The sequence below is a fragment of the Perognathus longimembris genome, chromosome 6 (assembly GCF_023159225.1).
Source record: "Perognathus longimembris pacificus isolate PPM17 chromosome 6, ASM2315922v1, whole genome shotgun sequence".
Lineage (NCBI taxonomy): Eukaryota > Metazoa > Chordata > Mammalia > Rodentia > Heteromyidae > Perognathus > Perognathus longimembris.
Genome location: NC_063166.1, coordinates 26545200 through 26617031, shown reverse-complemented (window position 1 = coordinate 26617031; position 71832 = coordinate 26545200). Strand labels below are relative to the sequence as shown.

General features: G+C 43.7%; 1 protein-coding gene across 2 annotated transcripts; it reads right to left on the bottom strand.

The window, feature by feature from the left end:
- Window positions 1–13254: 13254 nt before the first annotated feature.
- Mcur1 (mitochondrial calcium uniporter regulator 1) lies at window positions 13255–46622 on the bottom strand. Of its 2 annotated transcripts, XM_048348444.1 has the most exons (9): window positions 46187–46617; window positions 30532–30651; window positions 25352–25455; window positions 24350–24451; window positions 23519–23560; window positions 22370–22441; window positions 19738–19791; window positions 17870–17984; window positions 13255–13331 (listed from the first exon to the last, which is right to left on the bottom strand). In XM_048348444.1, the coding sequence occupies exons 1-9, from the start codon at window positions 46551–46553 to the stop codon at window positions 13276–13278; spliced, it is 1032 nt and encodes a 343-aa protein (XP_048204401.1). In that variant the 5' UTR covers window positions 46554–46617; the 3' UTR covers window positions 13255–13275. The 2 variants fall into 2 exon arrangements, with proteins under 2 accessions (XP_048204401.1, XP_048204402.1); XM_048348445.1 differs by lacking the exons at window positions 13255–13331; window positions 17870–17984 and adding an exon at window positions 18114–18168 and having other exon boundaries at window positions 46187–46622.
- Between the last annotated feature and the right edge of the window lie 25210 nt (window positions 46623–71832).

Sequence of the window (71832 nt, the reverse complement as noted above, 5' to 3'; positions counted from 1 at the left end):
TTGGGTTTTTTGCTGATTAATTGGAGAGAAGAGTCTCATGGACTTTCTTCCCCAGGCTGGCTTTGAACTGTGATCCTCAGATCTCAGTCTCTCAAGTAGCTGGGATTAGGATTGCAGATGTGAGCCACTCCTGCCTATCTTGAAAGGAGAATTATTGTTGTGGGTGTTTCTTTGTAATTTCTGGGTCTTCAGCTCAACAAAGAAACGATAATCTCACAAAATAAGGTCACCATAACTCTGAAGTCTGAGCCATCATCCCTTGGAGAATGAAAGCATGTGCAGACACAGCATAAAAGTGTTTTTAGCATTCTTCTGTGGGATGAGATAGGATGTTTCCTTGTCCAACCTGTGAGCGGTCTCACGTTGGCTCAGCAGGTGACTGCAGGTGTACGTGGGAGGGTTGGTAATGTATGTGCCGGCTCTTGGCAATCAGAAGGCTGCCACAGTCACAACCAGCATTTTCTCTGCACTACTTCCATGGGGGGAAAAAGGAATTTTAAATCATTTATTGATCTCCCTTTGTCTACTCCATGTTAGGATCAGGATTGAGTCTGACACGACAGGGTATCTCTGCTCAACCTACTTTGTCGTTTCCAAGACACAGGGGGTGTGGGTGGGTGTAAAGTCGTGTCCCGGTGTGCATCTGAGAAGCCAGGTAGGCTCTTTCTGTGTGCTCAGTTCTTCTGTGTACTCATGAGACTTCAAAGAGTCCCAGTTTTCCACCTAAGAAGTCAAGTGCAGGGATCCAGAGGGATATTTGAGTTTAGGAATACTTCGTAGAAGTCTTGACATTGCAATCTCACTTTTCAGTTAGCTGGGTGTAGGTCACTCATACCTGGCATTCTAGCTACTCAGGAGGCTGAGATCTGAGGTTGGTGATCCAAAGCCAGCCTGGGGAAAAAAGCCCATGAAACTCCTATCTTGACTGAACCACAAGAAGAAAGCCAGAAATGGAACTTTGGCTCAAATGGTAGAGTGCTTGCCTTGAGCAAAAAATGCTTAGGGGCAGTTCCTAGGCCCTGTGGCCTGGCAAACACACACACACACACACACAGTATTACATACTTATAGTAAAAGATAATAATAATAGTAATAGTAATTGTGAAGGGTCCATCTCCCTGACCCCCTCATATCATTGACCCCTTCATATTCCTTCCCCAGATGCAACTTCTGCTGTTAAGGACTTTCATTCTCAGAAATCTTTCCACTGTCTATAGATAGATGAGCTTTGATTTTTGTACTGCATTTGATATGTTCAGCTCAAGTGGTTCATAAGATGCCTTTTCCAAATAACTCCATGGCAACATAACTCCAGAACACACACACACACACACACACACACACACACACACACACACACGCTTGTGCACACAGTGATTCTTTGAAGCATAAAATGGAGGGGAAATGATGCAACTGAGAGTGAATAGGAAGCATATTCCAGCTAACCACAGTGGTTAGTGGCTTCTCAGATGGTTCCAGACAGCTTTTTCTACAGAAATAGCTCAGTGAGAACACCCCAGCCTACTCAGACTGCAGAACAGATCCCAGAGACCTGCCTTTGTGCAACTTTCCCCTTGGAACTTAAGTCTCAACACATCAGAGCTGGCAGGGCAGCTAGGCTATGTTAGCACAAAGAAATACACTCCCCTCCTCCTCAGGCTCCCCCCCCCCCCCCGCCTTCCTTCCCCTGCGAATTCACAGTTTCCTGCAGCTTACACCTGCTCCCCCTCCACCACATCCACGCTTAAGTGGAAAGCCCTTCAAGTTTTTCTGTCATGAGGTTGAATAAAAACCCAATTCACTGTCACACAGTAAAGCAAAGAAAGCAAACATCCCACCAACAAAGCTAGAGCTGTGTATGTGTGTGTGTGTGTGTGTGTGTGAGTGTGTGTGTGTGTGTGTGTGTGTGTTCATCAGAAATAAGATTAGGACAATCCTTCTATCTCTGAGACCATCCTTAAACTAAGTCATTTCCAATACCATTCATGTTGGCAAAGTATATTCGTTATTAAGAATAGAGGTGGCTGAACAGGAGTGACAACAGAGTAACTTGAAAGGTTGTTGTTTTAAGATTTCCCATAGCCCAAGCAATAAGAAGTAATTATCAGTATTTTCACCAAATTACTGGTATAGAAGAAAAAGCATTGGTAGTGGGGTGCTGGTGGCTCATGGCTGTAATCCTAGCTACTCAGAAGGCTGAGATCTGAGGATCATCGCTTGAAGCCAGCTAGAAGCAGAGGTGAGGTGTGGCTGAAGTGATAGAGTATCAACTTTGAGCAAAAAAAGCTAAATAAGGCTGGGAACGTGGCTTAGTGATAGAGTGCTCGTCTAGTGTACATGAAACCCTGGGTTCGATTCCTCAGTACCACAAAAACAGGAAAAGCCAAAAGTGGCTCAAGTACTAGAGTGCTAGCCTTGAGTACAAAGAGGGTCAGGGACAGTGCTCAGGCCCTGAATTCAAGCCCCGGGACTAGCAAAAAAAAAAAAAAAAAAAAAAAAAAAAAAAGCTAAGAACACAAAGTCCTGAGTTCCATCTCAAGCTCAAAATAAAAAAACACAAAACAAAAGAACAAAAAAACCCATCAAACTGCAGAAGTATGAGTAAGCTAAATTCTAATATAGAAATCTAAGGAGGTCAGTAGAAAAATAATATTTCTGTTGTATGGTAGACAGATGTAAAAATATAGATCTTATTCTTGGTCAATGAAACCATTGCTTGTATGGATGTTTATTGAGGACTTGCTTTGTTTCGGGGCTAAGGTCTCAAAATAATTTTTTTTAGTTTTTGTTTTCTGCCAGTCCTGGGGCTTGAACTCTGGGCCTGGGCTTTGTCCCTGAGCTTCTTCTTTTTTTTTTTTTTTTTTTTTTTTGGCCAGTCCTGGGGCTTGGACCCAGGGCCTGAGCACTGTCCCTGGCTTCCTTTTGGCTCAAGGCTAGCACTCTGCCACTTGAACCACAGCACCACTTCTGGCCGTTTTCTGTATATGTGGTGCTGGGGAATCGAACCCAGGGCCTCATGTATACGAGGCAAGCTCTCTCGCCACTAGGCCATATCCCCAGCCAACCTGAGCTTCTTTTTTGCTCAAAGTTAGCACTCTAGAGCCACAGCACCACTTCCGGCCTTTTCTGTTTATGCGCTACTGAGGAATTGAACCCAGGGCTTCATGCATGGTAGGCAAGCACTCTACCACTAAGCCACATTCCCAGCCCATTATCTTACTTTTGAAAACCCCAAACCTAGTGACTTAAAATACCAATTCAGCACTAGCTCTGGTGATTGGGAGTGGGCTGAACAGGGTGGGCAGTTTCTTCAACCCCTCCTATTTAAGCTCTGTCCCTCCCATGGTTGTAATGACAGGTGCACTGGCTTGCTCCCAGCCCTTGGTTGAGATGCAGTCTCATGTGCTTTTTGCCTAGACTGGTCTCAAACCAGGTCCCAATTTCTGTCTCCCAAATCAGGCTTGGTTTGTTTTGTAAGATAGGTTCTTTCTCTTTTTTCCTTCCTTCCTTCCTTCCTTCCTTCCTTCCTTCCTTCCTTCCTTCCTTCCTTCCTTCCTTCCTTTCTTTCTTTCTTTCTCTCTTCCTTTCTTCCTTTCTTTCTTCCTTTCTTCCTTTCTTTCTTTTGCCAGTCCTGGGGCTTGAACTCTGGGTTTTGCCACTGTTTCTGAGCCCCTTTTTGTTCAAAGCTAGCACTCTACCACTTGAGCTGTAGCTCCATTTCCAGTTTTCTGGTGGTTAGTTGGAGATAAGAGTGTCACAGGCTTTTCTTGCTCAGGCTGGCTTCAAACCATGATCCTCAGTTCTCAGCCTCCTGGGTAGTAGCTAGGATTATAGGTGTGAGCCACTGGAGCTTGGCTAAAATAGGGTTTTGATAACATTTTATCAAACCTAGCTTCAGACTTTAGTCCTCCTATCTCTACCTGCTTAGTCTCTGGGATTTCAAGTGTGAACCACCACTCCTTGTTCAGTTGCTAGGATTTGAACTCAGATCTTTGTTGTCCAAAAAAGAAAAACACCTTCTGTCAGTAACCATAAGCAGTAAGGTTTGCTCCACTCCTGACAGCAGTGCTAGGGCTTGAATTTAGGGCTTGGGTGCTGTCTCTGAGCTCACTTTGCTCTGGGCTAGCACTCTACCACTTGAGCTACAACTCCACTCACTTTTGGCTTTCTTGGTGATTAATTGGAGATAAGAGTCTCCTGGACTTTCCTGCCTAGGTTGACTTTGAACCTTGATCTTCAGATCTCAGTCTCTTGAGAAGCTAGGATAATAGGTGTAAGTCACCAGCACCGGCTCGGACTTATGTTTTTCGTGGGAATCTAAGGAAGAATGTGAACCATAGAATGAAGAAGAGGTCCAGAGAGAGGAGGAAGGAAGAACAGATGACAAGTAATTCCACTGAATTCCGTTTCGGGTTGGCCCTGTGCTCTAGTATTCTTCCATATCCGAAAACCAAATGATATGCTTTTTCCTCTCTTTCTCCCAAACAGATTGACATAATATGTTGTTTTGCAAGCCTCACACTAGAGGAGTGTAAAGCCAGTGTTCCTTTGAGGCGTAGGCTGATTGGTCCAAGTACGTCTATAAACTGCATCCGCCCACACCATACCACGCCAAAGATGGTTTATAACCGCAAAAGGAACAGTCTGGAAGATTCCAGTTATCAACGCAGCTAGAAGGCAGCAACAGCAGACACAGACCACATACAATATCAACATTTTAATAACTCCAGGGATCGCTAGGTCCTATGCCCCTCCCTCCCAGAGGAGGAAATACTTAAGGGGTTGGGCCCATGCCTCCTCTCAATTGTTAGGTCAGCTCTCACCCACTCTAGCCACTTTCCTGCCTCCGCCAGGGCCCCCTCCGAGTTAAGTGGCTAATTTTAACCTGCAATCTGAAGCCCAGAGCAGGGAAATCCCATGTCACATTGTGGCTGCAGCTAAAGAAACATGACACAAGACTTCAGAGAAACAAGGCCAACCAACCAGAGGGAAGGCTTCTTTCAGACCATGGCTCTGTATTTAAAAAGGAGGGCAGATTATCCTTGGTAAAACTTCTGTTGAAGACTGCTATTTTGAACCAAATTGGTCTGGAGATAACTGGGCATTTATTGAAGACTCTACCCGGCATGGCACATGATTTTGGAGGACAGCCCTCCCAATGCTGTCTGGCTATGGCTATCAAACAACAGGTTAAGGATGGGCATAGTAGTATACACCTGTATTCATAGCACTGGGGAATATGACATACGATCTTGAGGTTGAAACTGCATAGTGAGACCCTGTTTCTAAAACAACTACAAACCCAATCAAACAAAACCAACTTTAACAGGTCAAGTACTAGACCCTCATAGGGGATCTTGTAAAATACCCTAAACATGTGCTAAATTATTCTCAGGTTTGGGGATTTATGTGTATGCACTAAAATAATCTTAATATCCATGGATTCCATATCTGTAGATTTAGCCAACTGAAGAGGGAAAATATACTAAAAAAATAAAGATAAAAAATTGAGTTAGGTGCCAGAGGCTCACTCCTGTAATCCTACTCAAGAAGCTGAGATCTCAGGATCATTGTTCACAGCCAGACAAGCCAGGAAAGCCTGTGAAACACTTATTTCCAATTAGCTTGCAAAAATCTAGAAGTGGAACTGTGGCTCAAATGATAGAGCATCAGCCAACCTTAAGAGAAATAGCTTAAGGGACAGCAGCACTCAAGGCTCTGAGTTCAAGCCCCAGTAACAGCATTAAATAAAAATGTGTACTAAATATATACAGATTTTTCTCCTGTCATTATTTTAGGCAACACAGTATTACAGTAATGAAGTAACCTAGAGATGAATCAGAACACATAGGAACCTGTGGTTAAGGTCTAGGCAAATACTAAGCCATTATACATGAGGGATTTGGGGATGTCGTTTTTGGTAATGCCACTGGGTCCTCAACATAGATCCTGTGGATATCAAGGAGGAGTGAGTAATTTTATTTTGTTTCTTTTTTTGCAGTCTGGGTCTTTTGCTTTATCCACAACTTCAGCCACACCTCTAGTCCCTTTTGCTTTATTATTCAGGTAAAATCTCAAACTTGTACCTAGGCTGGCCTGCATAGCTGGGATTACATATGTGTGCTACATATGCTGTTTGTGATAGGGTCTTGCCAACATTTTTTTTTTTTTTGCCATAGCTGGTCTTGAACCACCATCCTCTCAAATTTTGCCTCTAGTAACCAACATTTCAGACAGGAGCAATCATGCCCTAAGGGCTTTTATTTTATTGATGGGGGGGAGAAAGTCTGTTGAGTTGTCTGTATGTGGCCACACAGGACTCAAGCCAAGGCAGCCTGACTCTGGAGGTCATGCTCCCCACAAGAGCACAGCCCACTGGGAAGAAGGATCTAGAAGCTTTCCTAGAGGAAGTGTATTTTGACCAAGGCTCTTAGCACTTCCGGGGGGTATGTGGAGGTAGGAAGGCCTGTTTGGTCACCTGTGCTGTTTTGAATGATCGTGTGTTTCTTGGGGCTCCCATGTGACCCTGGTGAGTCCGAGCGGATCACCTGCTGCTGCTGCGATGCCCTTCCACACAGCGAGGGCCCTCTCAGTGGCGGCTGGGGGCTCCCCGAAGCCCTCCTTCTGAGATCCTAAGGCTGCAGCCGGAGTCCCAGACCTGGGTCAGGGAGGAGGACAGGCCCCAGCTGCAGGGATCCCACGCGTGCCTGCCTAGGTCAGGGTTCGGGAGGGGATAGAGGGAGCCCCCTCGCCCTCCCCAGGGTTTCTCCCGGACCCCGTTTTCCCTGAGTGCTTAACCTTGGCCTTCTTGACCAGGCAGTAGCGTTGGTGGCGCCCCCTTCTGGCCGCTCGCAGAGTCGCCCCTGGGCTCACAGGCTTGTCAATCAGAGCCTCCACCTGCGGACAGATCGCGACCGGCCCCAGGCCCCGCCCCTTCCTGACAAACCCCGCCCCTTCCTGTCCAGCCCCGCCCCTTCCTGTCCAGCCCCGCCCCTTACCGCATCTCGCCGCGCCCAGCCCCGCCCGCCCTCCCTGCTTTGATCCCGCCTCTTTCCGCCCCCCCTCCCCGCTCCCACCCCCACCCCCGCCCCCAGTTCCCTCGTCCAGCTGCGCCAGCTGCCGCCGGACAAGTCCGGAGCTGCATTTCCCTTTCTCTCGGTGCGGTCTGAGAGTCGGCTCCTAGTGGTCAGTAGGTGGGGTGTCTCTTCCCCGGGCTCTGAGTCTGCAGTCACCACCTCTCTGCGCTCTTTGGGGCAAGTAACTTTACTTTCTTTCGTCATTGGGGTCCTCGTCTGTCAAGTGGTTATTTTGCAGGCGTGTGATGGAGATGAGCCGTGCGTGGGACTCGGTGGCTCAGTCCACGCTGGGTCGCTATCCCCAGCATCATCTTCGTCGTTATCTCAGAAATGTGAGCAACTCAGGTGCTATGGGCTGAATGGTGTGACTTGTGGTGTTTGGGCGAGGGGGGGGGGGCTTGTGAAGGTCGTGAGGTCAGTTCCTCATGATGAAGTTAGTACTCGAAAAGAGGAGCTGCAAGCTGATTTCAGCACTACTTCAATGTGGTCAGGAGCCCTGCAAATTATACACTGTACTGGAGCTGATAAACAGTAAAACCAACCAACCAACCAAGTGCGTTAGGAAAAGAGCCTGACAGTGGTACTGTGATGGACATGAGGCTGCCATCTGGCAGCTGTAACTTTCCTCCTGGGTCAATGAGGAAGTGGAGAAGGCTGTGGGAGTAGAAGAACCGTCAGTGACAGAAATTAATAGCAGCTAGGATGTGCTAAGCTGGACCCAGGAGTACAGCTTCCAGACTGTAATACTAAGCAGATGGAAAAGTTAGGGCCTTATTAATACATGCATATTCCAAACGCATATGCCTTAAAGTGTTGACCTCAAAAAGTGATCTGCATATCGGGCACATGGGGAAGACTAGAATCTCATGGATCCCTGAGTAGAATGCTGATGCTAAGTTAGGCTCTCATGCTTGACAGCCTCTCACTGACCATGATCCTTAGTCTCCTGGCAGAGTGAAGATGAAGTGACTGGCAGTGTGTCATGAACGAGTGGTAGAGATCTGCTGCAGAATGCCAGTTTAGAACCACAGAAAGCAATCTGTTTCTAGAAAACGCCTTCCTTTCAAATAATTTTGTTTTTGGAGAAATGAAAGGCCTAAGGCAAAAGGTTTTATTTAGTTCATTCATCTACACAGGTGTGAAATGGGGCTGGGAGAAAACAAAGTAGGTAAAATCTGACCCACTGCCTGCTGAGTTTTTGAGCTTGGAAACTGAGTTGAGCCAGGCAGATGACTGGGGCCTTGGCCTAGCCTCATCTAAAAGGCCTCACCTTCAAGAAACACCACTGCTCCCCCTTGAGTCTAGTTTCTAGGTAAGACTGGAGAGAAATGTATCTAACATTAATTTCCTGTATATTTTATTTTCCCACCTCCCTCTTTGCATGCCTCTAGGGCAGATATTCCTCACACTGGAGACCAACCTTGCAGAGGCCTGCTCAGGAAGAGCTGTTTGCCAGAGGTGAGGCCTTTGGGAAAGTGGAGTCAACCAGACACCTCACCCTGGGGTCCCTTCTGTTCACGGTCACCACAGTGCACTTGCCTCAAAGGGAGCTTTTTTTGGGGGGGGGGGAGGGGTCACGTCATGGGGCTTAAACTCAGGGCCTGGGAGCTGTCCCTGAGCTCTTTTCACTCAAGACTAGTGGAGATGAGTCTCATGGACTTTCCTGCCTAGGCTGGCCTCAAAATGTGATCCTCAGATCCTCCTGACTAGTTAAGATTGTGAGCTATCAGCACCAGGCTAAAGAGCTTTTTTGAAGGGGGCCTTTCTAGTCACCGGATGGGCCTATGTTGGAGTCCTGTATACAGATGAGCTCCCATCTTGCAATAGGGCGGCCAATGCCCGCCAGACACATACACAAAGTTCTGATGGCTCTTGGGTTGTGCCCTTCCTGAACTTTGGTTATATAAACCAAAACAGGAAATTTTCATTAAGGGTAGGGAAACGAAGGTATTACACTGTCTGGGACATTTCAAGCCATCTTCGAGGTATAGGCATCAGGTTCAGGTTTAAAGAATTTCAGAATCACAATGCAGGTCACAGGTGTGTTTTGGTGGAGCACAGTTCAGTCTTGTTTTGGGAAGGGCTCTGGAGAAGTTATAACTGTCAGCGCTGGTAAGGATAACCAAGTCATTGTTGCCTGGCGGGTGTTCTTCTGTCCTCAAGAAGTTTGGCTCTCCCTCCCTTCCCCCAAACTGGGAAGTTTCTTCCACTCCTCCCAGTAAGCATGTTATGGAGAAGTACTCTCCTCAAAAAAGGAAATTTTCTTTTTTTTTTTTTGGCCAGTCCTGGGCCTTGGACTCAGGGCCTGAGCACCATCCCTGGCTTCTTCCCGCTCAAGGTTAGCATTCTGCCACCTGAGCCACAGCGCCCCTTCTGGCCGTTTTCCATATATGTAGTGCTGGGGAATCGAACCGAGAACCTCATGTGTAGGAGGCAAGCACTCTTGCCACTAGGCCATATTCCCAGCCCAAAAAAGGAAATTTTCTGCATGACTGGATTTCCATTAGTTGCCCCCCCCAGCCCATATAACTGTTTCCAAAAACTTGTGTATTATTTTCACCATGACCCATCCCCCCAACAAATGAGTTCAAATACTTCACACAGCATACTGAAGAATTCATTTGGATAATACAAATTTATTTTATAAATCAAATATACATTTCCAAATTTATTTTCTATATATATCCAAAATTTTAGAAATTAAATTTATTTACAATTTTAGTGCGATTTTTACAACTGGGTGGCATTTACAGTTGAAATGGAATTGTTCTTGGCAGTAGTTTTTCATACTTGACTGTCACACAAAACTAAGTATTTTTATTTTAGATAAAATATTCACTCAGAGTAATAAAACATAATGGGATACTTGCTTAATAAAAGGGTTAAGAAATGATTTGGGTTATAATCAAAGGAATGTAACTACAGATTTGTAGAAAGGCACTTTCCATGTACAATTCCAATAAAAGGCTATTCTCCAAAATTTCACAGATCTAAACTAAACAATAAGTTACTTCTGGTTAACATTTTTTGCTTTAAGTCCTTAAAAGCCTCCATAAATCCGATCACCTTGAATGTTGAGGTTAGTAGCTTATGAGGCAAGGGTTCTAAGCAGTCTAAAGGTATGTTCAGAAGGATGCAGTGTCATGGCCAACAGCTCACAAGAGAGATGACACTCTCATCACAGGAAGTGGGTGGGAAGAAGGCACTAGAAAATCCCTGTGCAGCTGCAGGGAGAAGGCCGTGGAGGAGGGGCCAAGACATGTCTGCTGGGACTCTCACTCTTGTTTTCCAAGTGTTCAGTGGCAGACTCCAGCAAGACTTCTGGTTTGGGTTAAGGCTTTTGTGAACTTATGACTTCCCAATTGATATATATACTTGGAGTGTGTGTGTATGTGCGTGTGTGTGAAACACAGGTATTTTTAGTTTTGTCCCCAATTCAGCCAGAAAATCAGCTGAGATAATAAAACCGATAAAGAAATCAAAGCTGTTTCCAAAACAAAAGAAAAACAACCCCAGACATAGAACTGTATATGCAAGTGCTCTTGTTTTTAGTAGAGTGGAAAGGAGTGAAATTGGCTTTTAGGCTCCTGAAGAATGGTAAAGGGCATGAGGGGAAGCTCAGCAGGGGAACCTCTAGAAAGGGGTTAGTGCAAGGAAAGGAAACCCAGGTTCTGTCAGTTTTCAGTGGTTTTAGGAACTTGGGTGTTTCACCCACCCAGGCTGGGGGGGGGGGGTAATGATTAAATCTAGCTATGGTCATCTGCCCTCATCTCCTAGATTTAGGTTGCTACCTGGAAGTGCTGCCAGGCATCTCCCACCTTGTGCTTTCACCACCTCATTTCCTAAGGTGATCTGAGTTCTAACCAGCACAGGGAGTTTCCATAGACACAAGTATCCAGTTATCACATGCTGCTCATGGTCTCAGTCAACTGTGGGAAGGGTGCATTTATGCTTTTCACATACAACACATTTGACTAAATGAAGAGATTACAGCCTGTAACTCCTAATCTCTCAATATACTTGCCTCACTCAACCTGACAGTTCATTGTTTCTAAAGTGGGGGTGGGGGGGGGGAAGAAAGAAGGGGAGGGGGAGGGGAGGAGGCTGTTTTGTACTGCAAAATCAAGAAACCAAATGAAGTGATTAGATGCTGATGTCACTGTCATCAAGAACGCTGCTGGGAATGCACTCAGCAGATGCAAGCAAGTCCCTCAGCTGTGTTATTTTAAAACATCTGGTCAAGAAGTAAGGACACGGGCTGGGGATATGGCCTAGTGGCAAGAGTGCCTGCCTCATATACATGAGGCCCTGGGTTCGATTCCCCAGCACCACATATACAGAAAATGGCCAGAAGTGGCACTGTGGCTCAAGTGGCAGAGTGCTAGCCTTGAGCAAAAAGAAGCCAGGGACAGTGCTCAGGCCCTGAGTCCAAAGCCCAGGACTGGCAAAAAAAAAAAAAAAAAAAAAGTAAGGACACCTGACCTAAAAGGCTAGGTTTGGGAAGGGAAATGAGTTTGGCACTTTTTCCTCCTGAGAGCTTTATTTTGGAGATATGACCGGTATGGGTGCCTTCTCCAAGCGGTAAGCAAAGATGTCACCCTGGGGTCCTTTCCCGAAGGCTGTCAATACCCCAGAACCGCAAAATGTGTGGTCTTGACTGGGGACTCTTTCACTAGGGGGTGGGGGGGACACTGACAAAATACTCCCATCACGTGGTTTGATGACATTTCCGGTCTACTTGAAAAAGGGTTGAGATTCATCTCAAATTGTTATGCACACAGAAAGTACTTGATTTTCCTTTAACTCTGAGCTGTTTTCAGTGTGTAATACTATCTCCTAAAAAGGTAATGACTCACACTTTCTAAAACTTCAAAATTACATCCAAAGGATAAAAGGATACTTATTGTAAGCAACGTGGTTGGCACAGTGGCTGTGGGAAACTTAGTCTAGCAATAGGATCAGAGCCCTCCTGTGGCCCTCCAAGGTGGGCATGGGCTGTACTGTATGAGAACTTGGGGACAGGCAGCCAAAGGTCCTGACAGTGCCCCTGCTTCCAGCATACTGACTTCAATCAGATGTACATATGCTTCTCCAGACCAACTTGTTAGAGCCAGGACTTGCTTGTTTCAGATACATAGGGAAGGTAGGTGTGAGGATAAGTAAGTTGCAAGGAGCAGCAAATCTAGAAAATTCAAATAGGCTGGGCATGAATGTTCTCATTTGGAAAGTTACAATCTGAGCAGGCCAAAGTCCCCTGTATTCATCAACAGCGTGGGTTTTACTATAAAAAGTATGCACCCTGCATAGATCAGAAGGAAGGTTGAGTGCCTTTCTTGTAGACCTAAGCAGAGTTCCAAGCTGAGAAGGTTTTCTTGGTTGGTAATAAATACACAAGTGGAGTTCTGGAACTGAGGGAAAGGAAAAAGGAGAATGAGGGTGAAGGGAAGCCTAGTACTTTAAGAGGCAAGAGAAGCTGAGTGTGGCAAGTGCATGTTTATAATCCCTGCATGTGGGAGGCTGAGACAGGAGGATGAGGTTGAGGGTAGCTTGGGCTACACAGTTTTGTCTCAAAAGACAAACAAGAGTCTAAGAGGTAAAAGAGTCCCTGTTAAAATCACAACACTTTAGTAGACAATAAGATTTTCTAGCAAGAAGGCATGTTCAAAATAATCACAACAATACTAAGAAAATGGAAATGAACAAAAACTAGTCTTTAAGTGCATGAATACAGCATTATTAACATATCAACCGGCTACAATGGAAGCCACGTGGGCGCGGGGAAGGGCTGTGAAGGCTGCTCAGTAAGCAGATGCTGATGCTCTGGGTTGAATTTCAATGATTCTTCGGCACATAAAGTCACGGTGCCCTTGCCATGGAAATCCCAAATCTCCTATGTGACAAAACATTGTAAATTGTAGAGAGCTATACAAATATTTGCTCTGGCATGCATCACAGGTTAGACCGAGATCCCTGTTCAGCTGCGTGGCATCTTCCGTGGATGGTCCATCAGGTCTGCTGAGCAGAGATGTGAAGATTACTGTGGAAGCTTGACCTTGGTTGCATGCCCATAATTTGCATAAAAATAAATAATATGCAGTAAGTCAAAATCAAGATTTGCAATTAGAAACAAGGAAAAAAGCAGACAACAATCTGGTATGCTTAAGGCAAACAATGGAAATCTCTTTAAATAGACACTTTATTATATCCACAGGCGATAAAATCCCAGCGCTACTGTTAGGCACGTAAATACAGACCCTGTAAGAAAAAATAATTGAGACTATTAGTTGTGTGAATGGTTACTTGAAGGAATAGGACTTGCCCCCTGCTTTTTACACTTTAAATGGGAATTGTAAGTAATTCAGAGATGATTTAGAGCATCTGTTAAGAACATACAGGTACTTATCACCTATCCATCAAGAAAATAAAAACTAGAAACTCAGTTTACTTACTGGGTCATTTTTCATGAAACATCTATTAAAAAATCCAAACTGTACAACTTGAAATCATTCAACAATCATTGCAACATTCAAATGAACAATATTCAAGGATAAGTTTTCAGTAAAAGTATAGAATCATAAAAATTCTGTGGTTACAAAGTATATGTATGTGTACTATACCAGGGCATATACTTTCTTCTTCTTTTTAATTTTCTTCATTTCCTTATTGGCAAACAGGGCACATACTTTAAAAAAAGAATTTCACTATAACTTAAAATATTTGACTAATCTGAAATGGTAAAACTGATTTGAGAAGCCAGGTATGGTGGTACATACTGGGTTATACCAGGAGTATTCAGAGTTGAAGTCCACACAAAGAAACCTTGTAAACATATAAGTCTCCTAAAACTGATGTGAAATAAAGGTTAACTTTTTTGGATAAATTTTCATGTCTTATTTTGGCTCAAAAAAAAAAAAACCTCAAAGGAACCCCTTAAAGGGAGTGGCACCAACGGAAGTAGAAAGGCCTCAAGGCACACCTTCCATCTTGTCTATAAAATGTCTCCTGCAATGAATTCCTCTAAAATTCCATGTACCCATCATCCAGTGACAGCATCTTATCAATCTTATTCCACCAATTATGAAATACACTATTAAAAGGCTCACTCCTATAATCCTAGCTACTCAGGAGGTTGAGATCCAAAGACTCCGGTTCAAAGCCAGTCTGCTCAGGAAAGTCCGTGAGACTCCTATCTCCAATATACTCAGAAAAAAGCTGGAAGTGGCACTGTGGCTCAAGTGTTAAGAGTACTAGCCTTGAGCACAGACAGGCTGAGGGACAGAACCCAGGCCCTGAGTTCAAGCCCCAGGACTGGCTAAAAAGAAAAAGTATTATCAAGAAAAGGAACATTTTTATTTGCTGGAAAGTTTTTGTTTTCCAACTGACCACGTGGTTCTAAAATATGGGCAATATAATATCATTTTGCCACTGGATTTCTAGAAAACTTACACGGCCAATTTAAAGGAAAAAAAAATTCTAAGTGCACCCCAAAGCTTGTGCACAACTGTCTGTCTGTCTGTTGGTAAAACATGTAAAAACTGGCATCATGATTTCAAAGTTACTTGCTTTTGACTACTATTTTAACTTACTTTAAGTCTTGTGTTAAACTGATCTTTGCAGCCCGTGGGTGGAGTCACAATGAACAGCCTGGAGGCAATCCTGACTCTTATCACTGGACTCCAAGCCAAAAGAAAAAACCCAGGTGTTAAACCCAAACTGATCATGTTTGGGTGCAAGCAAATGTGTCTAAGAAAAACTCCAAAAGGTTCAAATATGCAGCATGTGGTATAAGTACAATGATGTAAAACCAGTGTGTTATTTTTTTTTTTTCCCAGTCCTAGGCCGTGAACTCAGGGCCTGAGCACTGTCCCTGGCTTCTTTTTTACTCAAGGCTAGCACTCTGCCACTTGAGCCACAGCACCACTTCTGGCCATTTTCTGTATATGTGGTGCTGAGGAATCGAACCCAGGGGCCTCATGTATACGAGGCAAGCACTCTTGCCACTAGGCCATATCCCCAGCCCCAGTGTGTTATTCTTTATGTCCATCTATGCTAAAAGTCAAGTGTACATCTGATCCTGACAATTCTTTGGTATAGACTAAGATTTTGCTTCTCCATTTTTCTCTCCTGTACTCTCATAAACACTTTAAGATCAAGGGACCAAAGTCATTTTGGAATGAGTGTGCAAATGTGGCTGCTAACCTCAATTTTCCTGACCCAGGATTAATATTTTGCTTTATAGGATACAGGTTGACATGTGTGCTAGCTGTGCGGACTGTGGCAGTCCATGGCTACAGGAAGCTGCCTCCACAGTCTGCTCCCAAACTGCCTGGTTTCACTACTAGTGATTCCTTATTCTCTCTCTCTCTTGCAAAACTGCTCAGGGAATCTAGGAGTCACTGGTGATCTTCCTGTGAAGATTTTGACAGGCCCAGAGTGTTCCTGCCCTCGTTCTGCCCCCCCCCCCCCCAAGATTAGAGTTGGGTGTATAGTAGGCCTATTATGACAGAGTTGCAACCGAGACTTACTCCAAGGTTAAAAACATCAGAGTTGTGTTTGGTGGCCACAGGGTTGCACTGGGGTAACATTGGTGTCTTCTCCCTCCATGTCTCAGAAACTGTCATGGCTGCTGCAGAGAGCAGACTTGGTTGGCCTTTGGTCTGTGTGGATTTTGTGACTAGGAAGATGGTTAAAGGCCTTAGCCTTCTAAAATCTTTTTAAAGATGTCACCCTGCTTAAACCAGTAGAGCACCAGCCTACAAAAGCCAGAGTACTCAGAGTAAGCAACCAGGGAATACTGGGAGATTTCAAATGTCTTTAACCAGTCTGTGTAGAAATTTGCAGGCAACCCAGCAGGAGGTGTGACAATCTATCCAAGGGACTCTTGAGAGATGCCACTACAGCCCTGTCCAGATCCAACCCATCTCTCCTGCCTGCCTCTATCACACATGACTAACGAGGCCTGCTGATTCGGGATGGAAGACAAAGCCACTTTGGATCCGCTGAAGCTGATACTTTTACATTGTCCTGACCCTTTGCCCTCTTGATTGTTATTCATTTGTGCTCTCTTCCACCTGGCAGTAAGGTTAAATGATATGATTTGATGTGATGGCACATGGATCTCATCCAGTCTGCTGTTCTCTAAGTGTTACAGCAGAACTCTGGCAAGTATTTGTTGGTCAGTTCTCAACAAGTTACAGGTAAGCTCTACTCTTATTGTTCTCCTGTTGCTTTAATTGGAAATAAAAAGGGCTTTTATGGTTAAGTCTCCTTGGATTGCAGTTCAAAGCCAGCCCGGGCAAGAAAAAATATCCCTCTAAAACTCCATCTCCCAACTAACCAGCAGAGCCAGACTGGAAGCTTGGCTCGAGAACCAGCCAAATGCTGAAAGTGGTACCGTGGCTCAAGTGGTAGAACACTAGCCTCGAGCAGAAGTGCTCAGGGACAGTGCCTAGGCCTTGAGTTCAAGCCCTGTGAATGCCAACTGGGACAAGCTATTCAAGTAATGAGCACCTAGACCTTCAGGATGAGGTCAATCCTGACAATAAGGAACCATGGAGAGGAGTAAGAGGAGATGAAGTCTCATCTTAAATGGAGTCAATTTAAACTTGCCCTTTCAAAATTAATCAGAGCCAGGAGATCAAGAGGCATAGTTGTTTACCCACCTAAAATCCATACCTGTCCATTTTCTATCTGGACAGAAACTTGCACTCTTGCCTTTGTTACTTGCTATTTGTATACACACACACACACCACACACACACACACACACACACACACACACACACACACACACACACACACACACACCTACCTCTGACTGGTTACTCCCAACCAGTCTACTATCCCTAAACACTTCCTTCCTGACCCCAGTCCAGTTATTCCTCCTTCCTTGTAATGGGCCACAATTGGATTTATGTTCCAAATGGAACTTTTCTGGCTTGTGCCTAGGGTGTGTTCTCCCTCATGTCGTTCAAGTTAACTGGTCCTGTGAACTTGTCAGCCTTTTGTCTGACCTTTTTCAAGTCTCTTTTAACAGGATAACATCCCACACCCAGGACGCCACCTGGGAACTTGCAGTTCAAGGTCATCCTCTTACTACACTGCTCTGCCCAGTGCAGATCTGGACCCTGAAGACTCCAGCCCCAGTGACTCCTTGATGTGCCCAAGCTGCAGGAGGAAGCCAGAGGAGACCATGACACCCACTGGCCCTGATAACCATTCTTGTGGAAATGATGAGGACTTTTAACAACAAACTGGACGGTACCAGGCCAAATGACCAATCAGGGACCCCTGACTACTTCGCCACTTTACAGCAGAAAGTAGCTCCAGAAAAAACAACCTTCGCCCATACTCCTGGCCTGGTACCCCTCCTCTGTTATTAATAAACAAAAAATGGGGGAATGTTAGCATTTCCCTAGCCTCAGGTCCTCAGCTCCTCCCACTAGCCCCCAGATCCACCCATACCTAATGAGCCACTCCTCACTACCTAACTACTTCCCCTTTACCTCCCTAGAGAGAAGCTGCCACCTGGATAAGGTGCAGAGGCCATGTAGCTCCCTCTCCCATGGGAACTATGGCCCCACTAATAAACCTTATAAACCTTCTTCTCCTGCCTGTGATTATCTCCGCATGGTCCTCTGGGATGGCCAAGACCTATGCTTTCAAGTATGATGCTCTGGGAAGTACAGATGCTTTCTAATTTCAGAGGTTTTCAAACATGAAAGAAATGTCAACAAATTACACCACCAGTCTTGGATTTATTCTACAAATCTAAAGCATTTTTTTTATCTTACCTGCTAAATATTTGATAGTATCAAGCTTGTGCGCCTCGAGCATGGTTTTTAGGCCAGCAACCTCAGTTTCTATCTTCCTATCAGTCTGCGTCAAGGCGCGGTCTTGCTGGGCATGCTTTTAAAACAAAGAAGTGCAGAGCATTAGCTCCTTCTGTTGTCAATCAAGTTCCTTTCCGTCAGGTGCAGTCACAGGGCAGGCTGGGCTCAGACTAGGGGCTGGAGTTTAGTCTTGGTTTTATTATCCTCCTCATGCCTGGCAGTGTCTGCCCAGACCCTTAGGCTCATGTCTCCATATCTTTCTGTTTGGGAAAAAGGAAAAAAAGTACCATTGGCCCTGTCTTCCTAGGGACTATTTAAAGAATCAAGTGTGAAAATGTATGTAAAAACTACAGATTGCTTTGTCAGTGCCACAGCATTACGAGTCTACGCTGCTCCCACCCGTCGCCATCCCCACAGTGGAGGCGATGCAGTCAGCACACCACACTGCAAGTCCACTGTGCTCATCACCATCCTACTTCTTTTTTTTTTTTTTTTTGCCAGTCCTGAGGCTTGGACTCAGGGCCTGAGCACTTTCCCTGGCTTCTTTTTGCTCAAGGCTAGCACTCTGCCACTTGAGCCACAGTGCCACTTCTGGCCATTTCCTATGTATGTGGTGCTGGGGAATTGAACCCAGGGCTTGATGTATACGAGGAGCAGCACTCTTGCCACTAGGCGATATTCCCGGCCCACTATCCTACTTCTATTCATGTCTTTATAAGCTTGCTTTCTCATAGTTCAAATATCAAGTATTTTTACTAATATAAGGCTGGGATACCAAGAGCCAATTTGCATCCTTCTTCAAATATAATCAGTTAAGCAAGCTACATAATTAGCTCCAAAAGGGCAGTTTGGCTGCTGTTATAAAGAGGTTAAACTAATGCATAAAAATATTGAGAATGCTTCATTAAAAGTCCTAAAACAAGCAAGTAGTTTCCTGTGGTTACTAGTTCAGGCAAACAATCAGGATGCGGTGCATGAGTGGAAAGTGGCTCATCCTCATGGAGGCCCTGTAGTGTCAGGTGCCAGAGAACACAGTAACCATTGTTTCTTTGTGTGTGTTTTCTGGCACCAAAACCCCAGTGCCTGCCTTGTGCATGCTAAACGCACATTATACCACTGAGCTACAACCTCAGCCACAAGGTAATAATAGTATGGAATAGGAATGATGCATGCCAGTAATTAATCTCCATTTCTTGTTCATTGTTAATCATTGAGATTTAAACTAGTATTAAGATAACATTTTAAGGCCAAAAAATTCTATGACATTCAACTTCTGGGTACATACTCAAAAGAACAGATAGCAGACGCGCATGTTTGCTGCGACATTATTCACGATAGCCAAAGATGGATGTGGCTATGCCCACTGACAGATGAAGAAACAGAATGTGGGATATCCACATAATGTAATACTATTTCAGCCTTTAAAAAGGATGACGTTTGTCATTTGGAACAACATGGATAAACCTTGAAGACATCATACTGACTGAAGTAAGTTTGAAACAAAAGGAAAACTACATAATTCTACTTAATAAAGTTACCTCTAACTGTCAAATTAATAGAGGAAAAAAGTAGAATGGAGGTGGCTAGGGGCTGTGGGAGGAGGGGATGAGGAGTTGATATTTAAGCGTTAGTTTCAATTTTGCAAAATAAGTACCATTGACTCTTACATATAAAAATAACTAAGAGGGTAATTTTTATATTATGTATGTTCTGCCACAATGAAGACCATCCCATGAATGTAAGAAATTCATACAAACAACAGATGACCACATATAGAATGGAGCAAAGACAAATGAAATGACAAAGAGAAGTCAAGTGGCATTTCTTACCAATTCCACTATTTCCGTTCTCAGTTCCAGTAGCTTCCTTTCGTTCAGTGAGTACTGAAACAAACATGCGACACGGGTGAGACTCTGCCATCCCCTCCCTGTCCTCCTCTGGAGCCATACATATCTTGGTCTCAGTGCCTGCTACAACATGGACCAGCAGAACATTGCCCTGGCTAGAGGTGCCCGCCCACCGCTTCTTTAAATGTTACTTACACTCACTACCTATATTCATGGCTTTGGTATATACAATTCCTTTTGTCACCTGCCACTTCTCTACTGGTTTTCTCATCTATTTGTGTGGTCCTGCCACTGGAATAGCATTTCCTGGGACCACTTTGATGGATGATGAGCCAAATACACTTTGCTTTTGGCTTTGTGAGGATTAAAAACGGTGGAGAACCAACTTGACCCCATCATAACTACTTGCAAAACAGGTCACTATTGAGGCTAAGAGGGGAAGAGAGGAAACAAATATGCTGCTGGGGGAAAATGAGCTCCTACATGTAGTGACTATTCTGTGACAAATGTTTTATGGTTATAAAACACAATATAATATATAAGAAATACATGAAGCCATCACATGCTAGTTCCGATAATAACTAAAATGCCCCCCAAACCTATTTGGGGATAATCATAAGCCAGTGTTACTACAGGAGCTAGTAAGTAATATAGTTTTTTTTTTTTTTAAAGAGTCTTTAACTCTCATTTTCAGCATGGGGAACAGAAAACATTTCCCTCTCTCTCTCTCCCTACAACAGATCCTTGCTAAAACCCTAAGGTAAATAAAGTGGAGGTATTTTTTGCCTTTGGCTATTAATATTAGTGAAAAGATTTAGTACGGTTTTGTGGACACTAGGATCAAAATAAGATTTCTCTCTCTGCTTAGTAGTAGGCATCTAGATTTAACCGAGCGAATGACAACCAGTACTTTAAATAAAGACTTAAAAAGTTTTGAATTAGCATACATTTGTAATATGAAGGGATTTCCTTGTATATTTCTATGCATACAGTGTACTTTGGACAAATCCACCACCTCTACCTGAAAAAGTTTTAAGACCCAAATTTGTCAGTGTTATAGGGGAAAAGTTAATGTTCTGAGGCATCTAAATTTTTTTTCTAGCTATAAAGTGCTCTTTTTGGACTACCAGGAAAACAGTGCAAAAAGAGCATTGTGTAGAAGTAAAAACAAAACTCCCCAAACCTTCAGGCCCCACACTAAGGACTGCTCACAGGCAAAGAACAATGCTCTATTATATAAGGTAGTTCAGCCCAGCAGAGCACCATGCCTGGGACTACAAGCAGAGGGCAGTGTGGAACTGCATGTTCACACAGCTTGAAGTACTCCAAATAGCAATGCTGACTTCCCCTAAGGCCTACATCTTGACACTTGTTATGGTTTTTAAAGTAACACCTCTGTGGATCTAGCTCCTGGAACCTCAAAGCAATTTCTATGTGATACTCCTCCCCTTTCCCCAGTAGTAATAGTGAGACCACATCAGATCCTTGTGCTTGCTAGGTTAATGCTCTAACACAATTATGCCCCATGGGGCTAATATAATTTAAAATAAATTTATATTATTTATTGACGGGAAAAATGAGAAGCCCTCCTCCTCAGTGCCTGTCTACCCTCACCCAAGGTGCACAGTGTGTCACTACAGAGCAATCTACACGTGGGATTACATGAGTATGTTCCCGGCTAGGCTGGCAAACCACAGAAAACCACTGGCTCTACTTTATATGTATGTCCTCCACTTCCCAGTCTCCTAGATGTATTTCTTCTCAGCCTTGTTAGCAACCTGCACATAATAATCTTCATAAATCAAATAAAAAACACAGTATTTTCCTGTGGAAAAAGCTAAGGATTTCTCTTCTATATACTAAATATATGCTGATGATCACTAAATGTTTAAAATGCTACCTGGTTAATCTTCATGGTTGAAAAATACTATCAGACTACAAAGTGGACTTAATAATTATTCTGTATAATGAAGCTAAATGTAACTCTTCAAGTCTACAGCAGGTCACAATACAATTACATACTTGTCTGAGCCTTAGCTCTATCTTTACTATCATTTGCACACTTTGATTGAAGGCAAATTGTGAGAAATGATAAAATAATGAACAGGTACAAGTACTCTTTCCCACTTGTATAGCCAGCTAGTACTGATGAAAACTGCTCCAAATGGCCAATTCCTCATTATGCCAAAAATAAGAAAGGAACTTTCTTTTCTTCTTTTCCCAGTCCTGGGGCTTGAACTCAGGGCCTGAGAGTTGTCCCTGAGCTTCTTTTGCTCTAGGCTAGCCCTCTACCAGTTGAGCGACAGTGCCACTTCCAGCTTTTTCTGTGTATGTGGTACTGAGGAATCAAACCCAGGGCTTCATGCATTCTAGGCAAGCACTCTACCACTAAGCCACATTCCCAACCCAAGGGGCCTTCTTGAATTAACCAAAAAATTCAATTTTACTCTTCCTTTGGAAGGCATCAAATTCAAACCCTAATCCAAAACAGAATTAAGACTTTGAAATAGTGTCTAAGATCAATAAATGGGTAAAATTTTAATAGTATTTATAACTAAACATTCCATGCTGAGAAGAAATTAATTCATAATCTACTGTTAATAAAGGCACATACCAATTCTTTCACTCTGCTTTTTTCTAGGTTGAAGTCTAACTTGGTATCTGTACGGACTTTGATCACTTCATCCTGGTCAGAGGGCAAATAACAGAGAGAAATCCTGAGTAAGAAATCCAACAAGTTTGGGACCACTTGCTGCCTCTCTCTAAGAGAGCCAGCCCAGTGAAGAAAATGGGGATGAGGCCTGATGATGTCAGGGGGCTGGGGATAAGCTACAAGTGAAGTCAGCTCTGTCTCTGGGTCTCCCCGCTGGTGCTTAATCCAGCCCAGATGGAGTATCATTGCTATCAACCGCAAGACTCTCCACACAATCACCCTTGAGGAACTGACGTAATAAAGCAGTTTTTGAGACCACTTGGAAAGCAAAGATGGGCTCAAATATTAAATTATGGTTTAAATAAAATTATCTATTTAGAGCTTATCAAAATCTTTTATAACATCTATGTCCTTTCTACTTAATAAAAAAAATCAAGTCAGGTGCATGTGACTCACACTTGTAATCCTAGTTACAGAGGAGGCTGAGAGCTGAGCATCAAGGTTTGAAGATAGCCCAGGTGGGAAAATCTGTTAGACTCTTATCTCCAATTAACTACCAAAAAATCTGAAAGTGAAGCTGTGGCTCAAGAGATACAGCTAGCCATGAGCAAAAGAAGTTCAGGGACAATACCTAGGCCCTGAGATCAAGCTCCAGTACTAGCACCAAAAAAACCAAACCAAACCAAACTATTGGCCTGGTAAACATTGAAAAACCATACACAATTCTCTATAGTCAGTCTCTATTTGGCTACTTTAGAACAATATTAATTTAAAAACAATTTAGCCAGGCTTGCTAGTGCACACCTGTAATCCCAACATTTGGGAGACTGAGGCAGGGAGGATCATGAGTTTGAGACAAGCTTGGTGTACACAATAAGGCCCTAGGGAGAAAGGGGAGGGGGGGAAAAGGACATCATTCCTCCTAGAATACTATTTTCTTAATAAATTTGGATAGACACTGGTAGTTCACTTATTGGCTGTGCTCCAATGTGTACTTTTGAGGCATATTACACAATCATTCCACACAGAATTGTTTTAAAGAACATGTCTTTTTGACACTTTATTACTTTATAAAACTACAAACAAGCTTGCAAACAAGGAGAAGCTTACCACTACTTGTTGTTTTAGCTGGTGTAGCTCAAGTTTTATTTTCTAAAAACACATTAAAAAGAAATAAGGATATATTTAGAAAGAGGAAAGCTAGAAAACTTGGCAACAAGCAAATATTACAACATTAATTTATGCACAAGATTTTGACCTCCTCCCTTCCCACAAACATGACTATATTCAGAGCACAAAGCTAACAATAGCTGTACAATGCACAGGAAGACCATAAGATGAGTTTTAATTAATCTTGAAAATTACATAAAATGATGAACACACTGCCCCTTCAATGAACCTGCTTTCCTTCACACTTCCTTGAGTTTTTCTTTCAACTAACATTGTCCTCAACTGCTGACTTCAAAGGTGACTTTGAGAGTTCAACATCCAATAAACAGCTCCCTTTGGGAGTCTAAATAAGGCTGAAAACAAGAATGAGATGCAAAGAGAGTTCTTAAAAGGAGAGAAAGGGATATTTTGTAGCACCATCTCTTCATAACAAGCTGAAACTGGGAACAATGGTAACACACATCCCAGGGGAAGGCTGCAGCACAGGAGTGCTACACCAGACAATAAAAAAGGAAGACCTCTTGTTACAAGGCACACCATTCACTGCCATTAGTAAAGCTCCAGAATAGCCCAAAGTAGTCAAGGATGGCTTCCTGTGGGAGGAGGAACTAGAAGGGACACAAGCAGCCCTCTGGGGGTTGGCGCTCATATGTCCTGACCTGATCAGCAGTGTACCTGAAAATTCTCCATGGTGGACACTTACTTGTGTGCTCCTATGTACATGTAACTCAATGAATTTAAAGAAATCTTATGAGTACTCTGTAGTTTTACCTCATTTTCGGCTCTGAGGGCTGAAAACTCACTCTTTTCCAAAATAATCATATCCTTTTTCACATTGGCAATCTTGGACATTATTTGCTGAAGAGTGATTTCCTAGGAAAAGAACGAAAACATATTCCACTTCAGCCCAAATCCACCTCATGTGGCTCCCATCTGCCACTATCTTAATAAGAAGCTAGAAGAAGGTCAGAAAGGTCACCCTCCATTCCAACACGAGAAGACAAGTAGAAAACACACAACAGTAGCAATACCAAGTGAACTACATACAGTTAGGGAGAAGGTCATCTGTGGATTCAAGAACATGACACTGTAACACCACACTTCTGGCTACAGCTACATTTATTAAAGCTCTCGACTGATAAACGCTTTTCAAACACAGTAGGCTATCAAACACAATGAGTTCTTTTAAAATATATTATTGTTATTATTAAGGTATTGTACAGAGAGATTACCATTTCACAATTCAGGTAATGTATACATTTCTCTTCTAGACAATGTCACCCTTTACTTCAATTTCCTACAGCTAAGCACAATGAGTTTTACCTACAATAGTGGACAAAACAGCTCTGAATAAATATTCTAGTACTACTGTAATTATTTTTCCTCTCAACTACATTAATTTAGTATATATATTTCTTATTTCTTTTTTGGTGATATCTAGAGTTTGAACTCAGGGCCTTGTACTTGCAAGGCAAGCAGTCCACCACCTGAGGTATGACTCAAGCAAGCTCTTTTTGCTTTTCAGGTAAGGTTTTTTTACTTTTTGCCTAGCGTCAGACTTGGACCATGAACTTCCTGTTTCCTGCTTACTTGGGAGTTCTTGCTAACTACTTTTTTGTTTTTTTTTTGGCCTGAGTTGGTCTCCAACTATGATCTTCCCATCTCTACCTCCCAAGTAGCTGGGATTAATTACAGTTGTAAACCATCATTATTCAGCTAATTACACTGACACTTACTACAAATAACACACTGCTTTCATATTTCAGAGCTGACCTGCTGCATTTTGGTGACCATATCTTTATAGATGATATCCATGTTGGCATCCATAATCTTGACCAATGCAGACACAATGATTTCTGCTTGTTGAGTAGTAAATCCTACGCAAGCACACAAATAAAGACAATTAGATTCACAATAACTGCAGTTGTCAGAAAAAAAAGTGTATATTCCTGTGAAAGTCTGGATTCAAAAGCAAAAGGAAGGCAAGGTGTAAATGGAAGGTAAGGAGACGATGTCTCTATCTGAAATTGAGGTAGTATCAAACATCTGAGTGTTTCCCACATAAAAAGGGGTGGCCTGGCTAATGGATGATCTCTACCCGCTGCACATCTGTCAGAAACTGCTGTGACACCTAACCAGAGAATGGCTGACGTCATAGGAAGGGCCTGCAATTCAATGTCAGGGAGAAAAAGACTCAAGATTACAGATACAATTATTAGTTTAGCAACTTAAAGATGGTCATTTTCATTTTCTTCTTCTTCTTTTTTTTTAATCTTTGGGCAGTGTTGGGATTGAACCCAGGACCTGTTGATGCCAGGCAAGTGTTCTAACACTGAGGTAGATCTCAGCCCTTGTTTTCTTTATATTTGTTTGTATTTTCTACATTGGAGAGTTTAATTTTTTTCCTTTCTTGAGGCTTGAACTCAGTGCCTAGGGGCTGTCCCTGAGGTTTTCTGCTCAAAGCTAGCACTCTTAACACTTGAGCCACAGCTCCACTCCCAGCTTTTTGGTGGTTAACTGAGAGTCTCATAGACTTTTCTGCCTGGGCTGGCTTCAAACTGTGATGATCAGATCTCAGCTTCCTGAGTAGGATTACGGGCATGAGCTACTGATGCCTGGCTTGTTTTTTTAGTTTTAAAATGCATGCTAGTAGATAAAAAATGTGCTTATTTTATTTTTCATAAATCAGATCACTGACTATAAATATTAAAATCTAGCTATTAGTTTAATCTTAAGTGACGAGTCAGTTTTATATTGTTGTCCTTCTAGTATCTCCTATTACAGTCTGGGGGGTCCAAAATTGAGAAGAGAAGTTGGCCTTTCTCAACAGATGACACAGTGACAAGAGGCTCAGACTCAACAACAGATGAACTGAATATTCAGCAGTTCATCCAGCAATGTCACTACTTAAATGTCAACATCAGTCTTTTTTTGTTACATGAGCACTTCATTTTTAGTGTATCTGCACCAAGTTGTAATCAGTACAATTGAGATTAAGCATGGGACTATGATTACAAGAAAAGTGAACTCACAGATTAATAGTATAGGCCCCTCTCCCATCCTCTTATTCCAGTCTTTAATTCCTCAGAAGGCTTGCCTTGTGCTATTACAGAACATACCCAGAAGTGGGTCCACCAAATCATGGTTTAGCTATGGAGTGTTGGGTTCTGGATTTGTTTTCTTTGTAACTTTAATCTTTAAAAAATATACATGTCTTCAAACTTTTTTTTGGTGCTGGTCCTGGGACTTAAACTCAGGACCTGGGTGCTATTTCTGAGCTTTGTGCTCAAAGTTAGTGCTCTACCAGTTTGAGCCACAGCTCCATTTCCAGCTTTTTGGTAGTTAATTGGAGAAAAGAACCTCACTAACTTTTCTGCCTGGGCTGGCTTTGAACTGAGATCCTCAGATCTCAGCCTCCTGAGTAGCTAGGGTTACAGGCATGAGCCACAAGCACACAGTTAAATTTTTTTAAAATAGAAAAAATTTAAAACTTTATTAAGTAGAGTTCATAGTTAAACATAATTAGGCTTGGCAATTACTAGAAAAGGGGGAAAAAACGAAATGGATAAAGAACTAATGCTGAAGACAAAACAAACTCCAAAGCCACAGAGTTTGTAACCACCTGGAGGAGCAGAAGAAGTAAGACAAACCAAGAGTCCAGCTGTAAGGGCTAACCTGAGAACCTGAGAGACTAAATATAAGTTTTAGCGTTAAAATTATAATAGCTTCTAAACCCTGGTGATGACTCCATGCTAGAAGGCTGCACCCCCACCTGTGAGATAAGATTCTTGTAGTCTGACATCTAAAAATATAGGGAGCCCTTGTTCCCCTCTGTACCTAGGTAGCAACCATGGTAACGGACAGTAAAAAATGATCACAGTCATAGACTATAGAAATAACCATAATAGTAGTAGAAATGCCATGGTAACTGTTGGGTTGGTTTACTTATGATTGAGTACTGGATTGTTTTTAGCCCGCTCAAGCTTGCTTAGTGGTAATGGGAACACATGGTAGCAACTGTTAAAATAAAGTTAGTACTAGGTCAGCCTGACTGCAGAATTCTGCTTCTTTAAAGGCTTGCTTAACCCATTTGTGACTTGCTCTACCCCCTGCATCAGTGCTATGTCACCACCTGCTCTCAGTTCCTGATACCAAGACCAGTTCCTGATATCAAAGCCAAAATAGGGGGCTGGGGATATGGCCTAGTGGCAAGAGTGCTTGCCTCTTATACATGAAGTCCTGGGTTCAATTCTCCAGCACCACATATACAGAAAATGGCCAGAGGTGGCACTGTGGCTCAAGTGGTAGAGTGCTAGCCTTGAGCAAAAAAGAAGCCAGGGACAGTGCTCAGGCCCTGAGTCCATGCACAAGGACTGGCCAAAAAAAAAAAAAAAAAAAAAAAAAAGCCAAAATAGGTAACTGAAAGGGTGGATAGCCAATAGAAATAGGGCTAGACTTGCTTGCTAAATGCCATCCAATCAAGTATCTGCCAAGTTGAAAAATACCCTGTCCCCTGCAGTAATCACAATAAAAACGCTGCCAATCTGAGGTTTGGGGCTCTCAATCCAAATCCACTGCATCAGTGATGGTTGAGAGTCCAGGCTGAGGTTGCAATAAAGACTCTAGTGCATTTGCATCAGAATTGGCTCCTTGGTGGTCTTTGGGGACTCCAAATCTGGGCATAAAACAGCCTGAAAATCTGCATCAGGCTACACAGAGGAATCATTTGCAGGAATGAGAGAAAAAGACATACCAGAATTGGGAAGCTCTAACAGGAAGTTTGTCAATCGGGAGACCAAGCTCTGGACGAAGGACAGAATATTCCTTGAACAATCTTTCCTGGTCTCATGATACTCTAGTTATCAGACACCCACCTTTTACCCAGCGTGGGTAAAGAAGGCTCCTGAGCACTGTGGATACTGCTGAGGGTCTTGCGATCATGTCTGCTTACACAAACACCCACGGGTAAAGGTTTGAAATTAAGGAAAGTAGGAACATCTCTGCCAATCAGTAGCTTCACATGTTCCTTGTCATTCCCATGTCTTATATTTGCACTGAAAAAAGTTTTGTTGAACCAGACACCAGTGGCTCATTCCTATAGTCCTAGCTATTCAGGAGGCTGAGATCTGAAGATCATGGTTCAAAGCCAGCCCAGGCAGAAAAAGTCCCCGTGAGACTCTTATCATCAATAAACTAAAAAAAGCTGGAAGTAGCACTGTGGCTCAAGTGGGAGAGTGCTAGCCTTGAGCATAAAGAGGCTCAGGGATAGCACCCAGGTCCTAAGTTCAAGCCCCAGGATGGCAAAAAAAAAAAAAAAAGAGAGAGAAGTTTTGGTGAAAAAGGTCTAATGTTCCAAGTTTGGCAAGAGAAGCTATCTAAATTACTATATGGCATTTGATAGTACACTATGTACATTGATTCATTTAATTAAATCAAAGGATTTGTGATTCTCAAGTGGACCACAGTATAGAACAAATAGGAATCAAGAGTGGGGAAAGGGCTTCTGCAGCTAAGCAACTAGAAGGAAAAGAAGTGGCTAGAAATGGAGCCTGGCAGTGACTCATCTCAGTGCTCTTTCTTAAGGGTGAAAAGCACATCTGCTGAGAGTGAAGGTAGTGGTTCAAATTCAAGCAAGTACAACTGGGTAAACAACTACTCAGTGGAGTAAAACCAGATATACTTATGTTTCAAAGGCATAACCTAGGTTCATTTGAAATTCTGATCTTAACTCAAAGTGATAAATGTGTCTGAGTCTCAGTATGCGAAGTCCCTCCATTCCAGATGTCCTTTCAGTAGCAGTGGGCAATACTGTGAGCAAGGAGAGGGGTTAATGACCAGTAATGGCTACTCGGCAACATTTCCATCTCATAAAGCTTGAAAAGCACACAGGACATACAGTGATGGCATTGTAACTTCTGTACTTCAGATGCTGTTGTCACAGGAATCATTCTTGAGTTTTTCTGACTTGTGTCCAAATTTTTATCTGACACTCTACTTCTACAGTATTGTTGTAAGAACTCGGTTTACTCTGACAATGAGAAAAATGTGTGAAAGTCTTCTTGTATTGATGAAGCAAAAATGTCCTTCAACAGAAATGAAGACTTCAGGGCTGGGAATGAGGCTTAGCGGTGCCCTGGGTTTGATTTCTCAGCACCATATAAACAGAAAAGGCTGAAAGTCGCATTGTGGCTCAAGTGGTAGTGTGCTAGCTTTGAGCAAAAAGAAGCCAGAAACAGTGCTCAGGCCCTGAATCCAAGCCCCAGGACTGGCCAAAAAAAAAAAAAAAAAAAAAGGCTTCAACAGAGATACTGATCAAGCAAGCAGGGCACTGGTAGCTCAGGTCTGGAATTCTAGCTAATTTAGGAGGCTGAGATCTGAGATTTGAGGTTCTAAGCCAGCCTGAGCAGGTAAATCTGTGACTCTTACCTCCAGTAAAAAATGTTCAGGGACAGGGCCCAGGTGGGAAGGGGGAGGGGGAGGGGGAGGGGGAGGGGGAGAGAGGGAGGGAGGGAGAGAGAGAGAGAGGGAGAGGGAGAGAGAGAGAGAGAGAGGGAGAGAGAAAGAGAGGGAGAGAGAGAGAGAGAGAGAGAGAGAGAGAGAGAGAGAGAGAGAGAGAGAGAGAGAGAGAGAGAGAGAGAGAGAGAGAGAGAGAACACTGATCAAAACTGCTTGTAGGGCTGGGGATATGGCCTAGTGGCAAGAGTGCTTGCCTCCTATACATGAGGCCCTGGGTTCAATTCCCCAGCACCACATATACAGCGTCAGAAGTGGCGCTGTGTCTCAAATGGCAGAGTATGCTAGCCTTGAGCAAAAAGAAGCCAGGGACAGTGCTCAGGCCAAGGCCAAGGCCAAGCCCCAGGACTGGCCAAAAAAAAATAAAAATTGCTTATAGATCTAAATGTCGAGAAACACAGGAAATAAATGAGTACAATAGGGCCCCCAGGGAGAATTACCATTTTCTTCCAGGAGGCACACTAGAGCATGAGTATCAAAGTATAGCTTCTTAGTCCCAGCAGAGGTGAAATCTTTACTTTTGTGTTCCAGCTGCAGGCACCCAGCAGACAGGCTTAGCTCTGGAAGGGAAAGGAAAGGAAATCCAAAACAGGCTTAGAGCTACAGAAAAGCAACTTAGCACCCTGAGATTTTCCTTAATACCCTGAAAGCCTATCTAGTATGTAATCTCTCTCTCTCTCTCTACCTATCTATCCATCCCTGATGATGGTATGGGAGTTTGAACTCAGGATCTTGCTAGTCAAGGACTCTACTATGTGGACCATGCTCCCAGCTATTTTTTGAGTTTTTGCCCAGCACTTGCATCAGACCACAATCCTCCTACCTATGGCCTCCTTAGTAGCTGGAACTTTCCTAACTTTTTGCTCTAGTTGGCCTAGACAGTCAGTGTTGTACAGTCTTTTCTGCTTCTGCTTCCTGAATGGTGGGATTATGGACACAAGCCATTGCATCTGGCCTTTAAATACCTTTTTAAAAAAACATAAAAAAGCCATTTTGTGTCCATTTCCTGGAGTTCATTTAGATAATTTAACCTTTTAAATGAGAAATAATTCACACTCTCTACAAGTCAATAATTTCAAGTGTAACATGAGTTTTCAGTATACTTACACAGTTGTGCAATTAATACCATAATCAACTTTGAAATACTTTTTTTCGCCCAAAATAAAACTATTTCAGTCATCATTCTCCTTATTAGTGCACTACACAACCCCTAATCTATTTCCTATCTCTACTGTCTGCTTACTCTGGAGATTTTGTATAACTAGAATCATACAATGTGCAACTTTTGGGACTGGCTTTATTTACTTCACATATTGTTAAGGAACATCCATGTTATAGAAAATGCCAGTTATCTCTGTTGCTGATTAATATTCCACTTTATGATTAAAACAAATTTTGTTCTTCTGCCTTTTAGTTGAATTGCATGGGCTGTTTTCAGGTCTAGGCTATTGTGAGAATTCCGTATTAGCATTTCCCCTGCCTCAGGTCCTCAGCTCCTCCCATTAGCCATACCGAATGGGGCCACTCCTACTCACTATTAAGACCTACCTACTTCCCCTTTAGCCCCAGAGAAGCTGCCACCTGGATGAGGTACAGACGCCATATTGCTACCTCTCCTGTGGGAGATATGGCCCCACTAATAAACCTCCTTATGAACTTTCTTCTCCTGTCTGTGACTATTTCCACATGGTCCCCTGGGATGGCAGGGAAATATCCTTTCACCGTGGATGTGTCCAATTCTCTTGAGTATATATATAAGAGAGGAACTGCTGGATCCTATGGGGACCATGCAGAACTCTTACAGGAACTGCCAGGCGGGAATCCCCCCAAATGGCTGCCCTACTCTATGTTTCCACTAGCAGAGGAAATGGGTCTTTATTCTCCACATTCTCACTACAACTTGCTATTTAATTCTAATTATCTTCAACTTCATAGTGGTTTTGATTTGTGTTCCTCAGATTGCTAAGGATGTTGGACATGTTGTCATGTTCTTATTGAATACTTTTATATCTTCTTTGGAAAAAATGTCTACTCAAGTCTTTTGCCTATTATGTTTTAACATTTTTTAGTACTCAACTAAAAGAGGTCTACATATATTCTAGATGCAAGTTCATTAACAGATGATAATTTTTAAATACCTTTTCCCATTCAGTGGGCTGTGTTTGCTTTTGTGGGTTTTTTTTTGCCAATCCTAGGGCTTGGGCTAAGGGCCTGAGCACTGTCCCTGGCTTCTTTTTGCTAAAGGCTAGCACTCTACCACTTGAGCCACAGCGCCCACTTCTGGCTTTTTCTGTGTATGTGGTACTGAGGAATCAAAGCCAGGGCTTCATGCATGGAAGGCAAGCACTCTACCACTAAGCCACATTCCCAGCCCTGTGTTTGCTTTTTTTTTTTGTAATTTATTTATTAATTAAACAAAAATTTTTTGACAAGGTGTTGTGCAAAAAGGGTACAGTTAATAGTAGGGCAGTGTGTACATTTCTTGTGATATCTTATACCCTGTTTTTCTTTCCTCCCTTCCCTAGGTCAGGTAGACATATATACAATACACAATGTACCAAGAACACATACAGTAGCCACGTGGCCTACGCCAAAGAAAATTCGCCTAGGGCTTTAAATGTAATGTCGATATCAGACAATATGTCGACAGTAGTCTTATATGAACGTACATACTTAGCTTTTGAGCTATTGTATTCCACTGAGAGGTCAATTTTTGACCTTTATATAGTGAGTAGTTGTTTGGTTTTAGTTACATAATGTTGGGTCGCTGACCCAATTCCTGTGGGAAATACCATTTGACAAGCAGTTTTTGGTTTCACAGACCTGGTCTCTACTGTCTCTCCGTCACCCCATCTTAACAGTTATATATCAGGGAGATCATGCCCCTTTGTTTTCTGTGTTCTAGGCTTGTCTCGCTCAACATTATTTGTTCAAGTTCTGACCATTTCCCTGTGAATAACAATATTTCACCATTCCTAATCGCTATGTAGTATTCCATTGTGTATAGGTACCATATTTTTTGGATCCATTCATCTGTGGAGGGGCATCTGGGTTGATTCCATATTTTGGCTATTGTGAATTGTGCCGCGATAAACATGGAAGTGCAAATGTCTTTTTGATATCTTGGGACCTGCTGTTCAGGAGTGATATGGCTGGGTCATGGGGTAGGTCTATACTGAGCTTTTTGAGAAACCTCCATACTGTTCTCCAAAGTGGTTGTACTAGTTTGCACTCCCACCAACAATGGAGAAGGGTTCCTCTTTCCCCGCACCCCCTCCAGCATTTGCTGTTGCCTGAGTTCAGAGTATAGGCCATTCTAACTGGAGTGAGATGGTATCTCAGGGTTGTTTTTATTTGCATTTCCTTTACTACCAGGGATGTTGAACATTTCCTCATATGTTTCTTTGCCATTTTTATCTCTTCTCTTGTGAAGTCTCTCTTTAGCTCCTTTGCCCATTTCCTAATTGGTTCACTGGGTTTGAAGGGGCTTAGTTTTTTGAGTTCTCTGTAGATGACAGATATTAGGCCTTGGTCTATTGCTGTGCTGGTAAAGATCCTTTCCCATATGGTTGGCTGTCTTTCTATTTTGGTGGCTATGTCCTTAGCTATGCAGAAACTTTTTAATTTGTAGTAGTCCCATTTGTCGAGTCTCTCCCCTATTTGTTGTGCCCCTGGGACTCTATTCAGGAAGTTCCTTCCTGTGCCTATAAGTTCTAGCGTCTTTCCTACTCTGTCCTTCAGTAGTTTCAAGGATTCAGGTCTGATATTGGGGTCCTTGATCCATTTTGAGTTGATCTTGGTGCATGGTGATAGGCTTGGGTCTACTTTGAGTTTTCTGCATATGGCTGCCCAGTTCTCCCAGCACCAGTAGTTGAAGAGGCTATGTTTATTCCATTGTATGTCTTTAGCGCCTTTGTCGAATATCAGCTGACTGTAAGAGTGCGGTTTTATTTCTGGGTCTTCAATTCTGATCCACTGGTCTTCCGGTTTGTTTTTATACCAATACCAGGCTGTTTTTGTTACGATGGCCCTATAGTAGAGCTTGAAGTCTGGTATTGTGATACCTCCTGCACTGCTTTTTTTTGCCTAGAATTGCTTTGGCTATTCTAGGTCTTTTGCTATTCCAGATGAATTTATGGATTGCTTTCTCTATTTCAGTGAAGAATGTGACTGGGATTTTGATAGGGATTGCATTGAATTTGTATAACAATTTGGGCAATATGGCCATTTTCACTATATTGATTCTGCCTAGCCATGAGCATAGGAGGTCTTTCCATCTCCTTGTGTCTTCTTTGATTTCCCTTATTAGATTTTTATAGTTCTCATTAAATAGGTCCGTCACATCCTTGGTTAGGTTGATCCCTAGGTACTTTTTTTTTTTTTGCTACTGTAAGTGGAATTGTTTCCATAATTTCCTTTTCTGCTTGTACATTGCTGGTGTACAGAAAAGCTGCTGACTTTTGTGGATTGATTTTGTATCCTGCTACTTTGCCAAAATGGTTTATTAAGTGTAGGAGTTTGGGGACTGAGTTTTTTGGGTCTTTCAGATATAAGATCATGTCGTCTGCGAATAGGGATAGCTTGATTTCTTCCTTGCCGATGTGGATCCCTTTGATGTCCTCCTCTTGCCTTATTGCTATGGCTAGGGATTCCAGCACTATGTTGAAAAGAAGTAGGGAGAGTGGACATTTTTGTCTTGTTCCTGAGTTTAGGAGGAATGATTTAAGTTTCTCTCCATTTAATATGATGTTAGCAGTTGGTCTGTTGTATATGGCTTTTATTGTTTTGAGGAATGTTCCATCTATTCCTCTTCTCTCCAGAGCTTTTAATAAGTATGGATGTTGTATTTTGTCAAAGGCTTTTTGGGCATCAACTGAGATAACAATGTGATTCTTGATTTTAGTTCTGTTTATGTGGTGAATTACATTGATTGATTTATGGATGTTGAACCATCCTTGTGACCGTGGGATGAAGCCTACTTGGTCATGATGTATAATTTTCTTGATCAGTTTCTGGATCCTGTTACTAATACTTTATTGAGGAACTTTGTGTCTGTGTTCATTAGTGATATTGGTCTGTAGTTCTCTTTTTTTGTTAGGTCTTTGCCTGGTTTGGGAATGAGTATGATATTAGCTTCATAGAATGAGTTTGGGATTTCTCCCTCTGTTTTTATTTCATGGAAGAGTTTGAGGAGTATTGGTATTAGTTCCTCACTAAAGGTTTTATAGAATTCGTTGGTAAATCCATCTGGGCCTGGGCTTTTCTTTGTTGGGAGGTTCTTGATTACCCCCTGTATCTTGCTGTAAGTTATTGGTTTATTTAGTTGATTTATTTCTTCTTGGTTCAGTTTGGGCAATGTATACTTCTCTAAGAATTGATCCATTTCTGTAAAATTGTTTTTTAGTGAGTAGAGGTTCTGGAAATAGTTCCTTATGATTGTTTGAATATTGTGTGTACTTGTTATTTTTCCGGTGGAGTCCCTGATTTTACGTATATGAGTCTCTTCTCTTCTTTTTTTTGTAAGTCTTGCGAGGGGTCTGTCAATTTTATTTATTTTCTCAAAGAACCAGCTTTTAGTCTTATTTATTTGTTGAATGGTCTTTCTATTTTCAATCAGACTTATCTCTTCTTTAATCTTTGTGATCTCTCTCCTCCTAGTCATTTTAGATTCGATCATTTCTTGTTTCTCCAGTTGTTTTAGTTTCATCGTGAGGTTATTCACCTGCTCTGTTTACATTCTTTTAATGTGAGTGCTTGCCCTTTGATGAAATTTATTTTTTTTGTGATTTGTGCATCTGGAGATCTGTAGGTAGCTTCCCTGGTTTGGCTTTGTGCTGGTTCCTGCTGGTCCGTCAGTGGGAGACTTGTTTGTGTCCTGGCTCTGGGTTTGAGTTTGGCTGTTGAACCTTACTGCCCAATGGGTGAGCGTGACCGTGTTGGTTGCTGCAGAGGTGGTTACCCTCACTGCACTTGGGGGTGGGTAGGTTCTGTGTCTTTCTCTGCGGGATAGTATCTTGCTGCTGTGTTGTGCTGACCCTAGTGTGCCCCTGGTGAGGGTTTGCTCATCGCTGATTCAGCGTGGTGTGGAGGCTTTTCTCTTCTTTTCCACTCGGTATCTTGGTCAGGGGAGCTCACATCTCAGGCGGTTCGCCCTCCTGTGTGGATTGCTCCGGGGCCGGTGTTGTTGAGGGGCAGACTACCCACTTGTGTGAAATTTGCCAATTTGAGTGGGCTCTGCCCTCCTGTGCGGGTGCGCCTATCAGAGCGGGCGCTGCCACTGGGGGGGGGGGCCTGCCCACCTGTGCGGGGTACACCTACCAGAGCGAACCCCAGGTTGTTGGGGTGTGCTTGTGCCCTCCTGCGAGTTTGCTGTGGGGGGCAGTATGTGTGGGCCCCAGTGGGATCAAGTGCCCGGGCGCGGGTTGGCGCCTACAGACTGCGCTTCCACTGCAAGGGGGGTGTGTGATTGGGCCCAGGTGTCCCTGCTGGGTTGGTATTGCCCACAAGCGCGCCTGTGACTTTTGTTTAAAAAGTCCAGGAGGGGGGCTGGGGATATGGCCTAGTGGCAAGAGTGCTTGCCTCGTATACATGAGACCCTGGGTTCAATTCCCCAGCACCACATATACAGAAAATGGCCAGAAGTGGCGCTGTGGCTCAAGTGGCAGAGTGCTAGCCTTGAGCAAAAAGAAGCCAGGGACAGTGCTCAGGCCCTGAGTCCAAGGCCCAGGACTGGCAAAAAAAAAAAAAAGTCCAGGAGGCCCAGGTGCCTCAGGTGGGGCTTCCAATGCCTACCCGTCCCTGGGCCCCTGTTGGGAAGGGGGCGGGGCCGGTGTGGCTGGTGCAGGTTCCTCTGCTGTCTTGGAGCTGCTCCGCTGCTGCTAGCTCCTGTGTCCTCCCAGAGTCTGAAGGGATCTTTTGCCACCTGATATGGGGGTTCTTTGTTCCCTCGGGGTGGGGAGGGGGAGGGAGGGAGCTCTAGCTTCTTTGTAGGGTTTGGGTCTCTGATAGCTGGTCTCCCGTTTGGGGAGGGAGTAATGAGTCCCGGATTGTGTGTATGTCCCGCGCTGCTGTTGGCCCTTCGGGACTGTGGTGCTGGGGTGTGGCGATCAGCCGTTTGGTGGTGCGGCCCCGGCTGTCCCCTTCTGCACTGCCCGGTTCCCCCACCGGCCCTGCAGTCCCGCGCCTCTTGTCACCGCCTTCTGTCTCGATTGGTCCGCTGCTTTCCCCCTGGGGTACGTGGAGTCCTGATGTCTGGACTCTGTGCTCCTGGCGTGACTTTTCGGCAGTGGGTTTGTTGGCGCCAGGTCCCCTTTCCCAGCCTGGCCCTATTCGGGCCAGGGTCGGCGGGTGGAGGGAGGGTACCCCGGAGATTTTCCGGCTCTGTGCAGGTTATAGGCTCTTTTTTTGTTCTTTCTTGTTTCCTGCATTTCTCTATTGCTTCTGGCTGCTGGTTTTGCTAGGTTCTTGATGGGGTGTTGGGTGCTGGAGTTCCCAGCTCACTATTCAGTTGGAGCGAGTTGGGGTGCCTCCCTACTGTGGCAGCGCCATCTTCCTCCTCTCTGTGTTTGCTTTTTTAATTAAACTTATAGCATCTTTTGAAGCATGCTAGTTTTGATGAGGCACATTATCTGTTTTTCCTTTTGTTGCTTTGGCTCTTGGTGTCATTTAAGAATCTACTGTCTAATTCAAATACACGACAATTTACATCATATTTTATTCACTCAAGTCCTTGACCCATTTTGAGTTAATTTTTGTATAAGATATGAAGTAGCTTCATTATTCTGCCTGTATATGTCCAGTTGTCCCAGACCCATCCTGTACTGCACAGACTTGTCATTCTGGTTGAAAAGCAGTGGATTGTATGACATATCTTTCTGGGCTATCCACTGGATTCCAGAGATCTCTATGCCTGCCCAATGTCAGTGGCACACTTTCTTACTTGTAAGCTTTAAATTTTAACATCAGGAAGTGAGTCTTACACTGCTTTTTTTCACGACTGTTCTTTTGCATGATATAGGTTCTTGTGCTGCCAATTTCTGCAAAGAAGTCTGCTGAGATTTTGAGGCAGTCTGTGTTTAAGTTATAAATCTACTTTGGAATGAATGTTGATGATATTGCCATCTTAACAATACTAATTAATCAGGGAAATAGACCTGGTCTTTCTATTGATTTAGGTACAAAGCAACAATGTATTATATTTTTCTGAATGTATCGTTTATGCTCTTCTGTTAAATTTATTGCTAAATATTCTATTTTTGATGTTACTGCAAATGGTATTTTCTTTCTTTTTTTGGATTGTGTGCAGTTAATGTACAAATATGTAACTGACTTTGTATACTTATCTTGCATCTTGCTGAACTTGTTGTAAAATAATGAATTCCTTAGCATTTTCTATAGTCAAAGTCTTAGTATTTGAGAACAGTGATAGTTTTATGTCTCCTTTCCAGACTGGGTGACTTCTGTTTTATCTTCTTGTCTGTCTTGGTGAGACCTTTTGAGCACACTACTGAATAGAAGAACAAATGCAGCTCATCTCTTATTCTTGATCTTAAAAGGAAAGTTCTCTTTTTCATTAAATGTTAGCTGTAAGGATTCTTGTAGATAGTTCTTTATCAGGTTAAATTCCCTGGTATTCCCATTTTATTTCCTCATTCTGGTCTTGAACTTGCCTTCCACTCTTGAGTGCTAGGATTACATTTATGAGTTATGGTTACTTTTATTAATCTTGAAAGGGGTTGAATTGTGACAAACATTCCTTGTTGGTTGAGATAACTATGCAAGCCTGAGTTCTTCATCTTATTAATATGATATATTAAACTGATGTTCAGATATTAAATGAACTCAACATTGTTGGGATACCCATTTGAGCATGGTATGTAATACTTTGTTTTATGTTAATAGATTCAGTTTGCTAGTTATGTGTGTGTGTGTGTGTGTGTGTGTGTGTGTGTGTGTACACGTGCATGTGCTTACCAGGTCTGGGGCTTGAACTCAGGGCTTAGGCACTATCCTTGATCTTTTTTGCTCAAGACTAGCTTTACCATTTGACCCATAGCTTCACTTCTATTTTTTTTGTATCTACACCCACAAAAGATACTTCTCTATAGTTTTATTGTGTACTCTTTGTAAAAGCCTATCTTTTGGAGAAATATGTTCAAACAATCTTTACTATAAATTTTCATGCAAATCAACAGATCCAGACAATTCTGTAAATTTCTTGTTCCAACGTGGGAAGTAATATAGTTCATTGTATTGGCTTCCTGTGTTTTTAATTTCAGGAATTACTAAAATAATTTTTTAAACAATATTTGGGTTGTTAACCATTTTGTTAAGAAAGGACATTAAGCTGAGCACAGATGGCTCACACCTGTAATTGTAGCTGCTCAGGAGGCTGAGATCTGAGGATCAAGATTCAAAGCTGGCCTGGGCAGAAAAGTCTGTGAGACTTTTATCTCCAATTATCCACCAAAAAACTGGAAGTGACGCTGTGGCTCAAAGTGGTAGGGCGCTATCCTTGAGCTGAAGAGCTCAGGGACAGTGCCTAGGCCCAGAGTGCCAAGCCCTATGACAAAATAAAATAGGACATTAATAGCTTTTTAGTTAAAAAAAAGTACTTTAACACTAAGAAGGAAAAAAATGGACAGTCCAAAGAATTTTCGTGTGTGTGTGTGTGTGTGTGTGTATGTGTATGTGTGTGTGTGTGCCTGTCCTAGAGCCTGAGTGCTGTACCAGGGCTTTTATGCCCAAGGCTGGCTCTACCACTTGAGCCACAGTTCCATTTCCAGCTTTTTGGTGGTTAATTGGAGACAATTAGTGGTTAATTGGAGTTTCATTGATTTTCCTGTCTGGGCTGGCTTTGAACTGCAATCCTCAGCTCTCAGCCTCTTGAGTAATTAGGATTACAGGTGTAAGACAGTGGCATTCAGCAAGAACTTTCATTTAAATTTAATAAACTTAACTATACAAAAATCTTGGTAGGTATTCGTCCTTACTTTTCTATTTTTTCCATGGCCTGGTGCCACTTTTAGACCTGGTACCACTCTCAAATCAGCCTTCTTTAACAGATTATCAGATCCTTGATAACCAAGAAGCAAGAAAATCCAGCTCTGTTAGACAGTAATCTGTAATTCTTCTGGTAAAAATTCAGTATATCAAAGGATAGTAAAATTCTACCTATTCTATTTACAATAGCCTTTATAAAATCCAGGAATGAACCTAACCAAGTGAAAAACTTCTATCACAAAAATTATAAAGCTCTGAAGAAAGGACTCAAAGAGACCAGAAAGTTACCGCTCATGTTCATGGATAGACTAGTACAGTGAAAGTGGCCTACTACAGACTCAATGTAATACCCATCAAAATTTCAATGTCATTCTTTACTAACTTAGAGAAAACAATTCAAAAATTCATACAGAACCACAAAAGACCCCAAATAGCCAAAGCAAATCTGGACAAATACTAAGCAATGCTACCGATATCACAATTCCAGACTTCAAACTTTATAATAACAAAAACAGTTGGTACTGGCATAAAAATAGCTCTGAGTGGGTGCCAGTGGCTCATGTCTGCAATCCTTCTCAGGAGGCTGAGAGGATCACTGTTTGAAGCTAGCCAGGGCAAGAAAAGTCTCTGAGACTCTTTTTTTTTTTTTGGCCTGTCCTGGGGCTTGGACTCAGGGCCTGAGCACTGTCCCTGGCTTCTTTTTGCTCAAGGCTAGCACTCTGCCACTTGAGCCACAGCGCCACTTCTGGTCATTTTCTGTATATGTGGTGCTGGGGAATCGAACCCAGGGCCTCATGTATATGAGGCAGGCACTCTTGCCACTAGGCCATATCCCCAGCCCTCTGGGACTCTTATCTCCCATTAATCATCAAAAAAGCTAGAAGTGGAGCAGTGGTTCAAAGTGCTAGAGCACTAGTCTTGAACTAGTGCTCAGGAACATTGCCCTGGCCCAAAGTTCAAGCCCCAGGATGGGCATGCATATACACACAAAGCCTAATGACCAATACAATAGATTTAAAAACTTAGGAATGGACCCATAGACATACAGTCATCTTATATTTGACAAAGGGACCCAAAAATTTCTGTTGGGGGAAAAAAAAAAGACAATCTCTTCAACAAATGGTTTTGGGAAAACTGGACAATCATACATAGAAGATTGAAATTGGACCGATCACCTTGCACTGTTATGAACTCAAAATGGATCAAAGACCTCAACATCAGACTTGAAACCTGTCCAGTAAACACATGAGGAAATGCTCAGCATCCTTGGCCATAAAGGAAATGCAAATCAAAACAACCTTGAGAATTGGGATTCCATTTTACCCCAGTAAGATTGGCTAGCATCAAGAATAAGAACACCAACAAATGCTGGCAGGGATACAGGGGGGCAGGAACCCTATTATACTGTTGGGCATCTATCCAGAATATTACAAGTCAGGATATGGTAAAGACACTTGCAAATCCATGTTCACTGCTGCACTATTCACGATAGTCAAGTTACAGAAACTGCACAGATACTCCACAATGGATGAGTGGATCAAGAACATGTGATACACACACACACACGCGCGCGCGCGCGCGCGCACACACACGCACACATACACAATGGAATTTTACTCACCTATCGGAAAGACTAATATTATGTAATTTGTGGGAAATGGATGGACTTAGAAAAAATATTTTAAGTGAAGTAAGTCAGGCTTAGAGATACAAATGATGCATGTTTTCTCTCATACGTGGAAGCTAGATCTAAAATATAAACTTACATGATAACATATATAGGGTTTTATGAATAGATACACAAATGATAGGATGGTATACTTCAGGGAGGAATCCCAATAGTTTAATTCCTCTGAACAATTGACTGTTTAACAAATGAACACCAGGAATCAGGGTCTGGTACTGATGGCTCACACCTGCAATCCCAACTACTCACAAGGCTGAGGATCCTAGTTTGAAGCCAGGCAAGGTAGAAAAGTGTGTAAGACTCTTATCTCCAATTAACCACGATGGAAGGCATAACACTGATCAAAATATATTGTATTCATAACCTGACTTATGGAACTGTAACCTCTTTAACTACTTAACACAATTAAAACCAAGCCCAAACAATAAAATCTACCTGTTAAAAACCTATCTCCAGCAAATGGAAATATGTTTTTTGGTTGTTGGTGGTGCTGTTTGTTTTGCATTTTTTATCTTGTTGCCAGGCACTAGTGGCTTGCACCTGTAATGCAAGCTACTTAGGAGGCTGAAATTTGAGGATCACAGTTTGAAGCCATCCTGGGCCAGAAAAGCCCCTGAGACTCTTAGCTCCAATTAGCCACCAAAAAAAGCAGGAAATGGAGCTGTGGCTCAATTGGTAGAGTGTGAGCCTTAAGCAAGAAAACACAGGGATAGCACCCAGGCCTAGAGTTTAAGCTTCAGGGTTAGCACAAAACAAACACCAACCTGGAAGAGACTGGAGAGAGAAGAGATCTATTAATTCAAAAACCAAAAGTTTCTTCAGCAAGGCCTCCTGATTACTAGAAATACACTTCTGCTAACTAACTACCACTCTCAATCCTTCACTCTCAAATTCTCTTTACAAAACCTGTTTGCACACATATGACATAGTAAGACACCTCAGATCTGATGCTTTTCTGCGGCCTAAGGTAGTCAGTGCCAAACCATTGCTAATTTGGGAAGAGGAGAGCAATTGTGGTCATGGTCAGCATCAAGGTTAAGTGCAAGAGGTGCAATGATATTTCCCTCCACACTACTTGCTGGCAAAACGTGCAATGATCAGTATTTAAAGGTTAAAAAGAGGCTCTTAGCTTCAAACCACCACCAGTTCCTTTCCCAGGTACACAAAGCCCTTCCTGACGTAGCTCACCTGCATCCTTCAGCTTTCTAGCAACCCTTGGATGGGTTAAGCATGGGTTTACTCCCCTTTCCCAACTTACATTTTTTTTTTTTTTTTTTAGCATTACTGACACCCTAGTGAATTTATGTGGGTAGTTTACTAGGCACACATTATGTGCCATAGATTATGGTTCTATTTCCTCCACCCAGGTAAGGGAGCAGCTTTTATTGCTCTCTCCTGTATTCTCAACTCAGTACAGGTAACTCTATCATAACACTCACTACTTTATTTCCATGTCTGTACCAACTATGAGTCCAAGATGCACAGAAGCAGCTAGATTTACTCATTTAAAATTTTTATTTTATTTTTTTCTGGGATAGCCTTGAATTGAGAACCTCGAGTCTCTAGGCTTTTTTGTTGCTCTTGTTCCTGACCAGAGAGCCACACCTCCACTTGGCTATTACTCATTTTTGATCTTTAGCATCTAGCAGACACAATGATATATAGCAAAGCAGGAATACATCTCTTTAAGAATTGTAAATAAACTGTAATGATTTCTAAGTCCTGGATTATGAGACTGTCTAGAAAGACATTTTGAAGTTGATCCCTTTTCTTCTTCACCTCGTCTTCTCTTTTCACATAAATAGGCTTGCCTCTTTCTTTATTATTTACCTCTAGCCCTTAAAGCCAGCTCAGCATAGAAGAGATGGAGTGCTAGAAACCTGGAAGTGAATAACTGAAAAGTACTTTCCAAGTGGCTAAAGCCATTTCACCCATAATAGATCTCTGTGGGACTGTCCCACAGATCAGGAACTTTGAAAACATGAGTCACTCTGGCCTTGTCAAGTGGCAAGGGTCATTCCAGTCACTAATTCCTTGTTTCTAATAATAAAATAACCATTCAAATGATTTAAACTCCCTCCTCACTTCTGTTCACACTCATAAAACCAAACAAAAATAATTACATAATTATTTTCCAAGCAAGACCTACAGCTGGCTTTGTCACTACGGATTATATTTTCTTTCCCAAAGCAAACAAAAACCAGAAATAAACAGCAAGCTTATTTCAAAGAAACACAGTCTCTGGAAAAGTAGGGAAAAGGGCTGGCCACTTCCCACCTGGCACTCTTTTTACTGCTGCGTGAAGAGAATGTCATTTTGCCTTCTATCAAAGAACAATACTGGAGGACACAATAGTACTCTGAATTCCCAGAGATAATCAGGAAGCAAGTAAATGGAGTTATATGAGACAGTACTCTGTAATTCTCCAGGAGCAAATTCTACATATCAAAGGGTATTAAAAACCTACAAGTACAAAAGAGACCCAATGTCAGCCTTTACAGATGAAAAACCAAATATACCAAGTATACTCAGTACTAGGCTGAAAATGAAAGAATAAAATGCTAATTTGTTGATGGCTCAAGGGCATCCCTGCTTCCTTCATGTGTGTGTGTGTGTGTGTGTGTGTGTGTGTTGGTTGATTGTGTAGCTTTAACTTGGTGCCTGAGCACTGTCCCTGAGATTTTCTGCTCAAGGACAGCACTCTACCACTTTGAGCCACAGCTCCACTTCTGGTTTTCTGGTGGTTAGAGACTTTCTGGACTTTCCTGTCTAGGCTAACTTTGAACTGTGATCTTCAGATCTCAGCCTCTTGAGTAGCTAGGAATACAGGAATAAGCCACCCTTCCAATGTTTTCTACCTGGCCATATTCATTTTAGAACTGAAGAATGAAATCTTCCATGCTAAGACAACAGCTTGCTGACCAATGAGAAAGAAACACTTCTTTGATCTCACAATTTCAAATTATAAGAGGAAACAAAGTTATCAGCTTGTCAAAAGCCCAGCAGCAGACAAAACACGGACTAAATTTATCTCTAACTCCTAATTCCCACAGGACATACATATATTTTATATATATATATATACATATATATAATGCATTCACTACTCTCCCAGCTGTGTTTGAAAGTTCCTCCACTTTGTTAACTCTACCACACTTTTGCCTCAGCCCATGGTATTATTAAATTCTAGCTGCAACCAAAATGGAGCACTTCGGTTGAGTAAAACAGGAAAAGAAAAATTTGGTTACTGATCACTATGAATGGGCATGTATCAATTACTCAAAATGATACCTGATGAGCATGCTTGCTGATTAGCCAAACAAGGTTAACTCACACTCACACACACACATTTTTTGTGTGTGCTAGTACCAGGGCTTGAACTCACAGCTTTGAGCTCTATGTCTTCTTTTTTGTCTCACAGCTGGTACATTATCACTGAAACCACACCTCCAGTTTCCAAATGAGGTTTTCATCAGCAGACTGCTTGGAGCAAGGTACTCCCAGCTACTCTGGAGGCTGAGATCAGAAAATGGCCTTTCAAAGCCAAACCCGGCGAAAAAAGTCCATGACACTCTTTTCAATTCATCAGCAAAAATTAAAAAAAATGGAGCCGTAGCTAAAGTGGTAAAGTGCCAGCCTTGGGCAAAAAGTTAAGCGAGAATGCCCTGGCCTTGAGTTCAAGTCCCAGTTACAGGCACCCCACCTCCCCCAAAATACTTGTAACAAATTTGAGCCTGTTTGCTTTTCTAATCTGTTGCAAGGCAAAAATCTCCCTCACCAAGTATTTAGCCAAATAAATGAATTCTGCCTATCCCATTTAAATTCACAATCGGAGACCCATTGCACTCACCCCCCTCTAAATCTTCCTATAACATTAATCAAATTGTATACATGTAAAATTACATACGCAGGAAGTATAATAGCATACGAAAGTCACACACACACACACACACACACACACACACACACACTTACTCCATCTCCTCTGTTCCGGTGAAGACCCAGAGGTTAAAGACTTCCTTGACTAATCTAGAAAGTGCCAGGCAGGAACAGGCCCTAGTGCCCCATGAATAAATGGAAGAAGAGTATGCAATCCAGTGGTCAGAAAACAACGCTTAGGTTCCCCAGAACTTTAACCCTCCAACATACAAAAAGCCCAGCACCCAAGTGCAGTCATCCCGGGAGACTGGTGCGGTCAACCCTCCCGCTCGCAGGGGAAGGCCTGGCACCTGGAGCCCGGGGCTCGGCTGTCCTCAGGAACCCACATCCCAGCCCCTGAGAAGGCAGGTGGAGGCAAGTGACCGCCGGTGACCCCGGATGACCCGCCCTCAGGGTCCCCGGGCCCTCCTTCGCGAGGCCCCACCCCCGCCCCGCCCCGCGCCCTCGCCACCGTCCCCGGCCCTCACCTCTCCTGGACGAAGCGAGGACGGCCGCCGGGCCCGGGCCCAAGTGCAGGGCGCCGGCCGCGCCCGCCAAAACCGGCGGACATCTCCACGCGCTGCCGCGCCCGGTCGGAGTCACGGCGGGCCCGGGCCTTGGGCGAGGCACGAGGAGGAGGAGGAGCAGCGGGGAGGCACGTGACGCGCCACCGCGGGCCGCCCGGGCGCGGGGCCGCAGCGCCCCCAGCCCGCCGGGGAACGGGGAGAGGCCACGCCGGGCCGCCGCTCCGCGGGCGCCTGGGCTTCCGCAACAGCCGGCGGGCAGAAAGAACTGAAGCCGACGACGGCCTAGCAGGAGCTTCGGCCTCTCGCCGGTGACAGAGCCGTAGTCCATCCCCGAGCCGGTCACAGGCCCGGGCGCGCGCTCATGCCGCCCGCGCGCGGCCCAGGCCGGGAATTGATGGCGGGAGCGCGCGTGGGCGGCAGCGTGGGCCCGCCTCTTCCTGCTGGGCGCGCGCGCCGCGGGCGGCGCTCGGTCCCACGTTAGCCACGCCCCCACAATGGTCCCACCCACCATTTGGTCACGCCCCCGATCGCTTAGAGCTGGGGCGGCGAGGATCCCTTGGCACTGGGGAGCTATATTGAGCTCTGTTCTGCCACGATTTGCATATTCATTACACTTTTGTCCTTAAAACCACTAATGGTTCCGCTGCCCTTCTGAGTCCTGGTGAAAAGTCCCTGGTCAGCAGGCTGCCCTGCCTGGGTTTTACTGATTAACTACACCAGTCCCGAGGAAGGCAAAATGTGGCTCTCTTACACCTTGTTTTGGGAGCAGCGCTTTCATAGTACATTTAATGGCTCAACTTTCAGAGCTTTTGTTACCAGATTAGGGTACTCGTAGATATTAGGAGGCCAAATCTGAGAATGTAAAACCTGGGGCATGAATATAAAATGGTATGATAAAGGTATTTTATACCTCTGTAGTCCTTGATCACTGTCATTTCAAAGCCACTCATTCATCCATCACCTCTTACTAGCAACCTTAGCCGTGGAGTTTTGTACTTACACGGCCAAGATGAAGGAAAACAATGAGCTAGAATCATGCACAAGCTTGTCCAGAAACATACCTAACAGAAAATAATAGCAAAAAGAATTGCCAAAAAAGTTTTTTTTTCTTTTCTTTGGCTGTAGGGATTGAATCATGTGCTAAGTACATGGTCTACTTGCTGAAGAAAAAGTTTTATAACTAAAGTTGCAAAAAAAAAAGCTGACATCAGATTTATAGTACTACATTTTAGCCATATTTCCATAAAAAGTTGTTTGACAGATAAAAAAAATCCTTAAAGTGGTAGATTTTAGTGCTATTGAACTCTTCAAGTATGTCTGTGTAGTCAAAATTGACATTAGTTGGATGGATTTCTGAAACAGTGTAAAAAAAAAAGAAAATTGATATAAGGAGCCTGGGTCTTTGCTTCCCCTAAATAATTGGTCCTTGATTTCCCTATTGTTTCCCTAGATGGTTTGCTTTTATTTAACACTTCTATTAGGTTTAAGTGTCCTCATTTGGTTTGTTTTGCTATGTTAGCACTTTTTTAGGTTTAATTCTTCATACAGTAAGTGGTTTTTGGCCTATATAAGCTTTGTGTTAGCTGTATTCTCAGCTGCTTGTCTTGAGACAAGAGTCCACCACCAGCAGTCCTCAGGCTCTGAAATAAACACTCACAATTTGGATGACTAAGTGGTAGCTTCTGTTTCTCACGACTGAGTTCCCTTACAACAAAATCTTATGTATCTTTCTACACTAGACATGTTAAAATGAAAGAAAAAAAATAATTTATTTGGCTAGATAAAACAAATTAAGATAATTTCATGTGTTTCTTTTTTGTTTTTGTTTTTTTTTTGGCCAGTCCTGGGGCTTGGACTCAGGGCCTGAGCACTGTCCCTAGCTTCTTCTTGCTCAAGGCTAGCACTCTGCCACTTGAGCCACAGCGCCATTTCTGGCCATTTTCTGTATATGTGGTGCTGGGGAATTGAACCCAGGGCCTCATGTATACAAGCACTCTTGCCACTAGGCCATATCCCCAGCCCCTCATGTGTTTCTTTTACTTCTTAAAATATACCTAGTAGAAACTTTAAAATGAGTTCTGTGCCCATGTTTCTTTGGGACATTGTTGGTGTAGGATATCATTGGATTTTTAATAAACCAGTGAATGTTCTGTGGCTTTATGTGTTGGGTCTTTCCAATAACACTCTCTTTTGTGCTATCCAGTAAGGAGGCTTTGCCCTCCATCCTAGATACTACCTACTTCTGGTTTCTACTCCTTCCAAGCTTCTTCAGGCTTAGTGTACATTGTTCCACGGTGTCCATGAGGCCTGCCTCAAGGAATACCCCTGGGGATATTGTAATATGTACTTAGAAACCACTTTTGCTGAAAGGTGTTGACTTTTTTCTGGTGTTCGTAGAATTTTGTATTTGTCATTGCTCTAAGCCATTCCCTCTTAAGTCACTTTATAGTCACCTTGGAATCTAGAAAGGACCAGAATGATGTTTATAAGGAGGGATGGAGGACACAGGTAAAGAAATAGAAGAATTCTGCCTCAGGAGATACCACCTGCCAAGCAAGGATGATTTGTTATACTGACAAAAATTGCTTTCCTCAAGTAATGGCAGCAATAGCAGCTTCATGGGAACCCCCGCCCCCCCGCCCTCCATAATCATCAGTTGGGTCGTACTTTTCACCAGGGTTGGTGAAATGCATACTTCTCTCTTGTGTCTCTTGTTCTTTGTTTAAACCTAAAGCTCTTGTCTGGACCCTGATGGTGAATTGAAGTGCTTACCTTGCCTCTTCCTGCCACCACCTGTGCCATGCTAATAAAACCCTTTTTTTCTGCCCTTCACCATTACCCTCTTTTTATTTGTCATATAGGGATGGGTAGGTAGACCTGACACCTGGAAGGCAGATACTAAGTCCTGAAGCTTGGGATTCAGTACCAATATCCATGAATGTTCAAACTTCGTATATAAAATGCCTTAATAATTTGTTACAGGGCTCAAGGGAGGAAATTCCATGTCCCTCCAAGAGTCCACTACTCAGAGACAGTCTCAAGCAAAAAGACGGATTTATTGGGGAAGCAAAAGTGAACTGACTGGCCAGGGATGCAGCACAGACTCAGGAGCTGAAACTGCGATAGTGAAAAGCTGGCTAACCAGCCAGGGACACAGCACAGACACAGGCAACTAACAGTCCTCAAACTGGGTTTATAAAAGTAAAAGCATAGCACATCTAGATGTAGGGGTTGACTCAGGGGGTAGAGCAAGCAACAAACAAGTTAAGCAAGCCATTTACAGAAGCAGAATTTTGGGGTCAGATTGACCTAATAATCGAGATGGAGTCAGCTCTATTCCCTCCAACATTTCCTACCATGTTTTCCTAGCCAAGATGGATTCAGCTGTACTCCCTACAACATTTTCATGTAACTTACACAATCCTCTCAAAAACTTTCAATCATTCACACAAGGTTTATTTTACCTAGGATGCACGAGTGCTATGTGTTAGGTTTTTAAAGTAGGTAGCCGGTAAAGGAGAACGCCACGCGGTATTCAGGCAGGAGAGAACGTTTATTACCGAACTGCTGGCCTGTGGCCAAGGTGATCCATGGCCGGAGAGAAGGGGGAGAGAGAGAGAGAGAGACCCCCACCCAGCCCTGCTTTATTTAGGGCAGGGGCAAGGGGTGTGGCCAGGTGGATTAGGAGGTGACCTCAGGGAAAGGGGAGGTAACTGCCTCCAGGTCTGCAGGTTACCCAGGTAACTGGGTGGAGACTTAATGAGGTGGGGGCATCTGCATGTAGCCCTCAGGGAGAGGACCTAACATTCCAGCCTTTTAATAGTAATGAAAAAGGACGAAGACTCTCTCTGGCTGCTTCCTGCTGGCAAGGGGCATCGGCATTAGGGGTAAAAGGCAGAAATGTGGCCTCTCCTGGAGAAGGCGAGCAGCAGGGTCCCTTGGTGGTAGATGCCAGTCCTTGAATGAAGCCTGGAAGAAGTCTCATGAGGCAGGGGCTGGACAAAAAAAATATTAAGGCAAAAGGAAGGGTTTAGGGCACAAAATTAAAAATTGGATTACTTGGACAGTTCTTATACTCAGGCATGGACATTAGATGGACAAGCTACTATCTCTTGATCCCCCGGCTCTGATTAATTTTGAAAGGGCGAGACAAAGTGACTCCATTTAGGATCTGACATAATTCTCCTCTTACTCCTCTCCGTGATCCTTGTTCCCTGAACTGGCTGAGTCCCAGGGATCTAGGTGCTTGTTGCTGGGATGGCTTGTCCCCGATGGCATTCAAAGGATTTGAACTCAGGGCCTGGGCACTGTCCCTGAGCACTTCTGCTCGAGGCTAGTACTCTACCACTTGAGCTCCACTTCCAGCATTTGGCTGGTTAGAGATAAGTCTCTTCAGCCATGCTTCCAGCCTGGCTCTTCGCTGATTAATTGGGAGATGGAGTTTGAGAGAGATTTTCAGCCCTGGCTGGCTTCGAACTGCAATCCAAGGGAGTCTTTGCCACAAAAGCCCTTTTTTGATTTCCAATTAAAACAACAAGGAGACCAAGGGGACTAGAGCTTACCTGTACCTTGTCAAGAACTGACCAAATACTTGCCAGAATTCTGCAATGACAAAACTCAGTAGCTGTGATGAGTTTTAGCACAGATATATAGCTAAATGGACATATTAACAAATGACATTTACACATACATACACACATGGAACACACACACTGTGCACATAGTTTTTACAGCATGTAAAAATGAATTTCAGCAGTAGACTCTTTTGGAATTCCAATAGTAAATGACTTCTTTTTTTCTTTTTGCCCAATATTTTAGAACCACGTGGTTGGTTAGAAAAACAATTTTGCTAGCAAACAACAATTTTCAGATTATCAAATGAAGAAACCATATTTTGATAAACGCCAGTGGGATGCCATGTTGAGGGGGGTGGCAGGAGAACACGTGGCATGGCATAATGGCGCCTGAGCTGATGCCTGTTAAAACCAACATTCACCACGTGGTCAATGCTAGAGAAAAGAACTTTTAGATGTCTTTGCTGACAAAGCACATTGGTGGTCAAGCCTCAGTTTCAGAGGTCTGTGAAAAGCGGCAGCTTTGTGAGCAAGGCACACAACGATGGAACGACTTGGGAATTTTATAAAGTAAGCAAGTAAGCAGGAAGATGAGAGAGAGAGAGAAGGAGAAAAAGGAAGAGAAAGAGAGGAAAAGAGAAAGAGAGAGAGCCTGAATATAAGTGACTTCTAACCATTTACCATTGCACTGGCAAAAACTGTATCTGAGCGAGTATTTCGAGCAGGCCTCATTGCACTGTCAAGAGGCGTGCTAGCAGTGTCCCGGCTCAGGTGTGACTGTGATGCAAAACCCAAAAAGCACGGGAAGGAGGCGCCTGGTGAGTGAATGAGCTTACCGGGCAGAAGCGGCAGGCAGAAGCGGCAGAAGCGGCAGATGGAGCAGCAGAAGCGGCGGACGGAGCGGCAGAGAACCCGAGCAGCAGCAGTTTCACTCACCAGGGTAGACAAGTGGTGTGGAGGTGGAGGTGGATGTGGAGGCCAGCAATGATATTAGTGAAAAGTGCCGCGTGGCTACTCGCAGCAGTTCGGTTCGCGGAAAAAGGGTCGTCAGGACTGGGGATACTCCCAGAAAAAGGAGAAAAATAGATGGGAATTCCGCCTGTCCTGACTCTTAAGCCCTTCCCGAGTCACGGCACCATATATGTTAGGTTTTTAAAGTAGGTAGCCAGTAAAGGAGAACGCCACGCGGTATTCAGGCAGGAGAGAACGTTTATTACCGAACTGCTGGCCTGTGGCCAAGATGATCCATGGCCGGAGAGAAGGGAGAGAGAGAGAGAGAGACCCCCACCCAACCCTGCTTTATTTAGGGCAGGGGCAAGGGGTGTGGCCAGTTGGATTAGGAGGTGACCTCAGGGAAAGGGGAGGTAACTGCCTCCAGGTCTGCTGGTTACCCAGGTAACTGGGTGGAGACTTAATGAGGTGGGGGCATCTGCATGTAGCCCTCAGGGAGAGGACCTAACACTATGTAAATGTTTATATTCTAATATTTTGAGGTTAATGGCAAGAAAATAAAAGGTCTGAACACATTCAATATAGGTGTAATTTCCTCCCCATCAAATATTTTCCATATAAGGTAGTTGAATTCTTAAGCATGGAATCCTAGGCTATAGAAGCTTGGGAAAATACAGAACTAACCCACAAAGCATGTGGAAAACCCACAAAGCTGCTGGAAACTGTCATCACCTCCCTGGGATCTCTGCTCTTTTGCTGTTACTTCCTGAGTATGGATTTGTGGAAAACACTTATCCTTTTTATTCTTTCTCCAAAAATGTGTTAGCACATGGCTCACATGGCTGTTTTGTTTGTTTTTTGCTTTTTTTGGCCAGTCCTGGGGCTTGGACTCAGGGCCTGAGCACTGTCCCTGGCTTCTTATTGCTCAAGACTAGCACTCTACCACTTGAGCCTCAGCGCCACTTCCGGCTTTTTCTGTTTATGTGGTACTGAGGAATCGAACCCAGGGCTTCATGCATGCATGCAAGGCAAGCACTCTATGGCTAAGCCACATTCTCAGCCCCACAAGGCCGTTTTGATTAACAGAAGTTTTAGAAGTTTTAAAGGATACAGAATAAGCAAAGGAACTCCGATGATCACTCCTGATTGTCCCTGCAATCCAAACCTTCTCCAGTAGAGGGAGTGCCTCACTCTTTGTGAGGCCTTCCAGTGACTTCTGTGAGCTTCCCACTCTTCCTTCTCACTCCCCGTGTCCCCTGCTGGCAATGCCAACATTTCTTGAGACTTCATTTTGCTCCATTTGTAATGGGGTCCCCCCAAGGGAGGGGACCACAAGGTAATGGGGTCCGAGGGTGGGGGGATCCCCCATCCCTCCAAGAGTCCACCACTCAGAGACAGTCTCAAGTAAAAAGATGGATTTATTGGGGAAGTAAAAAGTATACTGACTGGCCAGGGTCACGGCACGCCGGCAGGCCCCGGGCCACACTTGGGGTCAGGTTATAAAGGCAAATACCACGTGATTAAGCCTGCCACACGCAGGGGGCCAATGGGGTTACGATACTTACAGAGCATGCCAGGTCATATGCAGGTGGCCAATGGAGTTACAGTCTGTCTCACAGTATCTGTTTGAACCAGCCTATCATTCTAGTTAGAATTGGCACGCATGGATTTGGTGGGGCTCACATGATGCAGGTGGATATGCCTACTTATGGGAGGGCACCGGTTTAACCTTGAATGTTCTACTACTCAGGTGGTCAAGCAGTTTATACAGTCTTATCACAGTGAAGGGGAACTTCCCTGGATAGGGTGGGGGAGATCTTAGTGAAGATGGAGTTGGCTTTTGCTCTCTTTAATCTGAGATGGAGTCAGTCTGACACCCCAACAGCCAATGATGGCACTGGCCAGATCTGACCTCCATATTACATGAATATTTCCCTATTGTCTTTGCTTTGCTTTTCAAGGGCAAATAGGGTCATTTTGGTGTTTTCCAGAAGCTAGATCTGCTCAAGTTTCTGGGAACATCTTTCCATTTGCCTTTGTTAGTTTTGTTTGTGGACAGGTGGACTCAACCTCATTATTATCCCAGCTCTGTTGTACTCAGCCTCAGCTAACAGGGGGCCTTTAGGTGTGAAATGTTTGCCTTTCAAAGATGAACATCATGTAGCTGGCATCATTTGTAGAACAACAGTGGTTAAGCCTGGAATTGGGCGTCTGCTTGGACAGCGTGGCCCACTGCTTTGTGTTCTTTGTCTCCCCCATGCTGATTTGTCCCATTCCCAAGGAGAACTCAGTCAGAATAAAACCACTGTCTCCTAGATGGGACTTAGTATGAGCTCATGAATTGCTAAATGGGACTCCTGTGCTTGGCCTCTAGCATGTGTTCAATAAGTAGCGCCGGCTTTGCTTATTAATATTATAACTAATGTTGAATTCAATGAGTTTTAGGCAACAAGAGATGTGTACTCACATAAGGTAATACATCTCTTAGGCATTCTTTTGATAGTAAATAACAGCAAACTTAATCAATGGTAGCTCAAAGAACTAGAAGTTTAATCTGATATACCACAATTGGAAGTTGACAATTCTGGGCTGTTTCCATGCTCAACAATGTCCTAAAACCCCTGCCTCCTGCTTTTTTGTTTTGCTTGTGTGTGGTTTTCATCCTCCAACTTGGATTCATGATCATAAGATGATTACTGTAGGGGCGGGGAATATGGCCTAGTGGTAGAGTGCATGCCTCGTATACATGAAGCCCTGGGTTTGATTCCTCAGCATCACATATATAGAAAAAGCCAGAAGTGGCATTGTGGCTCATGTGGTGAGTACTAACCTTGAGCAAAAAGAAGCCAGGGACGGTGCTCAGGCCCTGAGTTCAAGCCCCAGGACTGGAAAAAAACAAAACACAAAAACAACCCAAACAACAAACAACCAAACAAAAGGATGATTACTGTACCCCAATCCTCATAACCATATTCCAGGTTGGAACAAAACAGAAAGACAAAAGGCCAAAGGCTTCCTCATACTAAGGATTTGCTTTTTATACCAAGGAAGGTGCCTCCTAGGGCCTTCTACTCAACTTTCACTGGCCCTAGGTCTGTTATATAGTCTCAGATATAAGGAACAGTAGAAAGTCAGGCTTTTAGCTTCTCTGCTTCAGTAGAAGCACTAGGCAAAAGTGGGGAAATGGATATTGATCTAAGCTATATCATCTGGCAAAGTTTCAATGTAATTTGGAGTGGTCACAATTCATTGTTGGGGGAAATAAAGCAACTTCCATGTAATTTTTGTTGTTGTTATTTGTAGTGCTGGGGATTGGATCTATGCTCTATTATTGAACTATACTCCCATCTCCAAATCTTGTGTGGTTCTAATGAGAGAAAAATCCTTGAATCTAGTGCCTAATTTTCCTCAGGCTTCTTTCATGTGACTTTATGTTTGGAATCCTCTTTCTCTAATAAAGAATGGTCAGAATAAATATGTCTAGGGCTGGGAATATGGCCTAGTGGCAAGGGCGCTTGCCTCACGTACATGAAGCCCTGGGTTCGATTCTCCAGCACCACATATAAAGAAAACGGCCAGAAGTGGCACTGTGGCTCAAGTGCAGAGTGCTAGCCTTGAGCAAAAAGAAGCCAGGGACAGTGCTCAGGCCCTGAGTCCAAGTCCCAGGACTGGCAAAAAAAAAAAAAAAGAATAAATATGTCTATATGCTGAAACCTGGTGAATTACCAAAACTGATGGTGCTTTGAAGAACTTCCCACACTGAGAGAAGTTAAATGGACCATATAAATGGAATATATATGTGTGTGTCTATATATCTATATGTATATGGTCAATTATATCCATCTTTCTCATGCTGCAAAAAGTCAGTGAGGTTAGGGACTATGCCTCTCCCCTTACTCTCTTTAGCACCTGAAATAGTGACTATTTATAAAAATGGTAATCAACTACATTTTCCAAAGAGTTGGCTGACTAAACAGGCTGGGAGGAGCAGATTCTGAGCAGGTGAACTAAAGGGGACCAGATGCTATGGATTTGGGCCCAACTTTGACTCTGAAATCATGTAGAAGTGACCCAGATTGTGGGATGATATTTCAGGCTAAAAACATCACACTTGTGTTGCCATCTCTGGCATAGACCTAGCTCCTATTCCTGTGTCATAAAATGCAATTAATCTATATCTCCCCTTTATCTGAGATGAACAGCATCTTCCCAATATTCATGTCTTCCTGGAATCTCAGGTGCCTTCATTTGGAAATAGGCGAGTTGCAGATATAATTCAAGGGAGACCAAGCTGGAATTGAGCTAACCTTAATCTAGTGACTGGATCCAGTAAGGAGACCATGAGAAGATGTAGCCAGAGCCTGGAGTGATGTGTCTATAAGTTGTGGAACAGGAGACACTGAGGTGACTAACAGCAGATGCCTGGAGAGAGGTATGGAATGGATTTGCCTGCACAGCCTCCAATTCTCCTGATACTTTGATTTCAGACTTCCAGACTCCCAAAGTGCAAGGGAATTAATTTATGTGTATTCTAATCCACTCAGTTTGTAGTTCTTTGTCAAAGGCAGTGCTAGAAAACCAGTTCACTCCTTAACTCTGATCCTTTGATACAATGAATATGCTGATTGCCCTCACTCCCAACTTCTTGAAAATAGGCACATAGTACTGAATAACACTGGTACAACCTTAACATTTTTGGCAATGCAATTTTCTGTTCTATTTGTATATGCTAACATAGGCTTTTATTCTCACATACTAATTCTTAACTCTAAATGAACATATCTGGTGAGGTTACTTTGGACTTAGAAGAAATTACCCCAACTAAAGGGTAATTTAGATGACTGCTTTTGTATGCCCATCTGTAACTTAAGTAGTCCTCATTTGAATTTCTCCTTTGGAAGAAATAGCAAAATACAGATCTAGTAAGTACCTATTCACTGAAGTGCAGTACAGTGACTATCTTTTCTGTGAAATCGAGGAAGCCATGTGTGGAGAGTGAAAGAAAAATCCCACACGTGTCATAGCAATGAGTGGATTGCAATGAGTTTACAATACTCAGGAGCACTGAGCACAATGTTTTATGCCTATAATCCTAGTTACTGCGGAGGCTGGCATTTAAGGACCGAGGTTCAAAGCCAGCTTCAACAGAAATAGTATCTTAATAATTTTTTAAAGAATAATGAAATTGTTATCATTGATTATCTCCAATTAAACAGCAAAAAGCTGAAGGAGAGCTCAAGTGGTAGAATACCAGTCTGAAGCGTAAAACCGAAGCAAGAACATAGGCTCTGAGTTCAAGCCCTCATACCATCATGTGCACACACACACCAGACTTAGGAGCATCTGACTGGTGGTGGTGATGCTGGGAAACAAAAACATACTAACTTCTATCCACTAGTGAGGAAAAGTTCACTCAAAGGTTAAGGTTAACCTTAGGCTAAGTTAAGCCTAAGGTTAAGGTTGGGCTTAGGGTTGTTTAGTCACCATTATCTATTGAGTGCTTAAGACAACATGATGACTCTCCCTACCACCATGATAATAAAATTGATACTGGCATTTCTTTTTTTCTTTTCTTTTCTTTTGCCAGTACTGGAGCTTAAATTCAGACATGGACACTGTCCCTTAGCTTTTTTTGCTCAAGACTGGAGTTCTACTACTTGAATCACAGCTCCACTTCTGACTTTTCACTGGTTATTCAGAAATAAGAGTTTCATGGACTTCCCTGCCTGTGCTGGGATTGAACTGCCATCCTCAGCTCTCAGTCTCCTAAGTAGCTAGGATTACATACAGTCAGGAGCCACCAGTGCCAGGCTTTTCCTGAATACCTTGTAACTGCCAGACTCTTTTCTATATCTCTGTCCCATTGCCACTGATAGTGCCCTGGTGTCTAAATGTCCCCACATCCTCCCAGTACTTACTATTTTCTGTGGTTTTACCATTTGGGGTACTTCTCTTTTAACTGATACAGGGACATGAGGATTCCGGTTACTTGGGCTCCATTGCTGGAGTCTTTGGGTAAAGAGAAGCAGTAGCTCTCAGCAGTGATTATGCAAATAGGCCACAAGATATATGGAGGCAGAAAATGCACTGCTATTCAGAAGTTAATTGGGATCACAGGAAATGGTTCATCACATCCATTTATTGTACTTTAATAGACTCAGTCAAGATAGTGAGAAACAAAATATCTTCTGCCATGGTGCTGTCGTAAGTATGAAGGAGAGCTGAATGTAGTCTTTCCATTTGGTCTGCAAGGAGGGACACAGGAGGAAGGTACAGAGTGTGTGTGTGTGTGTGTGTGTGTGTGTGTGTGTGTGTGTGTGTGTGTATTTGGGAGGAATTGCAGCTAAAGTTAGTAGGAGTCTACAATTTGGTGAAATGCTTCCTTGGACCAAATCCATCTATAGTTTTCAATGCTTAGCAGGGATCCTTAGGTAGTACCCAACTTGATGGGTGACACCTTGAGGCTCAGGCAGCTCCAGCATCATTGCTCTCATCCTTTTTTGTGTTGCTATTGTTGAGGGGTGGGTTGAGATGCTGGTACCATGCCCCGGCCAGTGGGGTTTTGTCAACAGGAACCCGAGGGGGAGTGGACCTGAATGAGAGACAAACCAGACACAAGGAAGGAGACCAAGACAGGATTCTGATCAAGGTCTCAAACTTTATTTTTTGCACAGCAGCTTATATAGTGATTAGAAAAGGGTAGTTAAGGTAAGCAGGGCTGTTAGGTTGTTAGGTTACTAAACTACAAAATGTATGTTACAAGAAGGTTATGGGTTGGTGATTTTCAATGAAGGGTAGGATGTACTGCCAAGCAGGATATCAAGACTGACTAACCTGCATGGATGAGATATCACAGGAACCAAACATTCTTTTCAGTTAAGCTCTATAGATTTTTCTTGTAACAATATGACAGCCATTTGGCTCCCGGCAGTACCAGAGCTTGAACTTAAGGCATGGCACTCACTTGGCTTGCTTGCTAGGCTATGCTTGCTAGTCTAGACTACCATTTCAGCCATGCTTTCAGCTAGTCTTTTTACTGGTTATTTTGGAGATGGAGTCTTGTGGAGTTTTCTGCCAAGACTAGCCTGGAACTGTGATCCTTAGTTCTCAGCCTCCTGAGTAGCTAGGATTATAGGTGTGAGTCACTGGCATAGGGCTCAGATCTTCATTTTCCCATTACTTCTGTGGCAGTGATTGAGGAACTTTAACTACCCTGTCTGTATACTGATGGTTTTCTCTCTTTGCATAGGTAGAAGTTTGTTGGGGTCAGCTGCACCTTTAAGGGGCCACAGCTGACCTCGGCCTGTCCCTCCCCTTCCTGTCTTTAACAGGAAGAGAAGCCCCTGTCCCTGGGGCTAGCATGTGTGCTATGGCAGAGGGGTACCCCAGGGGCCCATCCATAGGAGGCTGGACCTCTGCCAACAAAGGAAGTCTCCTGACATCATTTGAGGGACAGCTCCTTGGGACCAATCAGGGGCCCCTCTCTTGTGCCCGCCTTTGGGGTATATCTGGGAGGCTCCTCATTTGAATAAACAGAAGCCCTAGAGGTTTTCTCCAGGGGCCCGCACATCCGTGTCGTTCTTGGCGGTTTTGGGGCACCCTGCGACCACACGCCACCGAGGCTACCTGTGGCCATCGCTCCCGCGTGAGCGATAATGGACCACCCAGGAAGGGGCGGACAAGCCCCTTCCCCCCCAAGCAAGGGGAAGTAGAGAGAGAGAGAGAGAGAGAGAGAGACAGGCTACCTGTGGCCATCGCTCCCGCGTGAGAGCGATAGAGGACCACCCAGGGAGGGGTGGACAAGCCCCTTCCCCCCCCAAGCGAGGGGAAGTCAAGAGAGAGAGAGAGAGAGAGAGCCCACAAATTGGCGCCCAACGTGGGGCAGGATGCCCACGGGAAAAGCAATCCAGAGCTGTCGGTAGCCTTTGGGAAGGATGGGAGTGAGTACTCCGGAGCGTGTGGTACCTCCATCTACGGCAATGGGGCAGGATCAATCTGCGTCCCAAGAGGCCGGATCGGATCATTGGCCCTTGGACCAAGGGCCGAGGGAATTCTGCAGCCTGCGGACATGGGCTCGCAGCTTCGCGCCTCGGGGTGCCAGGCGGGACGGCAGTGGCAGTCTAGCCCAGGGCCCCCCGCCCAGGACTTTTAAAGTCCCGACTAGGGAGCAGCCACGAGCACTGGGCGCTGGCCTCCGGGGACGTGGGACCCAAGGTGGCGACGGGAGCTGCAGGGGGTCATGGCCCTGGCAATGTTCGGGTCTCGGAGAGCACGGGCATCGTGGAGCTGCGCGCTGGCGGCGATGTGAATAGAGCGCGCCGCCCCGAACCACTGGCATGGAGCCAGGGCTATGGGGGTGGGGGCGAAGGCATCGAGCGACAACCTGACCCGGAAAGCGGCGGCAGTAGGCATTGTGAGTCTACAGCATGCATCTGTGAGTCTGTGAGTGTTTCAGTTGAGTGAGGAGAGGTTTCCTTTCGTTTTTATCAACCACGTGGTTCTATTATGGGCAAAATAATACCATTTGCCACTGGAATTCCAGAAAACTTACATGGCCAGTTTAAAAAAAAAAAAATTCTAAGCATGCCTCAAAGCTTGTGCACAGTATCAGTATGTCTGTCTGTGTGTGTTGGTAAAACATGGTTTCAAAGTTGCTTGCCTTTTGACTACTAATTTAACTTTATTTCTTAATGTTAAACTGTTCTTTGCAGCCTGTGGGTGGAGTCACAGTGAACCACCTGGAGGCAGTTGTGACTCTTATCACCAAACTCCAAGCCAAAAGAAAAAAAAAAGTTATTCTTTCTCTCCGGTGCTCTCATAAACGCTTTTAAGATCAAGGGACCAGAGTCATTTTGGGACAACTGTGCAAACCTCGATTTTCCTGACTCAGGACTAATACTTTGCTTTATAGGATGCAGGTCGACGTGTGCTAGCTGCATGGACTGTGGCAGTCTGTGGCTACAGGAAGCTGACTCCACAGTCTGCTCCCAAACTGCCTTTTTTTTTTTTTTTCTCTGACCTATAGTTGTTGTTTCCCCACCCTCCTCCCCCAAGCCGGGGACCAAACCCCGGACCTTGTGCTCGTCAGGCAAGCGCTCTTCTGCTAAACTAAATCCGCAGAGCCTTGTATATGCCTTTACAGATTAAAAAACTAAGCCCAGAGCACTTGCTCTGGAGAAATGTCTCCACTTGTTTTCTCTTCAGGAAAACAAAGACTGTGGTGGATTTTTTCCATGGAGAAATGGGAAAGCCTGCCTGTACCAGTGATGGACCCAGTGTCAGCCCTGTTTCTTCCCTGGACCCAGCCTGGTGCCCTGCCATGTCATAAGAAAAATAAAAAAGATAAAAATAAAAATTGAAAAAAAAAAAGGGAGAGGGAGAGAGAGGAGAGTAGACCCCATGATTAGTAAGGATAGCTATGCTTATATTATATATCTTAAGAAAATTTAAATCTTCCCAAAACAGTGGGAAAGAGCTTTGTAAATGCTTTTACAGATTGGAAAACTAAAAACCCAGAGCACTTGCTCTGGAGAAATGTCTCTTCTTGTTCTCTTCAGGAAAACAAGGAATATACTGCAATTCTTCTGCTCTTCTAAAGAGAATAAGCGCTTCTTGAGGCGCAATATTTAGCTGTGGCAGTGTCGCTTGCAGTTTTGTACAAAATTTAAGAAATTTTGCACCATGTTTCTTCCACTCCTCTCCCCCTACTGTTTGGTTTAAGGGAGTCCCATTACAGGGAAATAGGAGCTGAGGGTTTGACACCCAACCTTAATGTTTTTAAAAAGTAAGCGCAAAGGTTTAACACCTTTGCTTCAATGTTTATATATAAAAAGAATGTTTTACTAATCACTTATGTTTAAATTATCAGCTACTGTGAACTACCAGGGATGCCAGAGCTCCAGCCTACTTCTACTTCACCACCAAAAGAGGGCTGATGTCTGCACCTTCCTGCACTTGGCAAAAACCAGCTGAGGATTCCAGCTTCTCTGGACAAAGCCAGATGGACAGCCACCTTACCTACCCCTTCCCTCTGTGGAAGAGGCCCCCTATATATTTATATATATATATATATGTCTTATGTCAGCATTTGCTTTATGCCTACATGTATGTTTACAACATCCCCTACTAATTAAAAAAAAAAGAGTAGCAGATTCCTATTACTTCTGTGGCAGTGATTCAGGAACTTTAACTACCCTGTCTGTATACTGATGGTTTTCTCTCTTTGCGTAGGTAGAAGTTGTTTCTTACAGTATGCAAGGGAGGGGGAGATGAGAGAGAGAGAAAAAAGAGGAGAGAGATTATTCATAATTATTCTTTCATTTCCCCTCAACTCTTTACAGTGTCCAACAATCAGGAGGAAGAAGTTTCCTGGCACCATGGGAGGCAGATAAGGAGGGACTTCACAGCAATCTTGGGGAAAGGCTTAAATACAAGCAGAGGGATATAATATGTTTACGGTGTGCCAATCTAAGACTGTAAAGGTCCTCTCTTCCTAATGTCCAGTATGTTTCCTCCCCCACCACTATAGTCAGGCACCAGGGTGACTATCACCTGCTGAGCTGTCCTCTACTCTCTAATTTACATGCTGCAGTTCCAAACTCCTGGGTCTTAGAATGGAACCATATGGAGAACTGGTATTTAAAGAGGTGCTTGACATAGAATGAGGCTGTTAAAGTCCCTAGTCCAATTTAGCTAGCAGCTGCTGGGAGGGAGGAGAGAGAGAGGAGAGAGAGAGAGAAAGAGAGAGAGAGAGAGAAAAAAGAGGGAGGTGAGAGAGAGAGGTGAGAGAGAACAGGAGGAAGAATGGTGGGAATACACATTGGGTAGCCATCTACAAGCCAAGGAAAGGAAAGAGTTTTTTGGAAGGCAACTCTGCCACATACCCTGATCTCAGACTTCTGGTCTTCCCAACTGTGACAACAGAAATACTTTCTGTTGTTTAAATCCCTGTCTGTGGTATATTTTTAAGTGGCAGCTCTAGCAAACTACTACAATAAAAGAGTTATCTTTCTCTGACCAGATGTACGTATGAATGTGCTTGTGGACACATGCACGTGCTGCATTTGGAGTGGAGAGGGTTGAGGTGAGAGGCAGAGGACCTAGCAGAAGCCAGGTGGAATAGAGAGAAGGGAACAGGGAGACAGTGGCATTTTCAGAGCAGAGTAGCAGCTATTCCTCTGTGTCTCACCTGTGCCCAAGGGGAGTTTTCACCCGTCCCTCTCATCCTACTCAAGGGCCAAACCATCATGAATTTCCAGGAACTGGGGGCTTACAAAGGATGCTGGGGGGCTGGGAGTATGGCCTAGTGGCAAGAGTGCTTGCCTCCTACACATGAAACTCTCAGTTCGATTCCCCAGCACCACATATACAGAAAACGGCCAGAAGTGGCGCTGTGGCTCAAGTGGTAGAGTGCTAGCCTTGAGCAAAAAGAAGCCAGGGACAGTGCTCAGGCCCTGAGTCCAAGGCCCAGGACTGGCCAAAAAAAAAAGAAAGGATGCTGGGGTGCATGGCGGATGGGTGTGCTGAGTACAGGGCCCAGCTGCCAAGCACCAGGCAGAGTGATGGAGGGGTGATGGATTTCCTAGAGTTAGGGCGGGGTGGAAGATTGTTCCTCAGTGGTCTCCATCCAGTCTTTAGTATTGTAGAGCTGTTCAGGTGGGGGGAGGGGGGGAGAGGGGCGCACCTTTATTGTGAGAGCCAGGGTGCTGAGGTTCCCACACCAGAGTGCCACAGGCCACATGAGGCCACAAGAAGTCATCAGCGACTGGAATCTACAGAAAGGGAAAATAAAAAACACAAAACTGTAAGACCAAGTGACCTGAGGCTTGGGTGATGGCAAGGATGGGGGCGGGGGAGGGGAGTCTTCCATCTGACACCTACCAGGGGTTAATGAGACCCAATAGAACCAATTTTTCTTGGCTAGATGACATTATCATGTACTCAGCTGGATTTAAATTACCTGAAGGGACTGCTACATTTAATTACTAGCTTTCAATTTTCTCCCCGTGCTTGCCAGGGCCCCAATAGGGTACCTGGGCAGAATTCCAGAAAACAAAGTCATCATCAATTACTGGGAAGAGGAAAGGCACCCCACATTGATTCTGTTGTCAAGAATCCTGAATCCTGGGAATTCTGAATAAACAGGCTCAAGGCTTCATGTCAGACAACGTAATAGATGTGTCATGTAATTCCTTTGAAGGATTGACTCTTCCTGCCCCCCTCACCCCATTTTCCCAGGTGTACACAGATACCAGGCAAGCCACCAAAGATAAGTGCAGACTGCCTGAGGGCAGGGCAGTCTAGCTAAGCTTGGCTGTAAATGTTCCATCTTGGGCCCAACTGAAAGGCCCCCCCACCTCCCTTGACGTAATGGCTTTTTCATTAGCCTCCGTCTCCTTGCTCAGACCTCATAAAAACCCAGCTTCCATCCCAGCTCTTTTACACAAGTCTCCAAGCCCTCGCTGCTCTACCTCAATAAACAGTCCTCAACTGTGGAAGATCAGGTCTGGCATGTTTCCTTCCTTTCTCCTCCATTTCTCTAACACTCTTAGCCTAGAAGCAAGTAACAACAGGTACTTTGAAATAAAGCCATGGTACTCTCCTTCCTTGGCTCCTTTTATGAACTGAAAGCAGGAGAAAGACTTGACCTCTTTGTCTCCATTTTGTATTTGTCTTTGTTTTGGGCCATTCACCTTGCAACTGCCTCGCAATCCAGCAAGGGCAGGACTGATCTTCAACTTCTGTACAAGGATGAATGAGAAAAAAAAATGGCTCTCAAGGTAAGGTATATCAGAGCCTCTGCAGGACAGATTGCCTTCCCCCCAACAAGGACTTGCATATCCTAACCAGATAGCTCCCTTCCTGTGTTGACAGAGATAACCAGAACCTTAATTGAGGGAAAGACCAACTAAACCACACCTTGAGTGGGACTGTTTATATCTCCCTCTTACATCTGCCCTAATTCTTTGTCTACTTAAACCTAAAGCTCAGGTCTGTACCCCAAAGATGGCATGAGGTGCTTACTTTGCCTCTCCTCAGGGCTATCCATGCCATACAACCAGGCTCTTTGCTCTGCTTTTCATCATTGCTTGTCTCTTTATTTGGTGTGTTGAGCTAGTGGCTGGACTTGACATGTAGAACCCCTGGAGTTGGCTGGGGGGGCCTAAACCTCTGTGGTTTTGTTGTTGTTGTTGTTGTTGTTGTTGTTTGTTTGTTTGCCAGTCTGGGAGCTTGAACTCAGTCTAGGCACTATCCCTGAGCTTCTTTTCATCAAGGCTAGCACTCTACCACTTAAGCCACAATGCCACTTCTGGCTTTTTCTGTTTATGTGATACTGAGGCATCAAACCTAGGGCTTTGTGTATGCAAGGCAAGCACTCTACTACTAAGCCACATTCCTAGGCTAAAACTCTGGTTTTGACAACTGTGTTGTAGTGATATTGACAGTAGAAAACCCAGACTTGGGGACAGAAAGCATGATTAGCTATAAGAAGGTCATGTCGCAATTGTCATAACAATAAAATGTTAAGGTTCCCAAGACGAAATTGTGTATGTTTATACTTCATAACAGAGCCCTGAGGAACACTGAAAAAATTGTCAGAACTAGTAATAATAATGGATAAATCCACCCTTACAGTGAAATATTTTGAGCATGTTCTTTTCAATTATCCATCATCAGAAAGCAAGAAATCAACAAGAACAAGGAAGACTTCAACAATAGTATAAATACTAACACTGCAACAGTACAACATATTATCCAACAACTAGAGAATGTGGGTATTTTCCCCAGTATAGTGGTAAAAAGCATGCAAATATTGCTCTGCACTCTATGGCAACCAATTTCAAAGAATATGTATTCTGACTGTGGGGCAATTAAGGTTGACCTCAAGAAGAAAAAGCAAAAATTTCCTTATTTAGATATTAAAAAGCACTGTTCCAAATACCCAGAGGACTTAAAAGAGAAATTCATAAATACTACAAATAGAATGATATTACTACCCATCAACACTCAAAGGACAAAGCAAAAGAAATAATATACAAGAAATTTTTAGCCTTAAAAGGGAAAGCTGGAAATTGAGGAAGGCACAGAAAGCTGCCCTTGCCTCAGCGTTTAGATGTCAGGAACCATAAAATTCTTCAGTTGTCAACCTGGGGTGATTCACGCAGAATTACTCTTCTCCAACCTAGACAGTCTTCATTCTTGATACCCTATTTAAAAACCAAACTTTCCTTCCTTCTTCCTGCTCCACCACTTGGAATCCTTCTCTTATTTTTTCCCACTGAACTTCCTGCCGTTTGTATTTTCTTATCCATTGGTTTATTATCTCCTCTGCCTTCCCCATCCCAGTAGAATGAAAGCTCCAAGAGGATGGAGACTCTCAGGGAAAATAGAGTTCCTCAGTACGTATTTCTATTTCTAGAGGATGAGAGTGTTACTCTCAGCATAAAAGGACCCCAAGTTCACAGACACAATGTTATTCTACTTTATGCTTTTAAAACTCTCCATGTTGTTAAACATTTGGTGGAATTTGCACAGCAACAGTTCCTTCCTTGGCCTCTTGCTCAAATATTTGTGGCAGTTATTAAAAAAAAACAGTGGGGGGCTGGGAATATGGCCTAGTGGTAGAGTGCTTGCCTTGTATACATGAAGCCCTGGGTTTGATTCCTCAGCACCACATAAATAGAAAAAGCCACAAGTGGTGTTGTGGCTCAAGTGGTAGAGTACTAGACTTGAGCAAAAAGAAGCCAGGAACAGTGCTCAGGCCCTGAGTTCAAGCCCCAGAACTGGCAAAAAAAAAAATAGTGGACAATGATGTTGAGGTTCCTCCTTTGCAGATCATGCAGTTTCCAGCAACTTCCCCAAGTTCCTCCTGTGCTTCTTGCTGAGTGTGTATGTGAATGTGTGCTCATGTGGGTTTGAGTGTGTCAGCACAAGTGCATGTATGAGCATGTGTGCCTGTGTGTGCAGGCACGTGCCAGTGCCTGTGTGACTGGGTGGGTATATGTGGGATGTGTATGTGTATGAGCTTGTGAGGCGCATGTGTGTATGAGCCTATGAGTATGTGTGTGTGAGCATGTGGGGTTGTGCATGACTGAGGGTGAGTGTGCACAAGGGTATATGTAGAGAGTCTTTTTTCTTTTCTTTTTTTTTTCCAGTCCTGGGGCTTGGACTCAGGGCCTGAGCACTGTCCCTGGCTTCTTTTTGCTCAAGGCTAGCACTCTACCACTTGAGCCACAGCGCCACTTCTGTTTTTTGTTTTTTTTCTATTTATGTGGTGCTGAGGAATTGAACCCAGGGCTTCATGTATGGGAGGCAAGCACTCTACTGCTATGCCATATTTCTAGCCCTGTAGGGAGTCTTTACTGTGGTACATGGTGGCATCTCCTTTCTGGTGCTCCCTGGCTTCTCTGTGCTCACATCATAATGTAGACAGTGTCACCCTTTTCCCCCTGTGCCCATGCTCTGGGTGTTTCTCCTTCAGTTAGCTCTGTACGACTCTAACTTGGGCCCCTCTTCCTCTGTTTTTGTTCTACCCTTTGTTTCGTGCCTTCTGTAGGAAAATGCTCCAATCTTTTCCTCCAGTATCTTCTTCTTTGAATATTTATATCTATATATCTTTCTCAAAAGCACAGTTTCATTTAATTATGTACAAATAGTCTCCTTGCTAGAACAATTACATTTCTATCCATATAGATTATATAATGGTGCTATGAAAATTTTCCTTTATTGTAACTTTAAAACCTAGCCTCCTAAAACAAGAAGCTTGTACTTTGTACAGGAAGTCAAGTTTCCCTTCTAGAAACTTCTCCTTGGCATTTGTACTCTATTGGACCCTTTGGTTCTCTCTCCGCGCTTACGGAGCAGAGTGTGCCTGGCTTTTGGAAATGTTCCTTACTAGCTTTAGAATTTTGCTAGTTCTTTTCTCATCTTAATTGCTCCTTGGAGTTTCTCCAACAAGTTAGCATTTATCTCCAATTAAGAAGTGCCAAAAACATGGCCACATTTCTTCCCTTAGCTAGGAGCTAAGCTAATTGACTTCATAATTGAGCTAGTTCTCATCTAACTCTGGATACAGGCAGTTGAGCTGCAAAGGAGACAAAGAACCAAACTTCAAACTCTATTTTATAAGGAATACAATGCAGGTGAAAACGGGGACTTGCTATGGTCCTCAGATGTCAGAATCGGCTGAAATCTTAATGGAAAAGTTTATGTTTAAAACTATTGTTTCTTCTAGCCTCATGTAGCAAGCAACAAGAGGTTCTGTGCCCAGAGAGAGAAAAGCAAATTGGTCTCCTTTCCTCAAGGTGCCCACATCCCCATAGTGTGACAGATTTGTTTAGATGGCTATGTATGACAAGTGAGGTTTGCAAATGGTAACAACAGCTGAGCGAGTGGTTACTCCATGAGTTACCCCTTTCTTTGGGAATGACACCACAGCATGCTCAAATGAGTTTTTTGGTTTTTTTTTTTGGCCAGTCCTGGGGCTTGGACTCAGGGCCTGAGCACTGTCCCTGGCTTCTTTTTGCTCAAGGCTAGCACTCTGCCACTTGAGCCACAGCGCCACTTCTGGTCATTTTCTGTATATGTGGTGCTGGGGAATCGAACCCAGGGCTTCATGTATATGAGGCCGGCACTCTTGCCACTAGGCCATATCCCCAGCCCCATGCTCAAATGAGTTTTACAAACAACTCTTCCCTTTGCCACACCACAGAGTCAGCCACTCACCTAGTGAATTCTCCTCCTAACCTCCTAACCATGGCTCACCACACTGGGTCTCTACAGAAACACCCCCATAGTCACGTCCTTCAGAGAGGCTGCTGTTCTTCCTCAGATGATCCATTTCAGTAGCCATGTTGTTTCAGTCTGTCTTCTGTTTAGTCCATGTTCCACCTGTTGTGTGTACTGGGACACAAATGCTGTTTGGTTTCCATGCATCCCACCCCTCAATGGCTTCTGTGGCTCTTCATAGATGGTTCCAGATCCTTTCAAGTCCAGTTGCTTTATACTCACTCAGCCTCTTCTTTGACCACGTCCCTCTCTCATTCCACACTGCAGTCTCCTGCTCCTTCAAATATCATCCATTCCTGCTTCTCAACCTTTCACATATTTTACTAGTGGACTCTTCCTTTCTGGTCAGCCTGAACATCTCCACATCCTAGAAGCCCTCTCTGACTGCTCTTGTCCACCCTGTCACATCCTTGTACACACCATCACCTAATCTATGCATCCTGCATCACTGCGCAGGCACTGATGATGCTCCATTACCTGTTTGTCCATCGTTGTGTTCCTTACTGACCTGTGGGTGCCAGCACTGTGTCAAACACAGTGTTGGTTTTGTTTTCGCAGGTGAATGAAATAGGTTGTTGGTGTGATGAAGGGAGGCCTGAGGATGCAGGTTCAGACAGGAGTGAGGGACCTGTTTTGACAGACAGAATCCTGGCTCTGTGTTAGTTTGCTGGGGCTTCCAAAAGAAAGCATCATGGATTGCCTGGTTTAAGCAGCCGAAATGGGGCTAGAGATGAAAGTTGGAATGGCTGGTTTCTTCGAAAGCTTTTTCCTTGGCTTGCAGGGCTGTCTTTGCTGGGACCTCACATGCCTTTTGTCTGGGGGTACTTCTCTGGCACCTCTTCTCCCAGCGAGGGTCACTGTGGATTAGCACTCTCCCCCGTAAGTCCTCATTTTAACTTGCAGATTTAACGGCCTCCCATCTTCAAATACAATCACATTCTGAGGTACTTGGGATACTTCACATTTCCACATGTGATTTCATGGGGCTTGAACTCAGGGCCAGGGCACTGAACCCGAGCTCTTTTGCTTAAGGCTAACGCTTTACCACTTTGAGCCACAGTACCACTTGTGGTTTCTGGTGATTAATTGGAGATAAAAGTCTCATGGACTTCCTGCCTGATCTGGCTTTGAATTGTGATCCTCACATCTCAGCCTCCTCATATCATTACAGATATGAGCCATTAGTGCCTGGCATATTTGTTTGTTTTTTGAGAAGTCAGTCCACTATATGCTATCTCCATGTTGGTCAGCCATGCTGGCTCCATATCTCTTTGAAGGACAAATAATGGGTTACAAAAATGCCTGTTTCCCCATTTCCTGCCTCTTTCCCTATCTTTCTGGGGTATTTTCTTAGAGCATTCTCAAATAACTGACTTTACACCACTGTGTCTTAGTATTTGTTTCCACAGAGCCTTTTTCTGACCTGCAATTTTCAGGACACTGGCTATTTATTGCACCTGCCTATATTAGGTTCTGATCTCTCTTAGGTATGCTTGAACACCTCAAAGACTGATTGAAGAAGTTATGTTCATAGCAGCACCCTTTGTAGAGAAAGATGCACTAATATTACCAGTCAGCAGGGTGATATTCATATGATCCTTTGTAGTTGAAAGACCTCCGAATGAAGACTATCAGATGGCATTCCAACCGCTGTGACCCATTTTCTACACCTGTTTTCTGTTTCTTTGAGTTCATTTTTGGAGTCGTTATATTGCTAAAAATATCTGGAACCTGTTTTAACTGTAGGCTTCCTTTCTTGTGGGCTGCTGAGTTTGTTGACTATTTATGTATCAAAAGAAGACCCAACTCCCTGCCGCTGCCCATATGCACTTTTGTGGGTAGAATTTTTAGGTCTTGGGTTTGATCTCTCATGTTCTTTGGCAACTCTTTTGAGACAAGAAGGATTATTTCCAAATGGTCCTTGCATGGTAAATGGGAGAACAGCTCAGTATGTTCAGGAGGTAGTTTAATTAGGTTTTCCTGAAAAGGATATGAAGAATGTAGATCAGTAAATTTTAAAAAATAAAGTAAAATTATTGCCATATTTCTAGATGGACACTGGATCCATTGTTGTTTGAGTAGCTATGAAAAACCTGTTCAGGTCATGATGGAAGGTTCTAGTTCCTCTGGCATCTGGCTGCCTGCCCTTGATTCCCTCCAGGGGATCCTTATGTGCTTACAGGGCTGCCAATTGTTGTGTGCTGAGGCATTCGCTAACCATAGCTAGTTTTATATTCATTGTGCCAGGAATTTGAATGGACCTGAAGCCATTTAAATTATGAATCAAATTTCAGGTTGACAGGCTGTGCCAAATGCAATGCCAGCCAAAGTATACTTACTGAAGTAAGCTAGTATGAAAACTGGGGAATTACCAGGAGTTGTGTACTCAGAATCACATGGTCCTGGAAATCAAAAGCAAGATGTATTTCTTTCTTTCTTTTTTTTTTCTTTTTTGCCAGTCCTGGGGCTTGGACTCAGGGCCTGAGCACTGCCCTTGGCTTCTTTTTGCTCAAGGCTAGCACTCTACCACTTGAGCCACAGCGCCACTTCTGGCCGTTTTCTGTATATGTGGTGCTGGGGAATTGAACCCAGGGCCTCATGTATACGAGGCAAGCACTCTTGCCACTAGGCCATATCCCCAGCCCCCCAAGATGTATTTCTTAAGTCAGCATTATATTGAATAATTCATTATTCATTCCTTAAACATTTACTTAGCCTATGTCAGGCACTGAACTGATCCTAGGACCAAACATCCATAAGGCAATGCTTCTACCTTTTAGGATGGTGATGGTGTATATTTTTTTCTGTAAAGGGTCAGAGGGAAAAATACTTTCGGCTTTGTGGGTCATGTCATCACTGTGAAATTTGTCCAATTCTGTCCAATTGCTGGGCTGACAGAGCTAATGGCTACTGGTTCTCAGTAAGCCTCCGGATATATCTGTGAGCCTCCATATCTATCTGTAGGCTGTGAGTCCACAGCATCCACCAACTTTGGGGCGTTCTCAAACTAATTCCTGGTGGATTCCTCGGGACAACTAAATGAATAACCATTGTTGTGTTGTAACAATGTGGAACCACATTAAGGCCTCTGGGGTCTGAATTTCACATAATGTCATAAGTATCATTTATTTCCATTTGAAAGTATAAAAATCATTGCTAGCTCATGGACTGTTCACAGCCTGATAGTGAGCTGAGTTTGCCTTGCAGGCAATTGTAGACCTCTGGCTTGAAGAATTGATTTTGGGTCTTTTTGTAGGGATGTATGTATGTATACATTTCTAATTGCCACATGAC

Bases quoted from the DNA above. Each gene is read 5' to 3' on its own strand.
- Mcur1 (XM_048348444.1), bottom strand. From the start codon at position 46,553: ATGGACTACGGCTCTGTCACCGGCGAGAGGCCGAAGCTCCTGCTAGGC. The intron at 23,561-24,349 runs GTAAAACTACAG...ATGTGTTTTTAG, and splicing joins CCCTCAGAGCCGAAAATGAG to AAAATAAAACTTGAGCTACA. The intron at 17,985-19,737 runs GTAAGAAATGCC...TTGTTTTAAAAG, and splicing joins GAACGGAAATAGTGGAATTG to CATGCCCAGCAAGACCGCGC.